Below are 72,089 nucleotides of genomic sequence, written 5' to 3' on the forward strand. Positions count from 1 at the left end.
TAACATGCATAGCACATGAAGCAGACAAAAGCAAAAATAGTTGCCAAACATAGTACGTGCAGCTAGCAGCGAAATTTGAAAGCACTAAAAGCACCAACAAGCAAGCCCTACATATGATGATGCTCTACAGAAAATCATATGGAACTGTGCAAGGCATACCAATGCACCCATATGTGGTACATGCAACAACTCTTTGAAAGAACTGCATACGCCTGAAAACTGGATCTGCATGAGCCAGCACTTAGAGAGCATTGGCAATCTGCCCAAATTTCATGACTAGCATCTGGACTCAAAGAACTTGTCAGTACATTAAAAACAAATCCAAAGCGAGGGGGAGTTTGACCAAAAGAAATATTTTACTAGGAAACTATTCTGCTATCATAATTTAAACGTAAAAAACCTACATTTTCGATCCATCCCAAAAAACAAAAAAAAAAAAAAAAGAGATGAGTAGACTTCATCTCTAACAAAGTATGTAGTCATATGAATTGGAAGCCGACCATGAAAATTTTCCGGCACCAAGTCACAAACTAAAAAAGTGAAAGCAAATCAAAGTTTCACACATCAAAATTTCCACAACTTTTTAACAAATGGATCCATAAAATCAGGCATCCACAAAAAAAATGCACCAAGCCTGATATTTTAAATGAAATGTAAAAGAAAAAACTTCAACGCCATTTACTAAAGAAGATGTGTCGGCTACTGCCCCTCATTTCCACTTTACCTTGTGAAATAACAAGGGTTTGATTCTTAGGTGCTATCGAGTTAGAAACTTTAGAAAATTGTGGTGAGTCAGAATGAGATTTCAAGCAATTCAGAAGGAGTTCGAAACCCCTCAAAATCAAATTCCACCATCAAAAAGTGAAATCAAACAATAAAGTGTAATCAACTCCATTCCATTCACTGCCAAATTGAGTACGCAAAACAAAGAACTAAACATCATACAAAATCACCCTTTCCGAACACAACAGCATACCAAGAAGTCCTGTATAGTAAGAAAGAGGCACATCCGTATGCTCAATTTTGAAAAGCAGATCTGTGAGCGTAGTAAGACTATATTCTTCCCATCCAGGCATTCCCCATACAAGGTCGCCTGCCTTGAAGTTTGGATGCCGGGAATCCACAACTTTGGCAACTCCATATCCCGTAATAGGCTGCAATATTCACCATATCAATTCAGACATCCAACTTTTGTGTTAAATGAAAAGACCTTTATCACTAATTTCTGAAACAAGGAAGATTATACACTAGTGTGTGACAAGGCAGCATGCGTGGGAGCGAGTTTGCAAAACAGAGGTGCAATGCATTGAATATGGGGAAGGGAGGTTTGGTTGTTTGCTAATCTTCAGAGTGATAAATTCATCAGTAGAACAACAATCCAGTTCTACTAACTACACTCAAATGAATACAAATTATTATGAACCTGTGATTCGAACTTTTACGACATAATTAGGAATCTAATTAACTACACAAAACAGTGACCTGGGATTTCAAGTTAGATAATATAAATGAGAGTCTTAAAACCAATTGCATAAGAACATTATAACAACTTGCAAAAAGACACACATTACATTCGACCTCACAAGTTGACGAGCTCACACAATTAAAAAAATGCAACAAAATCCGGTAATGAAAACCTAAGAACCTAAATCCAAATTAGCTAAATATTGCGAATCGAAACTGGATTATCATACACTTACCGTTGAGACAACTTCTTTTGAATTCTCAGTTCCTTCCATCACTCGAATACCCTCGTATAATCAGTTGCAAATCAAGTAGAATTCTCAAAATGAATCAAACAAAACCTTAAAGAATCAAAGAAAACCCTAAAATAATCCCAAAATCCAGAAAACCAAAAAAAAAAACCTAAAATACAACAATAAAACTAAAACACAGCAATGAATCAAATAAAACATCAATTGAAAACCCTAAGAAGTTAAAATCGAATCTTCAACCAATTCAAAAAAATCAAAGGAAACTTCACAAGTATTGAACTTGAATGCTTTAATGAAGCAGCTCTTACATCAACACAACTAAATCCAGAAACTTCCAAATCCAAAAAAATAAGCAAAAGAGAAACAAAAAAAACCCTAAAAGTCGACAAATAAGAAAAAAAGAAAAGGGCGAGATAATACCCTTGATAGCAGACGGCGGGGCAGTAACTGTCGGAGGAATCTCTGTTCGTCTTCCTCGATTGGTGGTGAATGCTTTGGTTTCGTGGTTTGAAGTTTGGCAGGTTGATTGAAGAAACATCGATTAGAAATTGGTCGAACGGCTAATGCTTTGTGATGCAATTAATTGAACTACGGCGAGGGGGACTTGATAAAGAGCTAAATTGAAATCCGGCGAAGGGAGGGAGAAAGGGACGGCGGAGGACGGCTGAGTGGTGGAGGATGTGAAGGACTTGGGAGTTGGGAGGGAGAGGCGACTTAGGAGTTGGGAGGGAGATAGATGCGACATAGGATTCGAGAATTGATAACTGAATTGAAGATTTGGGCTTTAATTTGGGACGGCTGAGTAATAAGTCGCGCCTACCTATCACAAATGCTCCGTTGATCACACCCGAGCATTGTATCACAAATGCTCGTGTTGATTGTCAACCGGAGCATTTGGTATAAAATGCTCCGGTTGACTAATCCACACGAGCATTTGTATCACAAATGCTTGGGTTGATTAATCAACCAAAGCATTTGATAAGTAGCAAAAGCTGTTTTTTACACTAGTGGTGTGCAGCTAATGCTAGAATGAGAGTGCGGCAGCCGGCAAGTGTCCGTCGAGTCGGCGGCACCAGCGTTTTCTACAACCGAGAATGAGAGTGAGTGTGGGAGAATAAAGAACCGGCGAGTGGTAGAATAAGAGTGTGGCAGCCGAGAAGAGAGAGAGGAAGTTTGGTGAGTTCGCCAGAGAAGTGGCAGGGCACGCACGCACCGAGGGTGAGTTCGCCGGAGAAGTGGGGCAAAGATGGTGAGTTCGCTGGAGAAGGGCGACAAAAGAACTGCGAATTGCAAAGGCTAACAAGTAATGTCGCCAGAGAAGTGGGGGGAAGATGGTGAGTTCGGAGTTAATGTCGCCGGCGAGGGTGATGGAGCGCCGGCGAGAGAGACCGGAGATTATAAAGCCGACGAATAATGCCGTTGTTGGTGGAGAGAACAGAGAGTGTGGGAGGTTTTTCGCATGTAACTTAGGGCTCCAAATTAAATTAGAATAATGCCGTTGGAGGTTTTTCGCTGGGCCAAATTATTATTTTCGAAGCCCAATGTGCGTCGGATGGGCTGAACGTGCGACGTAGATTACCTTTGTGTGTTGCACCCAGCCCCCAGTGCGACGCACATTGGGCTCAATTTCCCCCAAACTGAGTCGCACAATATGCATCGCACCAGGAGCTGGGTGCGACGCACAAAGGTAATCTGCGTTGCACTTACATAGGGTGCGACGCATATTGCTCGTATGCTGATATGAATATAGATGTTTTGCGTCGAATGCTCTTTGGCCTGCGACGCAAATATATTTTTTGCGTCACTTCTGTGTCTGTGCGACGCAAATCTGGGGACGCAAATGGCCTTTTCTATACTAGGCAATAAAGAAGGGCAACATATTATTCTGATATGAGGGAGAGAACTGTTTACTCATGCAGGCAAGACTACATTAGTCAGTCACAAGCAGAATTGGTTCACAATATTCACAAATAATAACAAACAAGCTTTATAGGTATGTAATTTGATGTAACTGATAATTCATTACGAAGACTGATAACATATCCAGACTTAGCAATGGGTAGAAAGATGCAAAAAAAAAAGTTAGTCAAAGGTAACTTATATTTAGCTAATAATATGCTAGTACATAGCATGATATAGCAATTACAGTCTTAAATGACACAAGCACTCTTTATATAGTTATATTGTAAAGCATAAACAAACAAGAACCAAAATCAGTACAAAAATCGAAGTCTTAACGCTCATACTAAATCACCACCCTTTTTCATTGTAAGCATGACATATTGTCATTCTATCTTTCTTGCCTTTCCATTTACAATCTTCAAATTCTGTCTCAGCAACATGACTTCTCTTCTCAGCTCTTGTTTTTCCTCCATCAACCCCAAAGTCAATTTTTTCTACCATTTAGTAGGCTCTTTAATATCACACCATTTGAATAACTTACACTATCTTATATCAGTCTCAACATCATAGTCAGGACATGCTACAAACTTTTACCAGGGTTGTCCCTTGTCCAAGCTCAAATTTAGGTCATTACAAAACCATAGCTGCATCTTTGGGAGTTAGGGAACATGGAACCAAAGCTATTTCTTGACATTGTGTTGCCTAGGATCACAAATAATTAAAATTAAAGGTCTCATTAAAGAAACAATGATAGTAACATTAGATTTCATTTTCATTATTGCAGTTGGTTTTAGCTGTGTAAATGAAGATGATGAAGTTGTTTTTTGCTGCTGATGAACAAGAGCCTATATTCCTTTAGGAAGGACTATTGAAAGACTGCATTTTTCGATGCTAAATTATATTTGTTGTTGTACTTGCATATTGGCTTATTTTTGCAATGTGTATCTCATTTAATGATCGTTGAAGAATTAGGTTGTATTTTTGGATTTATGCATGAATAACTGTCACTTTTGTAATTAATGACATGTCACATTTTTTCTTTTTTCAGACTAGTAAAAGAGTTATCAAAGTTTGGTACCTAAATTAACGCCTGTTAGAAATGAGTACCCATACTAATACTTTTTAAAGTTGGTTAATCTAACTAAAACAAAAGTGAAAGTTTAGTACCTCAAGTGTGTCCTTAACTCAACAAATATCATAAAACTTTGATATATTGGAATATGCATTCATACAATTTCAACATACAAAATCTTATAAACTAACATACATCTCTATATTTTCCTCTTAAAGTACAATACTTTGACTTTTTACACTATTCACACACCTCACTTTGACCCACATTTCTTTTACTAATATATAAAAACAAAAATGATCATATAAAATGTTGTTGGATTTCTCAATTAATATCCATGATACTAACTATTTATAATTCTTAAAAATATATACTTAGATATATTTATGGTCAAAGTAATGCATTGACAAATGTAAAACTCAAATAGATGCATTTTTCAGAAACAAAGGAAGAATATAGCACGAATTCTTCAAAAAGACGCTCTTACGTCAAACTTAACGTAAGACCATTAAATTTTCTCCTCAATTCATATTATTTTTCTCCTCTGCCAACCCTCATTTCTCTCTCCTATAAAGTTAGAAATTACATACCATAGAGTTCGATCCCTTGACTTCAAATTTATATAAAGAGAAAGAAAGAGAGAGAAAAGCCCCAATTGCAAACCCGAGAAACCCTAGAACCTTCGAATAAATCCTTTTAGTTATCTAAATTTGTTGGCAATCTCTGCAATTACTCTCTAATTGCTGAGACCCTTCATCTCGTCATTATCAAAGTACAATTAAGTTTTCATGTTGGATTTATTATAGCTTAGTTAAGGTTAAAGTTGGTAAAGTAGGTTTTACTAGCTGCAATAGTTCGATCCTACGTTATGGGTTTAGGGTTAGTTTTCAATTAAAGCTTTGTTTCAGGTCTATGAGATGGAGAGAGATTACAGGTTAGTATCCATAAATTGGCTCAGTCTTCCTAATTAAATTTCTATAATCTAGGGTTTTCTCCGAGTTTTAGGGCTTTTAATTGGGTGTTGCTTTTTTCTTCATTAAATGAGTGGCAGAGAGCTCGAGTGTTGTATGAGAGAGTGAATGTGTTTGTCATGGTGTCATTCATTATCAGTGAGATTTTCTCCCTAAATCTCTTCGGTTTAGGCGTACTATTAATCAAGTGTGCAGAGACTTTAGAATAAAACCCTAGCATTTATGGTGATGGTAAGCATAAGTTTTAAAGTTAATTTGAAGATTGTTCTAAATTATGCTTGTGCGATTTATTCTTGCTCTAAAAGGGGTTGGAAGGTTGATTATTCATATTCATTCTTCTTTTTTCTTCTTTTCCCATATGTGTGCTTCAGTTATTGCTCATTTCCTTGCTATTTGTCTAAAAGTGTTAAAAACCCTAAATTTGTTCTTATATCTCTCAAAAATGTTTCTCTGTCTTCTGGTTCTCGGCAGAAAGAGGGGTAAACCTTCCTGGTAAAGGTATTGAACCCAATGTGAGTGTTAACCCTGATGTTATTGCTGCTAATGCATCGCTTGCTAATTGTGTGCATGGTCCTCCTACTGGTGTTGCATTTCCTGAGGTTGTTGTAATTGATGAACTTTCCAAAGTTCAAAGAGATATTGAGGAACTATCTAAATCATGTCTGATAGGTAAGATGCTTGGTGAACCCTTGGATGTGCATACTATAATTTCTTGTACTAAGGCTGAATGAAAATTTATAAACGGTGATATTGAGTTTTTAGAAATGGAAACCATAGGATCCTGTTAAAATTTGCTAACCCTAATGACCTATTTTTGGTGTGGTTAAAGAGGCCTTGGCATGTCCAAGGTGAACTCTTTGTGTTGCAAGCTTGGAAGCCTAACTTTGACCCTCTTCTAGAAGAGATCAAATGGGTAGATCTCTGGGTGCGTATTCCCAGATTTCCTATTGAATTGCTAAACTATGAGTCTATTGCAAACCTCTGTGTTTCTAATAATGTGAGTGTGTTGATTACAATTGATTGTAATTCTCTATTAAGAAACAAAATAAGATTTGCAAGAGCTTATGTGCATGTAGATATTACTTAGCATTGCTTGAATATGTTGAATTGAGTCGTGCTGGTGAGAAAGTGTGTGGGTATAATATTTGGTATAAGGATTTTTCTATTGGATGCTCTTTTGTGGCTCTGAGGAGCATGCTATTGATGTTTGTCCCTTGTTAGATGTTCCTAAAAAGGAAATTTCTGTCTCTCTCTTGAAAAGTCCTAAAGAAAAGAGATTGGTTAATATTTTATCTTTGGCTTCTAGGAAGGAAAAGCTTATCACCGAGGCTGAGGAAGCTAATATGGTGCAAGCTAAGCCTAAGTCAGTTTCTAGGCCCCTTATAAAAAGAAACTCCTGAATTAGAAATCTTTTTCCCATAGTAAACTTGTTGTTGGTTCTGGTAAGAAGAAAGATGTTGGTATTGTGATCAAATAAAGGCCCTTTGTCCCTGTTAGTAAAGTTGCTAAGCCTATTTATGAAAAAGGCAAAGGGATTAGGGAAGGTTGTTCTTTATGCTGCTACTCTAGATTGCTTTGAGGTAAGTGACTCTGGTGATGAAGCTGGTATTAATGTTGCTCCTATTGAATTCCCTTCAGATGCTTGTTTTCAAGCTACTATGCTTGATTTCTCTCACTGTGAGAAAAGTGAAGGTGTAAGGATGGCTCATGCTCCACCCAAGGACATAAAGGTGGTGTTGTCTCTTGTCCTTGTACAAATTGTCTACCCTGAGGAGTATATGCAAGATAATCAGTTTGGTCCCTTAACTAACTTTGTTGATCATGCTTATGGTGATCTCTCTTTGTTTGAGTCCGGTGTGGAAAATGCTACCATTATAATTCATGATGATGACAAAACTCTTGGTGAGTTTCATACTCAACCTAAGAATTCATTCCATTCGGTAGACTTAGAGAGCTCCATTGTTACGCACAATGGTGCCATAAGTGTTAATCAGGAGCCCCTTATGGAACCCACTTCACTTTCCAGTGCTTCAAGGAGAAGAAAGAGAAATGAGGAGGAGGATTCAGCATCCTCAGCTCTGAAGAGATCCAAGGTTTAATTACTCTTGTTAGAGGGATGGCTTTTTGGATGCTTTAAATTATTTTCAATATCTTTGGGCTTTTGGAATATTCGTGGATGCAAGAGGAAAAATGCATTAGAAGAAGTAAAACTTTTTTTGTAATGTAAATAGTTTTTCTATTGTAATGCTATGCAAAACCACGTATGTCCTCCCCCCCCCCCCTCCCCTTGTTTGAGGAGGAATGGTTTCACATATTTTGAGTGCATCCCTACCCAAGGATTGTCATGGCATCGGGTTATTGTGGAAAGACGATGTGCTTAATCCCTTTAATCTTCATATTTTAACTATAGCTTCTCGTTTCATCACCTGTAAATTATCTCTTTTAAATTCTGAAACTTCATTTCTTATCTTGTTTATCTATGCTCTTGCTAATGCTATGGAAAAAAGTGAATTTTTGGACATAGTGTCTAAGTATGTTAACAGCATTAGTGATCCTTTCATAATAATGGGTGGTTTTAATGAGTTAAGTTCCAAGGAAGATAAAATGGGAGGAGCTCCTTTTAAATATTCGAGGATAACTCATTTCAACAATATTCTTTCTTCCACAAATTGTTTAGAGATTGAATTCTTTGAGTAACCTTTCTCGTGGAAAATAAAAAGAGGGGGTGTGGATAATACCTTGAAAAGGTTAGATAAAGTTATACCCAATTCTAGTTGGCTAAATTTGTTCCCCTTAGCTAAGCTTCAAAATCATATTTTTACTTCGTCGGATCATTGCCAAGTATCTTTAAAACTAAATTCTTCAAATTCTTCTAAAGCTCCGCCTTTTAGATTTGAAAAGATGTGGTCGTTGCGAAAGATTTTGACACACTTATTAAAAAAACTTGGTGTAATCAATTTCAATGGTCAATGATGTTTTTTCTTGCTAAAAAAATGCGCCATTTTTAAAAAAAAAGCTAAGGATTGGAATTGCACAAAATTTGGAATATATTTAGACAAATCTCGCTAGTAGATTCTCAACTTGAAAATATTCAAAATAGAATAATCCAAGAACCCTATAATGAGTATCATGTTAGTAAGCAAGAAATACTTCTTAATAAACGAAGAGATCTATTTTCTTACCAAGCAAGTTATTGGAAACAAAAGAATAGAGATAATTTTTGGCTAAAAGGAGACTCTAACTCCTCTTATTTCCATGCTAGTGCGTCCATTAGGAAAAATCGTAATACCATCAAAATGTATAAATCTAGTAATGGATTAGTTGTGACTAATCCATCGTTAATAGAAGACTAAATCACCAAAGATTTCAAATTGAGGTTTTTAGCTAATGATGAATGTTATTTTGACAAAGAGACAGATTTTGAGTCGACTACTCCTATTGTTTCACATCAAGAAAATTTAGAGTTAATAAAAGAAGTCACGACAAAATAAATTAAAGATGCAGTCTTTGATCTAGCCCCAGATAAAACTCCTGGGCATTCCCTCCATATTTTTTCCAAAAGTATTGGCCGTTAGTTAGCAATTATGTGGTTAAGAAAATTAAAGCCTTCTTCCATTCTGGCCGAATGTTATCAGAGATCAATCATACTTATATTACGCTAATTCCTAAAATTGACAACCCATAATCGACAAATAATTTTAGACCAATTAGTCTATGCTCAATGATCTACAAGATTATTGCAAAAGTGTTGGGCTAAAAGTTTCTCTAGCAAATATTATTCACCCCATTCAAGGGGTTTTCGTTCGAGAAAGAAGAATACAAGATAATATTTTGTTTAGTCATGAGAATTTTCACTCTTTCAAAAATAGAGGTAAAGAGGGATGTTAGCAATCAAGCTAAATATGGAAAAATCTTATGATAGAATTGAATGGAATTACATATTTACTACTCTTGAGAAGATAGGGTTTCATAGGAAATTTATTGAATGGATTAAAAGTTGTATTACTATTGTCTCCTTCTCTATTCTAGTCAATGGTATTCCTGGCAAACAATTTAAACCGATGCATGGTCTAAGAAAGGGGATCCTTTGTCCTCATATTTATTTATTTATTTTATGTGCAGAGCTCTTGGCTGGGGAAGTTTATCAACTAAGCTTCTATGATAGTAAGGATTTAGGTGTTAAAATTGGAAGGTCTGGTATAAAGATTTCATTCTTAACATTTGCTGACAATACTCTTTTATTTGCAAAAGCTAAAACATCTGTTGACGATACTCTTTTATTTGCAAAAGCTAACTCTAAGTCCTGTCTCTCCATTGAAAATATCCTGGATGAATATTGTAGATGTAACACCCCGATAATTCTCTGTTTTCCAAAAATAATTTTCAAATATAGAACTTAGAGAATCATCAAAGCATTATCGTCAGTGTGATTATATATCGGCTTATTCAGAATTTTGCAACGAAAAAATATATCTAAACTTTAGAATTGAAATTTAATAAATAACTAAGTTAACTTTAAACCAATTAACAACTTTAACTTCAAACCAAACTAAATATACAATGTATTAACTAAAGTACGATAATAAATCAATAAGCTACATAAGCTCTCCATTCCCGAACCCCATGATGCATCATCTTCATACCTGTAAATGACAATGCACTAGAGAATCTGTTCACCAAGAATGGATCATCACAAGATCAATAAGGCAAAGCCATGATCAACATATACAAACAAAGCACATAATCAGCAAAGTTGAGTACTACATCATAAATAAATAACAATCCTAACATGATACTAATAGATAATAAGCAGGGATAAATTACAACATAATAGCTTGCAGATAACTTTTACTGAACTAATTAAACTTTAACAACATTTTTATTATTACTTTAAACAGAATAGTCACTGGACCGAGTTGTCTAATTAAAAACCAGCCTTCCCTTTGGAAGAAGAAATATGGGCGCGACTCCGTATTCCCACGACCTACGATATCGAGGAACCTTTAACATAAAAATAGGAAGGGTGATCAATCCGAACCCAAAAAAAGCCATGGCACGCTCACCATGTACCCCAACTCCTGATTGTCCAACTTCAGACGTTCACCCGTCTAAAGCTTATTACTATCCAAGTTTCACTTTACATGATTAACCATTTATTACTTGTTATGACACACATGCAACGCAGATTATACATAATCAAACATTCACAACTTTACTTTTATCTTAGGATTAAATAAGTGATCACACAACTTACAACCCAAGATTAATTTCTTTTTTAATCCAATCTTCCTTATTTGTTGAACCTAGCCAACAACCAACTTACCTTTCAAAGGTATAAAACATCAACTTACCAAATAAGGCCTTCGGTCCTCATAGCGTAGTGAAATAATAATAAAAGAGAACAACATGATTCAATCATGATCCATACCAATAAATATAGGACTTTCCCCATGTGAATTAATAAAATAAAGTTCTCAACCAATACGCTTGCATCAATCTTCCATACAAACATGATATAAATCTCATAATTAACATGTTCGCACAACGGTATAAAACATGCAAAATCCAACATAATAGCAATCGTATATGAACTCACATAGTTCCTGCACATGATACTACATAACTTTCCTTCTTAAAATCATGATACTACATCAATCAAAATATAGATATGTACATACCTTGTCTAGACAAATTGATAGGCCACTTTAACAACCTTAAAAGTCGCCTAGAGAGAATTCTCCGCCTAAAACAACCAATAAAAATTTATAATCAATACTTAAATAATTTTCAGCAACTTTAAATTTAAAAATACTTTAAACCTCCTTTAAAAATATTTAAAAGTCATTTTCATCATTAAAACCCCAATTACTAATACTTCCTAGCATAGTACTACTATAATAGTCATTAAAATTCTTAAAACTCCATTAATAGCATCCTTTTTAAAATTCCAGCAACATATAATTTATTAGAACTCCCTTTAAACATATTTAAACTTATTTCCACAATTCATGAATTATATAATCTTAGATTCATAATCAAATCATCAAATTAAAGTTTCTAAACATGATTAACCTAAAAAAAATCTTAAAACATAATTTTTAAATAAAACTTGGGGAGGAAGAAAGATAATCAAACCAAAACAAAGGAAAGGAAAGACAAAGGGGACCTCCGTCGTGGAGGTGGCAGCAGCGGCAGCAGTACACGATGGTCGACGGTGGCTTGAATTGAGGAAGGGAGGTTTCTTGTTGAAGAAGAAATTATTTCTTGAAAGAGAAGAAAGAAAGAAAGAGAAAAACGTGAGAGAGGAAAAGAGAATAGGGGCGCCGGTTTAGGGAAGTGAGGAGAGAGAAAATTATGTGTGGGAAAAATTTGGGTTTAATGTATTTATATATTTGTTTCCCTTTTGGTCTTAGGAAAAGGCAATTGGGCTTTAAATGAAGATTAATGATGAGTAGGATTGATGCTAACACCAGTAGAAGTCTTTTTCCTAATCTAACTAGTACTTGGATTCCTCAAGCTTATTAAACTCATTTTTCAAATCCAAATAGTATTTTAAATATTTTTCAAAGCATGCCTTAACAAAATATTTTAACTTCCTTATCTCATGGAAAATTAATAATATTATTTTCGATGCAAGGAAGGATCTTAGGGCGTTGTCTTCAATTTCCATCAACCATTGTTTCCGTGAAACTAATCCAATGGCAGATTTCCTGGCTCACAAGGGTCACTTGGTTCGGTCTCCTCAACATTGGTTTGAGCTTGATGATCTTGTATTTCTTTCTATCATCCGTAAAGATGTTTTAGGTTGGTCCTTTTTAAGTCACTGGCCTAGTTTTTCTCCCATTATATATATATATATATATAGCTGACAACTGAAAACAAAAGATCTAGGCCACTGAATAACTTAATTATATGATTCGATAGATGTAAATTCTTATGTGTCATGACTGGATATTGTGCACGAGACCACCGACACAACTTTTGCAATTCGCACTCTCTCCCCAGACCACAAATTCATCATACAATGGAGAATCTCCATTTTCTCTCTTATCTCACCATTTGATTTCTAGGAACTTAAGCAAATTCATGGTGGGTGTGCATAATTCAAAGGCCAAATCTGCCATCATGGATGAATTCATGTATTCTAATGCTTAAATTCGAACCCTAGAGAACTTCTGGATGAAATTCATGGATAAACTTGTGGGTTGAATAAACCAATGGCGAAAACGAAGAACACCGCTATAGCAACACCGAAATGGAAACCTTTCTTCTAATCAAGGTTTCTTACTCGACAGAGAATCCTCGAGTTTCGCATTCTCTTCATCTCTGAACCTCGCTTCATCTCTTCCACCTCCAATTAGAATCCTCGGGAAACCATTGTTTTATTCTTCAATTAAGTTCAAATTACCTTCATTCTTAAATCGAATTGCAGAAAATCGATATTGCAATTGAAATCTAAGCTTTAATTGAATGCACTGAATCAATCGTATATGAAGCAACCATCCCTAATTTTTGGGGCATAAACCGAAGCACCAATACTCAAATTTTTGGGGCCTTGATTCGAGGAACTCGATTGCTCTCTGTATCAATGGATTTTTGGTGTCCAGGTTTTTTTATTATGAGAGTTGAGAAAGAAAGAGAAGGTTGAAGAAGATGAAAGTTGAAGAAGAAGGTGGGGAAATATATCAAGACTTAGAAGTTACTGTAATACTATTAGCTAAAAGTTACTCTTAGTTTAAGTTACCCTCATAATACTCAAAGTTATCCTTATAATACTCAAAGTTACCCTAGAAAGATGAAAATTAATAATGACATAATAAAGTTATCCTAAACGTACTAAAAGTTACCCTTATAATATATAAAGTTGTCCTTGAAATATATAAAATTATCCTTAATATAATGAAGTTATCCTAAAACAGGCAAAAGTTACCCCTAAAGTATATAAATTTACCCCTAAAAGTGGTAAAAGTTACCCTTGTTTTTAGTTTTCAAACTAAGAGCTGTTTTCAGCGGATCCTACCCCTATATATATATATACATATATATATATATATATATGTATATATATATATATGTATATATATATATATATGTATATACATATAATATATATATATATATATATATTATATATTATATATATATATATATATATATATATATATATACTTTCTCCGTTTCATAATAGATGCCACATTTTTGTTAAAACGGACTCCTAGGCAAAATTTCCTAAGCATTTTTAAGTAGTATAAAGTGAAGTAGATTAATTGTAGTAGTTCCCATGTGAAAAGGAAGGGGAAAAAAAATTGTTGGGGACCACATACAAAAGGGTCGCCAGCTTTGGGAAAAAAAAGGTCACAATTTTTTTCCCTCCAATTTTTGCAAGTACAACCACTTTACATCACACATTCTCCTTTTCAACATTCACCTTTACAAAAAATTAACCAGATACATTACGAAAAAATATGGATTCCCTCTAAAATTTCAAAGCACTTTACCAAATGTTCCAATTACCACCAAATCCATGTTTTTCCTATTTAAGGATCATAGACATTCTCCAAAAATTTTTGTTTTTCCTACCAACCTTAATGCTTACATAAGGCAGAGAACATTCTCCAGAAAATAGATTCACTGCACACACACACACACGATACTATATAAACCCACCAAACACTAAAAAAAAAGAAAAGAGGTTGCTAATGTCATAATCAGTTGCTGCATCTGGACAAAATGGAAGCAGCACAGGAAATCTACAATCATGTTGTTGATGAAGAGGACTAGGATGAGTACTACCTACAACTACTTCAAGAGATGGTACCCAACTTCGACACTCAAATCTCCTCTAAACCAGAATCTGATACAGAACAACAAAACAATAAAAATAAACCAGAGATGAAACATGACAACAGAAGGAAAGCTATAGATGAATTATAGTCTATGGAAGAGAAAGGAACATTATCATATGGTGTTATGAAGAAGACAGCACAGAAGTACGGTGTTTCAAGATACACAATAGAGAGATTATGGAAAAGAGCATGCAAACAGAGAGCTAAGGGTGACGTCATTGATGTCAGGTCAAGAAAAAAGGGAACGGTGGGGAGGATACCAAAGGAATATACTGAGGAGCTTCTCCAATCAGTGCCCCTAAATTTACGCACTTCAGTTAGATGCTTTGCAGGGGTACTGAAAGTGTCTCCTTCAGCAGTTTATAGACTGCTCAAAAAGGGGAAGTTGAGAAGTCATACAAGTACAAGTCATCCAAGTTTGACAGAGACTCATAAATTGGAGAGAATGAAGTGGGTTCTATCACACATTCTGCCTGGCACACCCACTGAACAAGCACAATTTATAGACATGGAGAACATAATACACATTGATGAGCAATGGTTCTACTTGAACCCAGATACAAGGAGATTTTATTTATTGCCAAGGGAAGATGATCCATATAAGTGTTGCTAATCAAAGAGATTCAAGATTAAATCCATGTTTATGGGGGTGACATCAAAACCAATTTATGATGCTCAAGGTAATCTGATTCATGATGGCAAGTTTGGTATCTTTCCTTTTGTAGAGAAGGTGGCAGCAAAAAAGAAAAGCAAAAAATAGAGAAAGGGCACTATAGAAACCAAGGTTGTTGAAAACATCACTCAACATGTCATCGAGGACATGATTATACAGCATGTAATCCCAGCCATAATGAGTAAATGGCCTGCTGGTCTGTCCAAGGAAATATTCATCCAACTGGACAATGCAAGGCCTCACATACAAGGAAATGATGAGGCATTCAAGGCAGCAGCCACTCAGAATGGTTTCAATATCAAGCTCATTCAACAGCCAGCTCAGTCCCCAGATTTAAATATTCTTGATTTAGGGTTTTTTAGAGCCATACAAGCTTTAATGTATCAAACTTTTCCTAAGGACATAGATGCGCTCATTGAAAATGTGCAAGATGCATATGACAAATTTGATCCTAATGTTATGAAATACACATGGTTACAATTACAGTGGGATTATTGGTTGAGATTCTAAAGGTGAAAGGAGGTAATAATTACAAGAACCCTCATCATGGAGAAGCAAGATTGGAAAGGTTGGGTCTTCTCCCCAAAAATGTCCAATTTGACCAAGTTATTGTGGATGAAGCTGTGCAATATTTGAATGATAAGTTACCAAATCAAATTGAAGAACTTGAGTACTTTGACAATGAGGGAGTACTTGATGAAGAGTAAAGTGAATGGTATGTTTACAATTTTTGGGATGAAATCAGTTTATGTGGAAGAAAAGAGTTTGGTGGAAGAAAATAGTTTTTTGGAAGAAGATCAAAGTGGGTGAATTTAGTATGCAAGTTTTTGAAAAACAATTGATGGTTATATTGTTTGAAAGATGTGTTTTTTGGTAAATACATAGTCATCACATTGAAGTAGGAAGTTCTGTTAAACTGCAAACCAAACCTGTAAATGTAGTGGAGGAATGTAGGTTTGTAAATGCAGTTTCTATGAATTATTATGCTTATTCTATTTTCAGTTATGTTTCTTATTGACATCATTTTAATTGTTTCTTTAAGTTTTAGGGACTGAGGATGTATGAAGTAGCAAAGAACCACATTCACAATCAATCATGTTATTCTTTAATTTTAGGCGAAATCCATCAGGGAAACTTTTAACTCATGAAGGAGATCAATTCATTCACACCTCAAGGCACAATGTCGAGCAAATCATTGACTCACTTCAAGTTATTGGTGAGTCCTTCATTATATGGATTAGGAAGTGATTTTAAAAAGAGGGGGGCTCAATCTAGAACAACAACAAACCAATGAACAATAAAAGTGCTTTCTCTATTCATAACTCATCATTCATCAAATTGACATCACCCTTAAACTCTAAGTCAAGTTCAACATAAACCCTAAACAACCAAAACAACCAACAGCTTCCAACAACACAAGCATCCAACCAACATCACCAACAGAAGCAGAAAATCCATAAGCATCAAAACGGAAAAACAGAAGCAGAAATGGCATTCAGCATCAAAACAGAAAAATCGAAACAGAAAAACCGAAACAGATTAACCATCAGAAACCAGTCTAATCCAACATAACCCAAGCTTATCCAACACAAACCAACAGCATAAAAACAATGAGAAGCCAAAATATTGCTATGCAAAAAAATCGAATAAAATAAAGATAAGAAAGGACAATAGTCAAACCTCCCTTACAAGATTTTTTGTTAAATTCACCACCACCAATCACTACCCCTCTCCTCTTTGAATCAGATTTGGGGTAGGGTTTTCTCCCACTTCCAGCACTTTCCATAAAAGAACCCACCTTTGCCTTTCCTTTCCAGCTATATGAATAATAATTCATCTCAGACTCCATACAAGGAAGAGCACAAACGAGTCCGGGTCCTCTAGTAGAGTTTTTGTGAAACTCTACGAGGTAGAGTTGTATCTGAGCCATACATTTTAAATCAAGGACTCATATTGGTGGAAGGAAAAGATTTAGAGGTGGATTTTGATAAGATAAAATAGGGGGGATTTTGGAAAGAAAATATATGAGCCATTGATTTTTTATTCAATTGTTGATATTACTCAAACTCTACCTTGTAGAGTTATTTTACAACTCTAGAGGATCCAAACACAGCACAAACAGTAATGCGTTCAGAACTAGGGGTTTTAGAGACAGAGAATGGGGGTTTCATGGAAGTTTTGAAAATAACTTTTTCTTTTACTTCTTCATCCGAACTCACCAGATCTATCACTTCAACTTTCACACTTTCATCTTCTTTAGAGGATGAGGACTCAGTTGGTAAATCATTAGGAAACCAAGGTTCCTTCCTGTCCTTGATAGCATTAAGAACAACACCTAAAGCTTTGCAACCTTTCGATCCCATACACTTCTCAGCAACCCCTGATTCGTAAAGCCTACGGGGCAAGGAGATCCATTTTCAATAAATTTCATGATGTGATAGATGAACATCACCTCTCCCTCATCCGAAGTTCCAAAGTGTGCATCAATCAAAGGACTCAAATTGATATCCAAAACCATTTCTAAATTAGGGTTTTCGAAATTTCAAAGAACAGAGACAAAAACGAAGAAGAGGAGAGAGAGAGAGTAGATTTGAAGATTTCGTGTTTAAGGAGAGAGAGTAGATCTGGAAAAATAAGGGAGATGAACAAAGAAGAGGGATGTGAAGAGAGATGAGGGAGATGAGAAGATGAGCAGTTATGAATGATGATCATGAAGAACCCTAGGTTAGATGAATATGGGTGGGAATTTAATTGGGGTAGTTGGGAGGTGAGATAAATTGGTGGGAATCATTAGTTTTAGGTTAAATTTTGTTATGATTAATCAGATTATTCAAAAAAGATTAATGTACTTAAAACAAGTTAGTAAGGGTAAAATGGTAAAAATATAAGGCAAAAGTTACTAAATAAGGGAAAAAAAAACATTGTTGCATCTATTTTGAAACACCCAAAAATGTACAATGTGTCATCTATTGTGAAACGGAGGAAGTATAATAAAGTCTTAACCACTCGACCAAGTGATATTTAATATTTTAAAATATATTATTAATAAATAAAAAAATTTCTTATACAAGGTATAACCCATTGAAAGGAGGAAAATAAATTCACTAGTCCTTTCTATTCAAAAAAAATAAAATAAAAAATTCACTAGTCCTTTTGTAAATTTTCAATAAACAAGACAAATTGCAACTAATTTCAAACATCCATCTTTAGCACCCCTCTCTTCTAAACATACCCTCCTGTTTCCCTCCCAAGTCCCACCCTTCTCTCAAGTGTTGAGAAGTAAAGAAGAAAAGATGTCGGCGACAGAAGAAGAGAGTGCAGTGAAGGAGCCCCTCGATCTTATACGTCTCAGTCTCGATGAGCGCATCTACGTCAAGCTTCGTTCTGACCGCGAACTCCGTGGCAAACTTCATGTAGGTTTATTAATACTTTCCACTCAAATTAGGGTTTTTTTTTTTTTTTTGAATTACTCGAATTAAGGTTTTTGTTTTCATTATCCTACTACTACTAGTTGTTAGGGTTTTGTCATGTGATGTTAGTTGTTTGTAGTCGTTTTATATGTCGAATTTGAATTGATTTTTCCTATTATTTTGTGGTTTTGATTTTGAACGATCGGTTTTCTGCTTCAATTGGGAAATGTCTATATTGTTTATTGGTTATTAGTAAGTTTGAAGTAAATTCTGTTGTTTGTGAAGTGCATTAATTAGTATTAAGTTCTGAAATGGGGTTATAAGTAGTTGGGTTTTTCAACTAATATGTCTATTTCAATATATCATAGATGAGTTCTCTACGATATTAGAGTCTTTGGCATTCATTTGTTTTCTGAAGAATACTAGTAGGGGGGTTCTATTTGAGAAAAGAACATTTGGCGACATGATATGGTGAAATTGATGTGGAAGGACTAAATCCTTTAAAAACTATGCAAATATGTGTATGATAGTTGACGAGATATGCATCTTTGGGAAGATGTATTAACGTGCTTCAGCCTCTCTTCCATCCTTCCCAGACCTCTAACGCAGAGTGACACTAGTTCTAGGACTAGTAGTGTACCAAGCCTAGTCCTTTTGCAGTGTCTACTATAGTATTTGATGAAATCAGGAGCTTCATTAGAGGCGTGTATTACACTCTCTCTTTTACTTTTGCGTCGTTTACAATGATTGATTATTAGTAGGATATGCTCTCTAAAATGCGCTGGGCACTTTGGTGGTGTATATATCGAGACCGGGGGGGGGGGTGGTGGCTTTGGGATGTGATGCTCTTTAAGCCATTATGTGTTTTGGGCAAAATTGCTTGCTTCTTTAGTAGTTCCTATAGTAGTATATATAACTTTTTGTGCAAGCTAGACCATGTTATGGTACATTGAAACTTGTGTAGTGTCACTCCCAAAAATTAAAGAAGAGAAACTAGTGCAGTGTCTTGAAGCTATGAGATATTCTAAAGGTTGTTCCTTTTACTTTTTTCCCTTTCTTCTCCGTTGAGTTGAAATTTTAGTGTTTGAATCCGCAAGGGACATTAGGTCTTTAGAGCGTAGGTGTAAGATTCTATGTGAAAACGAAGCGTGCCTTTGGTGTCAGAAATAATCTTATAAATCAATTATATAACATAGTTTGTACTCAAACAACATAATGATTATTATATAGATGCATAAATGACATAAGAAAGCACAATTCATTATGATAATATCACGAACGGCATGCATGTTGATTAGCGGTAATAAATGGTGTTAATGGTAATGTATTGTAGCGTTAAATTGTAAAAAAAGTTATGTCAATGACCCTAGTAATGAAATTTCATCACAAAACATGGGTTTTCCTTTATAATTTCTCATTATCACCAATACCACCTTCTCAAGTGGTAATGGATAGTAATGAGATTGGAAGAAAATGTATGTTTTGGGATGAAGTAGTATTACCATGAGTAATGACATGAAATTTTCTTTACAAATGTACACTATAATGCATTAGCATTATCACCATTTATGACCTCTTGCCAAACGGGCCGGAAATGTCATAATGTACAATAAAACAGTAGAAATCCATAACATCATCAACATATCAACATTATACTTATCTCCTAAACAATTGACATTTTCCCCAATGTCCTCTTTCATGTTATCCTCATCATCATCCAACACCTTGACTTTATGCCGTAAGTGGAGATTGCAAGACCATTTCCTTTATCATTTTTAGATGAGGATCTAGAGCCATAATTTGTTAGCCTTGATACTCTTTATCTTAAGAAATATTGGAAGACTAAATGGTCCCATTTTAAGTCTAAAGATGGGTATTGTAATATTGTAGTAAGTAGTTTCGGAAGACAACATAGATACTGGGATGAACATGTTTAAGTGTTTTTCAAGTAAATTTGTACTACCTTCATTTCACAATACATGCAATATTTTCTCTTTTGGATGTTTCACAATATATGCACCATTTCCTCCTTTGTATGTTTCACAATACATCCCCTCACATCGGTTTAAAATGAAATCACAATACCCTCTCCTCACCCTTGGTTTTATGTCATATAGAAATGATGTATGTATTGTGAAACAGATTTAGTATTTCTTTGCTTAATGGCCCTAAGAAGCCGCATTTTTGTACACATATAGTTCTTGGATGGTCCCATTTTGAGCTTTCATATGTGGTATCATCCATGTAATATGTCCAAACAAACTCTTTAGAACTTCTTCAGAGCCTATTACATAGGTATTATCAAAGTAGAAAACCAAAGGTTGATGAAATTTACATTTTCACCTTATATTAATGTACCTAAAAGCTTTCTTGTAGTGTTTTACTTTGAAATTTTTTAGCATCAACCTTCCGAAGAATCTTTACAAGAGGCTTGAGAGCAAAAACAACATTCTTCCAAAATATGTTGCAATATAAAGGATGTTTCTTTCCCCTCTTGCTCCTTTTCCCTTGTTTTCCATTGGCCATTTTGAGAGTTGACAAGAAAGTTCATAATATCCTTTTAGGCATCTGAATCATGGCATTCATCAAAATGGAACAACCTTTTATTGCCCATTCTTTCTTGTGATCCTCCAATTTCTTTGGAATTTTATTGGCTTTCTTCCTAAGAAAAAGAACTCTTTGCTCATGGATACTTAGGTGGCTTTAATTGAGGATCATAATGTCCAACTGATTTAATCATCATTCTGAACTTTTACAAGTAGCCTCAATGCAATTCCAACATCTTAAAACCTCCTAGCAATATCACTACGAACTTCTTCAACTACTTATCACAAACTCTAAAGATTTCGCTTCTTTCCTTTCTAACTTTCAGAACATCTTTGAAGTAAAAGTGACATACATGCCAGATGGACCCTCTTTCTCATGGCCATTTAAATATTAAATTGTCACTCTGTTTACCCGAGCTAACCCACTTTGAGCTCAATATTCTGAATGCACCTCTTCCTCGGCATAATTACTTTCCATTTTTCAAATGAACGATTTGAAGTTTTTGAACCATCCGCATTATATTGAGGTAAACTTGGCAGTATTTGAATTTCAGTTTTGCATTTGCCTTTTGTATATAGGAAACTTTATTTCCTCCCTCACATGGTCAGGCCAAGTAGCCCATTTAGTCACATTTCTAAAACATGCAACCAAATGTCGATTCTAGTCTTGTTTTACTGATTTTGGTGAGGCTCACATGAGTTGTTTATATTAAAAAAAACACCCCCTCTCTTAGAGACACATCTTCCAGTCTCAACAGCTTGCCTTTCCCTCAAGATGTTCGCTGCACCCAGATCTTCTAAAGTGATCTTTTTAGCATCTGAGGTTGCCTAGCGGTCTAGGTGCGCCTTTTTAAACGAAGTTCGATTATTTTTTTGCCACTATAAGGTGTTGCCTTCTCTCCTTTGGTTCTATACATAGACCCCAATTACTAGAATCTCTCTACCATGGTGCCTCAGGGCATAGCAAGTCTATTTGTCTTTTGTGCCTATTACTATATTTTATTATATTTTTTGCAAGATGCTTTTGATTTCTAGGTCCCTCCTACAGTGGCTTTATTGCCTTTCACCTGTTCCAAAAGGTTTATGGACATTTTAATAGCTGAAGCTTGTTTTGTTGTAGAAGATATGGGAGATTTGAACTCTGTTCCAGCACTAACATTTGTAGCTATTTTGAGAAGTATTTACTGTATCATTTTCATTTTCCAATGTGTTATTTATCTTTCTTGGAAGCAATACATATTAGTATATGCCAGATTTGAACTTTTTTTAGCACCGATTGTCATAGCTATTTTCTGAAGTATCTAGTGTATCAGTTTCATATTCCAATGTGTTATTATCTTCCTTAATAGCATTACATGTTCGTTCAGCTTTACCCATATTGATTTGCAGGCTTATGATCAGCATTTGAATATGATTCTTGGAGATGTTGAGGAGATTGTGACAACTGTGGAAATCGACGATGAGACTTATGAAGAGATTGTTCGGGTATGTCAATTTATACTCTCTTCATTTCCGTATAAGTGTCTTTCCAGGTGACCACAAATTACAGAGTTTTTATATTATTTTTTTAATCGATATTCAAAGTTGACAAACAAACTTGCTGTTCATTTCAAATGAAGAAGTGATAGGGGGTCAATATTGTAGGTGACGAATAACGTGGATTTAAAATTAACTTAAGTGGTTAATAATAATAGATATGAGAGGGAGTATCTTTTCCGTGACATGTTTAAAATCTGTCAGAAGTGGCCACTTCAACCTAGAAAAGGCTGGCTGTCCAGGTTAAATAATCTTTAGATGAATATGACAAAATGATATTGTTCTTCTGCATGAATGAAACAAATTATGGCACGTACAGGCCTGTTCATTATAGTATTTTTGTTTTAAAAACTAAAATAAAAAATATGAAAACCAGAAAATGCACTTTCCAGTTTTTATGCTGTTAGTTTTCAGAATTGACATTACATATACATATGACTAATTTCAAGTTCATTATACCTCTTATATCATATGATTTTTACATTCATAAAATCAAAAACCCAAAACTGTCAATGATCCCGAATGGGCACTTGGCTGTTTGGGTTTTTCCGCTTGAGTGAAACACAACACCATACGTGAAAATATGTCATGCTTCCTCCATTCTGAAATAACTGAAACACTTCCCTCAAAAAGCTCACGCATAAAAGAGAGAAGTGTTTCACTTATTTCAGAACGGAAGAAGTATCATTATTTTTGTGTGTTGAATTGGTTGAGGCATTAGATATCAGAGGTGTAAAACTTTTGTTTCACAATTGCATGTTACATATTTGCTTGCCAAGCTTCTACAAGAGTGTTACCAAGACAGTGTCATCGGAGTGGTAGAAAGGGAAAGTCTGGCTTACACCCTTTCATTCTCATTTTCTTTGGGAACATCTGCTGTCTTTGAAAGAGCCTTCAATTTCTGAATCTTATAATATTACTATATTAGTCTTCTTATGTAAAGCAGAGAAATCTGCAGTGTTTTGATCATAAATAACCATCACCACACTGATACAACTTGCTAAGATTGTGCATTGTACTCTGAGAAACCTGGAGTTTCTAGAGGTTAGAGCTGGAGTTGCAAGTTCATTATTAAGAGAAGTGGCTGTGGATGTTAAATTGTGTGTGTTGCTGGGATATAATGTTTTGAGTCAGTGAGTTGACTTACAATTTATGTTCTAAAGACTGATATGCCGGTAAACTAGTACTTCCTCCGTTTCGTTTTAAATGCTAACAGTTTTCGTTTTTGGCAATTTCAAATTAAATGCAACAAACTCAAACTTTCCTATTAGTATGAATTTTGAATGCAATATTACAAAAATACCCTCACTTAAAAATTAAGACACATATTATACAACCAAGATTAAATTTATTACTAACCTAACCTACATTAATCTACTAAAACTTCACCCCTCTCTCTCTCCAATACCCACCTTGACCACCATTATCATCAGTTATCACCTTCACCCAACACCATCATCCACCACCACCAACTTCCATCATCATACAGCCACCATCACCCACCATCCATACCGCCACCATCCTCCTGTCTCCGGCCTCTGCGATTTCAGGCACCACCACCACCATTACAACCATCTTCTCTCTCCTCACCACTCCATGAATTCAACCACTTCACAAATCAACCCACCATTATTGCACAAAATTATCGTGTACTAACTTCCGTCTTTCGTCTCTCCTCCTTTCATTAGCTATAAATATCTCCCCACCCCTTTCTCATTTCCTCACATTTCGTGATTTTTACTTTGGTTGAAGTCTTCAAACTTCTAAGTCTTCGTTTTACTAAATTCCATTTTAGTTCTTTTCTCTCTCTATTTTTTCATGTTTGAAAATTTGTGTTTAATTTTCTATCTCTTCGATTTTTGAGCAGAAATTGTTAATTTGAGTTCCGAAAGGTATTTTGACCTTACATTTTGTAGACTTTTGTTCATTTTTGAATCTCTAAGCTCTATTTTTGTTCTTAATCTAGGTTAAGGATTTTAATTTTGCTGTTTTTTTCTTTCTTTCTTGAAATTTTTGTGAATTTTGGCGAAGTTTTGAGTTTGAATTTGGTGCATGATATCAGTACTTTTTGGTTGACGGTGGTGGCCGATTTCATGGTTGAAGTTTGATGTGGCCGGCAGAAATTATGGTGGCTGGTGTTGCAGACTCGTAGTGGCGGTGTGTGGCAGTGTTGGTTGGTGGTGGTAGCTCCCGGCGAGAATTTCCCCTCTATTTTTTTTTTGGCCCCCACTTTCTCTCTCCACTTACATATAATCACATGCCCCTTCTTCGAATCATCCCTTTAAGAAATTTCAACTCGGAGTCCGGCCACTCCAATTATTGCGTTTAAAACGAAATGGAGGAAGTATTATTTTAGAAGCATGTAATAGATCTATGCACTATCTGGGTGTTTAAGTAGTCGAACCTAGCCCGAGCTTGGGGTTGCTCGGCTTGGATTGTAACACTTGCCTTCAAAGTCAGAGCTGAGTCTTGAGGTTTTTTATCTTAATTTTTAATACAACTTGCCTTAAAACTGAATTGAGTTCGACATTGATAATCAAGTAAATAGTTCAGTATTTTAGGCTATAACGTTTTCGTGAGCTTCATCAGTTTTGTGCAAATTTTCTCTATTGATTCCATTTCATTTTTCTGTAATATGTAAAACAAAATAGCTTAGAGATACTTTGAACCTGTTCACAAACTTCTCATGTCGATTTTGATTTTGCCCAGCTCATGAAAATTTCGAGCCGAACTTGAATAGTCCATGAGCCACTGAGGCTCTTTAGCGTGTCTAAATGAACGTCTTTGTTTCCTTCTTTTTTTAGGTCAGTACATGCAAGTTGGCTGCACATTCCTTACATAATTTGCTTTCTGTTTCAGACCACAAGGCGTACTGTCCCCTTTCTTTTTGTTAGAGGAGATGGTGTCATACTGGTGTCGCCGCCTTTGAGGACAGCTTGAAGTAGGATATCACAATCTTGGTCTTGACTAAGGGGATCCAGCATTCATTGTTGTATCTGTTAATGTAGCTTAGTTTGGACAGAAAACAGAATCTCATAACTTTCTCGATGAATGTAAGCCTTTTTGCGTGCTTCCATTTTTCTTTGTGTCTTGACATTTTGATGATCAGGTTTCTAGTTTCTGGATAAAATCTGCTGGAAAGTTGACTGGCACCGACGTTTTGTCTTTGCAACGAAATATTGAATAGATCCTGCTTGATTTATATTCGAGAATGATATGGTAACACAAGCCAAGCAAGTTGGAATGTTGACTGAACTTTGGTTAGGCTGGGGTTCATCTTATGGTTGAATCCGAACAAACTGTTACGTTATCTGTTTAGAGTTTAGACATTTACTAGAAAATGCAGGTACAGTCTTTTAAACAGAATCGGTTATCTGTGATCGGTACGCCCCGCCTTAAACAAAATTTTGTGGCCTAATGACAACAATGTCATCAACAACCATGAGACACCTACTACACCTTGTCTAGGAGATGAGGTTTGAGAAGTTGGAACAATGTGATTAAATCAATTCCAACAGTATTTGCTCATGTTTATGACTCCAAATATGATCTCAAGGTGATTTCAAGCAACCCCGAATTCGAAGGAGTCCAAAAGATCATTTGAGAGCATTTTCTATTTCCACGGCTCTCAAAGATCTATTTGCTTTGAGTTAAATTTTTTCCATTAACCTTTGACTCGCACATACCCGTCCAAGTGGTTCAGAACTTTGAATGAGACCAAAATCAAAGACTGGGATAACATGGCCATTCTACAGTATTTTCTTACCATATGGTGCCTTTCTACTCGTGGTTTAAATTTTAAAATGATCTCGTCCCAGTTACAGCTTGAAATATATCTTTGAGCTAATTGTTTTGCAGTAAGTTGCACAATTTAGGCTTCCGCAAGGTGGTTCATGTCCTCATTTTCAAGACCGTAGAACTAAGGTATCTTTCCCTTACACTTGCACTGAGGTTTGGTTATGGTGAAGTTATGGTTGAGAGATTTCGATGATATGAAATGGCGATTCGTATAATTTGAGGTGTTGGTGTTTGGAGAAGGAAAGGTTTAAGTATTGAGAGTTTTGTTTTAATATTTTGTCCACGCCTTTGAAGTTTGGATTTGCAACAGCTTGTATTATCAGATAACAGTGCATCCAGACTGGCAATTGTAACTCCTATAGCCCCACAAAATAGCAACTAAGCAAGTGTTTCTCAGGCATTGGTCTGCTAGCTAAGACATCACAAAAGTCTTGGTACCTTATCTGAATCTGCTGTCGTAGAGACTTATAATAGTGTAGAGAGAGTTTTCACTTCATGTCTATTTGATACATCTCTCAACTTTTGTAGATGGTTATATCCATGGAACTACTATAATAAAATGGCCATGAAATGATGAAATTATAAATAGTGTTCAAGGTGAAGGTATAGCAGCAAAGAGTTGAGAATGGTGAAATTGATAATTTTATTGGCACACTATATTGTTAAAATAACATTGCATTCTTTCCACTAAATTTGCTAAATACAACAATTACACAAATCAATGAGAGCAAAACTGACCAAAAATGGAGACGGATTGAGGAATAGAATACACACAAGTTCAAGAATCAAGATACAACCTGACTCATCTACGTCGCTGTTTGGTGAAGCTAGGGGGCGGATTAACTACTTGCCCGCCTCTGTAATTCTTGCTTGGAGAATCCAGTGACTTACTGAAGGAGGCATATGCAGATTTTGCTGACTCTGGCACAGAGTCCAGTGGAAGAGATTCCGCAAAACATGCTGTGTTTATACGTGTTCTCTCGAGCTCTGCTTCAAGAAGCTCTGAGCTACACTGCTGTGCAAGTGCCTGCAGTAGGGAGGGAGAAACGAAAAGAAATATATATGCTTAGATGATGCATTTCAAGAATCAAAATACAGAAAGAATTCCAGACGTATGTTCTATTGAAAAGACCTTACGGCCCGTTTGGTAGTCGTTAATAAATTGCGGTAATGGGAATGAATTTTAAGTGTAATTTTATTAGGGAAGCAACCTTAAAATCTCCATGGGGAGACATTTTTTCTCCATGGGCAAGCAATCTCACCCCTAAACTTGTGTTTTTCTCTCCAAGGGGAAGCAATTTTCATTACCACCTATAAGATAGTATTGGTTGGGAATGAAAATTCAAGAAGGAAAGTGGACACTTTAGGATAAATTAGCATTACCATGGGAATGGACAATGATATTTTTCACAAATTTACACACAAATTCATTCCCATTACCACCATTTATGACCAACTACCAAACGGGCCGTTAGTCCTCTTTAGAGGAAAAGGCAGAAAAAAAAAGTGACTAACAAACAACAAAATATACTAGAAAAGGCTGGAGAACAACACGAAGCAGACAAACTTAAAATGCTGAGAAAAATACCACAAACAGAGAAAAGTAGAACTACTACTTGGATCCATTTTCCCATCCTGACTTTTGTCCAATTGTCCTACTGAAGTTTTTAGCAGCTTTACTTTCTTATTATTGCAGCTACCAACAATATGAAGAGAGTATCTTTGGACATATGCTCGTTTAGACTTCCGTACGAAAAGAAAAGGTAAGGGGTAAAGGGAGTAACATATTAATTACTGCAAAAATGCAGGGATCGAGAAAAGGCTTCAAACTCAAACTGAGAGAAAAGACTGTGAAACAAATAATTCTAATGTGGTCTGTGGGATTGGATTAATATCTCCATTCTATGATATTTCGTTTAAGTACCCACAATCCATCTTTAAATTCTCTAACTTCCCTAATTCTCTTTAATTTTCTTCTTCCATGTCTGCGTGTATGTGTATGTGTATATGTATATGTATATGTGTATGTTGAACTTTAACATAAAAACTCTGCAATCCAATTCACTTACTATGAGATCATCTGGTGATACACTTATTCCCTGCTGTCTTTCATCTACAAGAGCATCTTCCGTCCCTCGAGTTGATCGTCGATGATGCCCAGGATTTTCAACAGCCTCAGTAACACTTTCTGTAGCTTTTTCCAGCAGCATACCTTGAAGTGATTTTAAAGATTCCCTTGCGTCATTTGTAAAGTAGGGATTTAGTACAGTCTCAAAATATTCAAGCTGCACAGGACCAAAAGCACATTGCCTATGTTAATAGATGAAGATTGTAATACAACAAGCCATGAAGAAATTAATGGAAAAATAAAGAACTTACTAAGCTAATGTCAAAGAAAATTTCTTTTATGCAGCTTTTAAATATATTCATCATACTGGTACTAATTACTAAATTACACAGTGCATCATGAAACTACGACCTCCATTCTAGAAAATTATCATGGTACTCTGACATAATGAAATGGTGGACCAGATATAAGTCTTTTCCTGTCATTAAGAAATATCACCTCACTTAAAAAATGCTAAGGCCCTAGCTGGTGAGAAAACCCAACTTGGATGCACCAAGGTGCACTAGATCTACAAAATTTGTACAGATACTAGGTCGTTTGCGAAGGAGATACGAGATAATAGTCATAATACTGCTCAATCGCATGAAGTTTTCAAAAGTACACTGCTAGAAGCATTAGGAGCAAGAAAACCACATACCTCAAGCATAAGCTGACAGAAACCATTTGCATCCAGTGACTTGAGTTCTGTGCTTTCATTTTCATGGAAGATACTCAGAAGAGTATCAATCAAACCTTCGACAAGAACACCAAGTGTCTTATCAAGAAGGGGCTTAGCCCCGGCAAAGACCTGCACCACAGAAACAAATTCTAAGCTGCAGAAAGTTTACATGAATAAGATGAGAAGTGAAACATGAACTATCTGGAAATTATTACAGGTAATTAGTTTAAATCATAAGGAAAAGTACTTACAAGAATATCTCATGAATATTGGTCTAGATAATTACTTCTTTCATAATAAGAGAAAAATCATAGGGATCAGGATGAATTCAATTACTAACATACACACACTGCCTGTACTAAGATTGTCCAGTAAACATAAACACTTTTTGACCATTTACATGTTATGGTTTATACATATATGCAATTATCATTGCCCCTTATGATAAATCGACCAGACAACTGAGCAAAAGATTGAGAAATTCTGAAATTGGTATCTGATGGAACCACTAGAGCTAATAAATTACCTCTGCATGCACCGCTACCAGGGTGTGTAGTAGCTCCACAGCTGCATCACGTACACCCTGCATTTGTATGTCATCAGATTAGTTTATATCCCATTTGAGGATAATATTAATTAATAAGTTATCTAGCAGCTTACTTTGACTGAAGGAGCGGCACCCCACTGAACTCCCGCATCTAATAAGTAACTCATTGCAGCTGTCCTGATCAAGTTTGCCTGATAGATATCCATACAATCAATTAAAATGGCAGTAGATGCATCAGAGAATTCATATAAGATTTTGACAAGTTCTGGAACTCTTCTATGGCTACAGTGGAAAGGTAGTGAAGAAGATTCAAATTCGTAGAAAGCAGACGATACAGATTATATGTGGGAAAATAGTGAGCCAGCTCGATCTAGAATAATTTTAAACTTTGTTCTTCAAGATGTTTCCTGTGATATATTGTAGTTTCCGAAAGCTTTGTATGCCTTGCTTGGCTTCTTACATTCGGAATCATGAGGGGGGGGGGGGGGGGGGTCCTTCCTAGAAGGCTTGCCTCTTCTCATAATCATGTACATATTTGTTGGTCAAAGAGCAAAAAAATCTCTTAGTACCAAAAAAAACAGATTTTAACCCGAGGGGAGGGGGTAATGATGCTTTATTAATAAAGCAAATAATCATGAAGAGCAAATTGTTCCTTCTTCAAAAAAAAAAAAAAAAAAAAAAAAAAGACGAAAAACACAATAACCTAATGCTTCAAAGCAGGCCACCAATCTATGTGTTACATAGCCGTGAAGTACACGACACGATCAAAGAAGTAGCTTGCCAACTATGAATTTTAACAAACCTTCATATCTGAGGTAATAATTATTGCAATTCACATTCATGAATATCTAGCATATTCCCATACCTTGAATTAAAAGCCCAAAGGAGCTCATGTCTTATGTAAGGTAATTGTTATTACCTATTACTAGTGATTACATGATTACGATCCCAACCTATCACTAGCCAAATCCGGCATAGTATTTTAACATTAGTGTCAGCTGGGAGCCACGCAGAGCAGTATCGGTAATAATAACCCATATTCTGCTTGGCTTTTAGTCATCATGTTTCTTAAACAATTATATTGGACTGCATCAGAAGAAACTTTGTTGCTCAATTTTCTTTGTACACCCCAGATCTGGGGAGTGCAGACTGCAGAGATGGTATAGAAAGCTCCACATTATAGGGAGCTACACAATACAGGAATGGCTATCTTGCAGGATGTTCTAGTGGCAGAAGGCAGACCACACTAATACAGAACTAAGGACTCCATGGGGAAAGTAAATGTGAGCATTGAGCATCATTTTGTTATTCAAACAACTTCTTTCTAGGTAAGACATCTTTGCACCCTTGGCATCTAGCAGAAATATCCTACCATTAAATTTCTATGACTGATTCCCAATATTCTACGATTGAAGAGAATCAGTAATTCTCGGAGAAGTAGCTTTCACAAGGACCAGAACGCGCTTTAAGAGCAGAAAGCAAGATGGTTTATGTGGGTAACAAATGATTTAACATTTATTGAAATGTAGGCAGCTACCTTGGCAAAAGTGTACTGTTCCAGGACCTTCTCTTCTAGAGCAGAGAAAGCCATTACCAAATCAACTTTATCAGAGTCCTCTTCGTCTCTCTCCCTGCAAGAGCAAAGTAAATAACACATGATCTTGGTGTTGCCAAAAGTGACTCAATGGAAAGAACATTATAAAAATTCTGAGCCATAGTATTATTATGCAGTAAGTCAGTAACCCATTTGAGCCCCCACCTAGCTCCCTTGATTGGGGTATCTCCAGCAAAAACATACATCCTCCATTTTTTTTTTTTAATTGCAATGTTTTGTATTTTGTTCTATTCATGTACTAACTTTGACCACAATTATACTGATACACATAAAATAAATCTTGTTATGTAAGATGTTGAATTAGTTTCATTGTATATATTCAATATCTCAACTTACTTTTGAGTTTTTACTAATTGAATGTTAAAGACATTAATCATCAAAGTTAAGTGTTGACAAGCGTAAAAGTCAAAATGTTGCAATTACCTAAGAATGGAAGAAAGATTATATTAGAAATGGAAATAAGTTTTTTTTTGGTTGGTTTTGAAGAAAAATTACAAATAGCTCTAAGGGGATTTCGAAATCCTAGCATCAGTTATTGAGAAATGAGAAAGCAGAGTGGACCCATCATAAAGCTCATCTTCATTAGCTTGGACACACATTTTATCTTATTACTTGTTCTTCTAGTTTTCTAGACCCATCATAACGCTCATCTTCATTAACTTGGACACACATTTTATCTTATTATTTGTTCTTCTAGTTTTCTGGAAGCTGTATGCAATTTTCACATACAAGTATTTCTGAATTCACGAATAGATGGATGAATGGACAACAATGAGAGTGTTTCCTGTCCATTTATAATGAAACAGCCAATATTACTATCTTATATTGTTTAGAGAGAGAAATATTTGTACTCTGATAATCTTGTCAGTTCAAGCATTCCAATAACTAAATCTTCTTATCTCTTTCCTATTCCTTTCATATTTTTGATGGCTTATAATTCTACTCAATCTTAGCATCTAATTATTATAAACCAGTAATTGATGCATAACTTCTCCCAAACCTATAGTAATTAAATTATATGCCTTTACTTAGTCGAATGTGCTCTTATGATGCTAAGTTGACATACGTTGGGTATTGATTTGCACAATTGCACCTTATATTTTCAATTATCAATGAGAGTTCAATTTAGATAGATGTGACTTATTTACACAAGAACATGACTACTTTCCCTATGAGGAGAAGCAGATTCTTCCGGGAATAGGATTTCCATTTTATGAATCTACAATATTCCATGAGAATACTTATGACTGTAAGTCAGGAAGCCACTAATTGCAAGCGAGGTTATTGGCATTAATAATAAAGAGCACATACTTCACATTGAGCTGATGACTCCCTTTGTCCCAAATTAGTTTGAATACTTTCCTTTTTCACCCATCTGAACATAGTTTGAACACTTCCTTTCTTGGCATGATCCCACCAATATAATTGTTTTACCTCCATTGAACCGAAAAGTCATTTCACATCAACTTTTCCAGTAAAATAGCAATACAAATACCTTACTATCTCCAATTACATGTTTTATAATCCTGCCATTTATTATTAGTTAATCCACAGATCCACTTCGACTTTTAACTTTTAACACAGCTTAGTTTGACCATAGTTTATTACTAACACATGAAACATAACATGCATTTTAAAAGGGGCTAAAAAGTAGAGAGAGGGAGAGAGAGAAATGGGTGGGTGCGTGAGTGTAGGCCCAAATCTAGAGGAATATTTTTACTACAAAGCACATATAGAATGAAGCAATGATTTAGGGGTGTACTAGAAAGAAAAATAGAGCAAAGATATTAGAAGATAGGAGTAAAATGATATTGACTATGTCACAATGTATATTTTCAAAATATCAATTTATCTTTTTTTTTAATAGATTGTCAAAATAATATTCAATATTGTGCATTGGTAGATGACCGTATGTGGAAGTCAAAATGAAATAGCTAAAACAAAGTGAGTATTAAAACACAACAAATAACACAACTACTTATCTCGTAAGACTTTGTGCCTCAAAAGCTTTCACACTGATCAAGGACGAAAGCGTAATTTAATTAATTGGGGGATACCCAATCTTTGCATTGGATGATGGTAGTGGGAATAGTTAATTGTGGATTCTTTTTTTTTTCGTATTAGTTATATCTTGCTGATTAATTAGTTTAATATGGCTTAATTTTAAATTTTAGTTCAGATATTCAACCATTGATTTTGGTTACTTCATTAGAAATAGACTAGTTGATCCAATATTCCTTGCCTTCACCTGCCATACTACACAACGGTCTTATACTCTTATCACTAACATGTAGTAACTGTACATTGAAATTATAAGTGATAGATGAAATATAGGAAATTAGGTACGAAGACCTACTTCCTCCATTTCGAAATAGATGACACGGTTTGACTTTTGCACTATTGACACTCTGCTTTGACCGCGTTTTGTGATTTTTTTGTAAGGAAAATATAGTCATGTGGGAACTTGTTAGATTCATCTCAATACATACTTTCATACTATCAACTTTTTACAAATATTACAAGTAAGAAATTAGCAATATTAATAGTTAAAGTTACGTGTTAGCAAGCATGCCCATTTTGAAACAGAGGAAGTATAATGTATGGACAGCAACTACTTTGTAAGCAAACTCAAGAGGTTCAAATAAAATCACTAACCGAGAGTATGACCAGATGTGTTTGTATTTATTGTACAGCTCATAACAAAGCTCATCTTTGCAATATCCGACATTGCTCAAGACCATCAACAACTGTTGATGTGGATCAACAACGCTTCCTGGAGGAAGATCCAAAGACCTTTCCAAGGCTTCATCAGAATGTCCATTTGGTAGATATGGACTTCCCCTGTTTGATCTGCTCTGTGCCAACTCGGTTCCAATACGTTCAAGATGCCCTACAAGATCCAGAAATATTGAAAACCTCGTTCACTAAGGTGAAGCACACTTGGAATATTATTGGTGAGCACAAATCAAGATCAATAACATAACTAGTCATCCCCCAACCGTTTTCTTCCTTTTGCCATTTGTTTTACAGAACTTTTTGGGGGAGGGGTGAAAGATGAAGGGGTCTCTTTGTTACACATTACCAGCAAAATCCAAGAAGCAATTCAAAGTGGATAATCTAACAGATTCTTGGATTTCTTGGAAGGGAATGAAGACATCTTCTGTCTTTGCTGCCTCGCTCTTTAATGTCTGAAGCATCCTGGAAATAATAGCATGAGATCTATTTATGAAAGGAAAATGTATCTAGATAGCTAATTCTAGTAAATAAATATATATCAACAAGCAAGCTAATCAAGATGAAGAAAGAAAAGAAACAGCCAATAATCTGACAAGTGTACATGATCCTAGAAGAATATGTGATCTATTAAAACAAGACCTTCCTCCACAATCAATGGTGAAACAATGGGTGAGTCTATGCAAAGCAAGTTCAGTAAAGTACAAGATCAATCAAAGCCCTCTTGACACTTGTTAGAAAAAGTTGGGATCCCATGCAGGATTGATCTTTCAGGAGAAAAACCAGAACCTCATACCATTGCCTTACAATTGTCATAGTACTTTGCAACAATTGTGGCCATGCTTAGATCGGGAGCATGGTGTTAAAACAAGGCCGCATCGTGTCGTATCGCCCGTATCGTAAAGGTTTTTAAATCTACCGAACCGATATTACCCGCATCGTAAAGGTGTAAAAAACCGCATTTCAGGCGGGTTTTAGGGATATTTCAAGGTTTAAGCCAATATTTAGCGGTACGACAACCGCATCATCCCCGTTCCTGCATCACCGTGACCGTTACTGCAACTGTGATGAAATCGTATTTTCAAACTATGATTGGGAGTAATGGAGAAATAGTGAAATGAAGATGAATGTGGTTGGTGGTAAAAGAGAGAATGTAGAAAATTATAATGTGAGGTGGAAGAGGTGGAAATGAGAACTATTACCCTCATTTTAGGGGTAATACATTACCCTAGGGGGACTATACACATTCCCCAAAAGGAGGGTAAGAAATTAATAATTCCCCCTCCTTACACAATCATTACTCCATCCCATCCACCACCACCTCATCCACCTTTGTTCTCTTTATTTTTTCTTCTATTAGCCACTTGATACATTACCTGCAATCCAAGCATGCCCTCAATGCAAAGTTCCCATAGAACAGAGCAGCTACCTAATGCACCTTCGTCAAATTAAACTGCCACTAATTATACACCTTTTCCAGATATTCACATATTGCTCTACTGCAAAGTGGCGAACATCTCTAGACTCTAGAATGAACATAAGGTGCTCATGCACCCATCAGGCTAGAAGTATCTAGAAGAACCAAGCAAGAAAAACGACAACCAACCCACCCAAAGGCCCATCTAAAATTAGAGTTTTGCCTTGAAAGGAAATCCTGAATCCTAGGTACAACCAAATAGTTTCATGTTTGTAGTTGCAATTGCTTGCATTTAAGGTTCATACTTCTCTAGAATAAAAAAAAAAGAGTTATATACACTTATACTTACTGGCTGACTTGATCTAACGCTGAAATTATAATCGACCGGAATGCAAGAGGCAAGTAAGAGATCCTGTATGGCGACCTATTTCTTTCAATTATGGACACCGCAACCCAGGTTTCATCTCTAGATAATTCTTCGATAGTCGTTCTCATCCATGAACAAAGCCTCATTATATAAGTCTTTGAAACTTCTGCATGAACTGCTCTCAGTGCCATTACTGTAATCACACCAAAGCAAACTCCATAAATTGCTTGCTAAAACAGATGCAGATCATAAGTAGCAAAAAAATAAGTGCGTAAGATACCAATAATAGCAGGGGCTGATTCTTTGACTTCTAAAGCCTGGCAAGCTTTAGATACTTCCTTTATGGAGTCACACATATATGGATGAAGTATATTTGATTCTTCAAACTCACGAAATGTGTGGAGCACCTGCATCATGGAGAACCAATAAGGGCTTGCAAAAAGGGTCATCATTGCAAAAAGTTGGAGACTTAAATGTAACAACAGATCAGCTTATGAAACTATGTTTCTCATTTAAAAGTCTAGCCAAACTGCCAAACAATATCTTCAGAATTGCAAGAATAAGGTTCTCTTGATCTGCTCTCTTTCTATCATCACAAAAGCCATTATGCTAAAGGTATGGCATGATAGAATCATGCCTAAAGGAAAAGAAGGCCACAAATTCCCAAAAATAGAAAAAAGGCCATTGCAATATGAGAGCTCACAGGATTCAATCATAGAGCTAATGCAAAAATTGAAGACTTAATATTTTGCCTTTGATGTACTCCCTCTGTCTAGAATTAAGCATCATAGTCACAACCACTCAAGAATAAGAGTTTCAAATGATTCTGCCTCAAAGAATTTATACGAGAGAGAAGAGAAAGGAAGAATTAAAAGGAGAAAATACTAGAATTAAAAGATCTTATGAATTCGAACAGGATTGAAAGAATCGGCGACAAGGGTTCTCCTCCACGAAGAATAATAGAAGGCAGAACAGACAATTTATTTATTTTTTTTGGGGGAGAGGGGGGGAGGGGAAATCAAAGAGCGACCAAGAAGAAGAATGGAGGAGAGAGGGAAAGAATCAAGCATACTGATCTGGCCCACCACCTTCAAAGAAGAGAATTTGGCGAGTACTGGAAGTGAAAGCGTCAAGCTTACCAGATACTACGGAGTAGGGACAATCCAAGGTTTCAAGCATCAGTTTGTGGTTAAAGCCTTCAGTCAGCAGCTCACAACTCATTTACACAGCATAAGCTTTTCTCTTCCTTCTATTCAGCATCAACTTCAGTTGAATGTCTCACAAAAAGCAGCAGCTCAGGCGCTTCACCTTAAGCCTTAGCAAAGGTGGTTCTTGCAAGTGTCACTAGCACCTGGTGAACCTTGGTGCGCAAACTGCAAGGGGTCTGTGATGTAGTCAGGCTTATATTTTGTGTTTGCCATGCGCCTAAGCACACTTTCTACTTTTAGGGTTGATTCATAAGTATACAAAGTTTAAAGATGGTTCTTTAAGAAGTTGTGTAAGTTAATGAGGTACCCTCATAAACATTTGTACCCTAGCTCGAATTTCCTTTAAAAACAACATAAGCAAGTGAGGCATCTATTCATAACTAAAGAGCTAACATGCATTGAAATAGCAAACTTAATCATGCTCAGGCCCATAACCTTTGCTCCCTTCCTCTTTTTTTTGGAATATATGGTGCTTTACAGCTTGCTAAGTAGTTATCAATTATCAGAGGCTGCAATATACAAAATCTAACAGAGAAGTATGTTCACCAACACACTGTTACCCCTAAGGGCTCCTAAAATCTATTCAAAACCTTTTAATTAATGTGGTAGCAATCAGCTACTTTAACAGAATCTGCTAACTAGGATGGAATACAGGCAGCTTGTCAGTGAATCAATCAATTAATTGACAGAAGACTCTGGTTCCCACTTCTTCCTCTATTGTGGCTGGCTGGCTGGCTGCCGTATCATGGCACAGATGTTTTGTTTTAAAAAAGGATGCCTTGAGTGGACTTTTCCTTCTCCTTTTTGGGTCATATGCAGGTTAGCCAACCCATGACGATTCTTTTGGGTCAAGTTAGTCGGTATTTTTGGCTCTAAATGATTTCTCATGACGATTCAAGTTAGCTGACCCCAAATCATTTTAGAATTAAGGCTCTGCTGTCGTTGTTGGGTCATATTCATTTGAGCTGGTTAGGTTTAGAGCAGAAAACCACTTGAGGTTCTTTTGGGGTTTAATGTTTATGACTACAATTTTTGGGTGCTATGCTTGGAGCGAAGTGATCATGTCTTTCATAATAAGGCTAATGGGTGAAGATCTTATGGGACCATGTGCTTCTTCTAGATTTTTTGAAGTCTGGTGAATGGTGCTTTTCAAAAGTTATTCCTTTTGTACGTCTAATTAGGAACACTTTCTTGTAACTTTAAGGAGGATGTATTGTCCTGTGTTTTCTAATGTAAGAGCATAACCAATGGATGATCCAAATTGGATCATCAAATATTCTAATACTTACTCTCACTTCCACTTCATTTTTATGATCTCTTCACCCCCAATGAATGAACTATAATTTTAGATCTTCACATACTCTTTCCAACTTTTTACCATACCCCACCATATATTCTCTCTCTTCAATCTCCTTTCCATCCCATTTTTTTTGTTTATGATGGATTATTTAAGAATCAATTAATGATTATTGAATGTAAATAATTTTTAAATTTGTGATTAAAAATTGTTAGTAAAATATAATTTTGATAATATTCTACATAATTAGATACGGCAATTAACTTAATACTATCGATTCAAATATATAATCAGAAAATATAATAATAATAAAATATTGTATTAAACAATAGAAATCACACATACATATAGAATTACATTACATATAACAATAAAAAACGTAGCAGCTTAATTAACCCCTATGTTGCCCGAATTTAAGCCAAATATCTTCTACGAGGTCTGTTTTGTGAGTTGTATCCCATATGAAAATTTGGATCAGTTTGAGAATTGAAATCAATTTGGGAACTAAACGATTGAGAATTTGGATTAATGTGAGAATGTCAAGGTCTTTCGGATTTTGGACGGTTTTTTTTTCTACCAATTTTGGGATCCATAACTAATCTATATTAGGAGAGAATTTATTTTTGTGGGGCGGATAAACGATGAAAGAAAACAAATATGACTTTCAATAACAAAATGAACTCAAAAATAAGATGTGTAGAAATAGCTCAATATTGGTCTCTATTTATAGACAAAAAAAAATATAGATGTTAGGTGTATTTTTTAAAAAAATAAAAAAATTAAACTGGCAATATGCTCGTTGCAAAAATTTACAATGTTAACAATTCTGTGCAATATAGGCCATTAGATTGGAGAAATAAGGATGGTTGGATGTCTGCTATGCAGCAGTATTAGGGCCCACTTCATTTTCAGCTTCCTCTCACCTAGCGCCATGTGGCGATGAACTCACTTTTGTTGTTGGGGTTTGAGATCGTCCCAACGATCCGATCAAACTTCTCTTTCCTCCTTTTTTTTCTCTCCCCTATTTGTTTAATGCTTTTTATTCTCTCTCTTCATGATCCATAAATAAAATCAACCAATGGCTCCACTCTAATCTCTAGTGAGGCTGGGCAAACAGCCTGAAATAACTGTTGGTTCATTAGCCAACTACAAGATCTTCTACACTTTCAACATAGTAGAACTTCTTTGACTTTGGAAATTGACAATCGAGGCCCCTTCAAGACAATAACGGCAAGTAACAACTACAATTTCCATCCACAATTGATCCTGCTGTTCGTTCAGGAGGTCTAAACACATATGCACCTTAACCAATCCAAACAGAAATGGGGGCAACAGAACACCTGCTCTAAAGTAAGCTATAATCTCAACTGTAGAAAAATTTAATGTCTTGAGAATAGTATCTCACATAATCCTCTCAAGACATTGTTGCTTTCCATAATTTTTTCCAGTATGCTTTGCACAACCTCAGATATTTGGAAAACCTTGAGATTCTTTGACAACATTATCATCAGTTTTGCGAGAAATAAGAACTACAATTTGATATTGCCAAATTAATACTGCTATAACCACATAGTTGGTTGAGACTTCGAGAAAAGAAGCACGGCAATTTGAAGTCAAGAAAGCATACCTTGACCTCATAGAGAGAAATTGTACTACGCATCATTCCCGAAACCTCATCAAGAGAATGACTGGAGTACTTCACTTCTTCCATCTTATTTGAGGCAGTGAAGGCAGTGACATTGGAATCAGCAGCAACTTGGGAAGACTGAAACAGGATCATAAGCACATGTTCAGTTCATTGCAAAGATTGACCTTAGAGAAGGATCCAGCTTGAAATTAGTACTTAACATTACAAAAAGCTGTAAAAGAAAATATACTTCTAAAATAGACCCATTAATAAATTATTAAAGATATCTCAGGAGCTAAAAGTTTCTTAAAGTTAATTTGAGTCAAAAAACTGGAGTAGCAATTGTTGTACAGTCAGGGTTTCAATAAAATAGATATCCTGCACATATGGTAACATTAAAATTTTGTCATTAAGTATCGTAGTGAGTAAAAAAAACACATTTCATAATGGTGGGGATTGGTGTAAAAATTAGAAGTCAGTCCTGCCCTTATACCATCCACACTCTTTCTTCTCTTTTTCTTTCCTTCCATGGCAGCCACTCCTCTCACGTCTTTCCTTTCTCCTCCCCTCCCACAAACAACCACAAACCTTGACGCAATTGAGATTCATAAATGAACAAGTCTCGGCAAGACAGCAAAAATCCCTTTCCGAGTCCCGATTCTCCTTGGCCTCACAGCAACTAACAAGGTTCAAAAAGCAACAAGGCTCAAGACAATTGATCAAACCTCTGAAAACAAAAGCTCCAATTCGGGCTACGTTGTATCGGGCTACGTTGTACATATTTAAAAACCTGCTTCCCTTTTTCTTCAACAGGTTTATATAACCAACTTTAGACCCCATAATCTAGTGAGAGATTGCGAGAGCCTATCAATGCTCTAGGGAGTTGGAGGAAGTAGGGATTCTAAGGTTCAACTGCGCATCTGTGTAACCAATGCAAGGACATGATTAATTTCATCTTTTATATTGATTTTGCTTCGTGTCAAATTGGGTGTTGTTAACTAAAAGTCTCTGTGTAAGTGATGGTAGGCATCAAGAGTCATTAGTGCCAGAATAGTGCGATACTTTTATGCCTTCTTGCCCATAATATTCTGATGTATAATTGTATTATTGCATATGAATGAACTTCTAGAGTAGTTGATTCTGAATTGCATTTTCTGCTGGATGCATGGAATTGAAACTCTCCCATTTTGTAACGGATTTTGGATTTGTCGTTCCACGAAATCCCGTTACGGAACGTCATAATAAAAATCACATACTTCTCGCTGCGTCGTTTGTTCCGTAACGCGAACTCGCCACGTTAGAACGCTTTTATCCCCGTTACATCCGTTCTTTTCTACAATTGGCCAAAAATTTTTTATGATTTAATTATATAGCTATAGATTTGATTATATTATGCTGTAATAATGCTTCATAAACTAAAACAACGCAAATAAGGTTAGAACGTATTAATGTGAATTTTTAAAAAAAATTCACGCCGCGTCAGCAGCGAAACGTTCTATTCCCCCGTTACAAGCCATTCCCGCGACAACACGACCGTTCCCGCGTACGCGACCGCGTTTATTTTCCATACTTGGATGTCCCCAAAGGAATGGATGTTTTGCTTCTTTTGTGGAACTTCACAGGAAATGGTGAATAAAGATGAACATATTGTGATTGTTAAGTTGCGTGATAATTTTTTGTGATGACGGGTGGCTATTTATAGGAGGGGAGGAAAAAGGTGGAGAAGTGGGAGGTGGCTACCATGGAGGAAAATGGAAAGAAGGGAAAATTGCAGAGAAAAGGCGGGAATAAGTAGACTAAAGATCAATTTACAGGAACGTCAAGCTCGATTCCCAAGGGACCATGTGCACTGAGCTACTTGTGTACCAAAAGTGATTGTCAATAGTAGATGGGTACTCCGCACAAAGCCTCAAAAAAAAAGTTAACATAAGCAATCATATAATACCCCATGATGAATGTTGAGTTGTGACTCAAAAAGTCATACTCACTCCGTCCTTCTAAGCCTTTCTTTTCTTGGTTTATCCCAATCACATTTCCCAACTACGTCCTGAGACTAGGTACACCAATTATGATATTCTTTTCTCTATGCCTCCCTTGGATTATTAATTCACACTTTACTCAACAAATACCACACCCCTCTGGTATATCTATGTGCCAAAAAGATCTGGGAAAGCCATTAAGAGGAGGAATGATAAGAGGCTTAAGTTCCATTGCTGTGAAGGCGTATGATGTTTTTATCCTCTTTTACTATATGGGACATGTAGAAGTCTTTTTTGTATCCTTTAAAAAACTTAATTGCTTTTCCCAAGGACTCCATTTAGGGGGCCTTTGGTTCAGAAAAAGGAAAGGGAAAGAAAGAAAACGGAAAGCTAAACCCTTAGATTCACTAGGCTGTTTGTTTAGAAACAAAAAAAGAATTTCATTGAACTACCACCAAAATCCTTCTATTTACAACCACCATCACACCACCACTACCCCTCCTCACCCCTCCTTCACCGCCCCCTTCCTTCACTGGCGCTACAGTTTCTATTCTAATCTTGCTTCCACCGCTGCCCGTAACCTCCTCTGCCGTCGTCACTGTTACTCTTTCTTAGATCTAGATTTTTCATGGGTGGGATGTCTTGGTGGTAGGGTTGGTTTTATGGGGTGGGGGTCTGGTTTCATAGATGGAGGTAGGTCTTTAGTGAGCGGGCAGATTTTCAGTAGACCATAGTGGGCTTCTCGTGGGTGCGGTTTTGCGTGGCTTTAGGGTTTCAGTGGCTGTAGTGGGTTCTTGGTGGTGGGTGTAGATTTTCGGGTGGGTGGGTGGGTGGGTTTTCGGTGGTTGTAGGAGGTTTAGAAGGGGTGGGGACTGGGGGTAGGATTTTGGGGGTGGCTTGGTAAGTTAGGGGTAGTGGTTGGGCAGTGATTATCAGTTTGGTGAGAATAGCGGTGGTGGAGAGGTGCCGGTGAGGGTGGTGGTGGTCGTGGGTTTACGGTGGTGTATTGGTGGCTTAGGAAAAGAGAATTGAAATACCTTGGGGGCGTTGATCAAAGTAGAGAGTTTGGAGGTAAGGTAAAGGGAATGATTAAAATGACATTACAAACAACAGCAAACAGCCGCATTGATTCTCTTATCCTTCCCTGAATACCACATACCAAACGCCCCCTTAGTTTTACACCTATGTATAGAAAAAACTATCAATTCTAAGAAAAATAACATATGTGAACATCCACTGAACAATTATTAGCACACTTAGAGAAAACAACAGAATTAGAAGCAGACGTGCTTATCAAAATACTATCTCGGATTCTCGTTTTTGGACTCTTTACAGCACATGAAAGGCCTATAGAGAGCCAACTCTATAGCTATATTGTTTCCTTCAGAAATATCAAATAATTGCTCGACTTAATAGACATTTAAAATAGCAACTTCCATCAGAGAGAAAAGGAAATTTGATCTACCTTGGCAAATTTTCCACTAAAAACTGAAAGAGCTATTTTCCAGAAGGCTGGTAAGTAATGAATGAGAACAGATGTTAGCTTCTGGATGTACTTCCTTTTCAAAGCATCAACTTCTTCCCCAGTCAATTCCATTGACTGGGAGTCTCCGGCAAGGTCAAGGTTCCCATTCGCGTCTGGCTGATAACAAGAAAAATAAAAAGGATTATACACATCAAGTATTTTCTTTTCTTTTGCTTGAATCGATCTAGCAGAATCAAAGATCCACTAACAGATTGACTAGATCCCTGCAATATCTGTTTCCACTTTGCATCAGAGAGAGCTCGCTCACGTATCTCATGCTGCAATGCTTCAAGCCTTGCCTCATAGTCATACATGCATTTTTCTAACAAGCCTCTGATCCTTTGGTTCTGCAAAGGTGACCTTACTAATATCAGTTAAAAGGACTTCAACCCAACCGACAATACAAGTATAACGACAACAATGATTCAGTACACATCCCAACCTTGAGGATCTAGGGCGATTGATATGCACACATCCTTACATCAAACCCGTTATGAGTAACAGAGAGGCTGTTACCAAAAGACTCATAGAATATGCAGCATGGAGAACAGCGATAGAGAAGAGGAAGTAATGCTAGTAAGGATATTACTCACACAATCTCCATATAACTTAATACGCAACCACACTATAAGGCTCATGAGTAAAGATAAAAGTAAAAGGTAATCTAATAGAATACAAAAAAAATCAAGGTATCAGACAACAATGTGGTTTAATAAAGCATTAAACGAATGAACATGAAGCTATAAAGATTGTATCGGGACATTAGACACCATGAGATTGTAGTGTATCTAACCTGTAAGTTGAGATAATGCCACACAGGATCTGATTCAGGTTCTAGCTCCAAGAGCAGCCTTACTGTGTTTTCAAGCTATAAGAAGCAATTCAAATTAGCCACATAGAGGTATCAGGCAAAAACTACAGTAAAGGATACAAAAAATGGGAAAGCTTAGTGAAACAACCAGAACACGATCAAATATTGTCCAAAAGAATGACATCTAATATCTGCATCAACATTATGTCTTGTCGCCATAACAGCATTAATTATGGCCTCAAATCAAAGACAACAAAGGAAAACCTAAAAGCAGAGAGGTCATTTAATACTGGATGTTTGACAAAGCCAAACCGTGAGGAACTATTAGTCTATTACAGACACAACTTGCCAGATAACATTACATGTCCTCTTCAGTCCTAAGGATGCTTTTTGAGTGATGATAATTCACCCAGCACACCATGCGCTCAAATTGCAAAAGGGGTATGAATTGGGCCTCACATGGTATAGTCTGTTCAAGTGAGAAATCAACCTCTCATACTCAGGAGTCAGGACCACTAAAGAACATCGCAACTTCTCCAAGTCCTGCTCATGAGTTGGTCGACCACAACTAGCTCTATCCATATAATGCAGAAATAAAATACCCCCTTCCACTATTCCCAGAGCTGGAAGACGCACAAGAGAACACGTAATTCATTTCAGAATAAATCACTTTATTATCTATTATCGTCCTCAAATTCAAGAAAATAAACAAAGTTTTCCCTAACAGCAACATTAAACCTATGTTGTTCGGAATCTTCATTTCACCTCAAGTACTCGTGTCGGATTCTCGACACTCGGACATGGGTGAGACACTTAGACACTTCATTTTGGGCCAAAAAATTGAAAAAGTTCCAAAAAATAGTCGAGTCGGATACTTGGACACGCACCCGTGTCGGACATAGGTACCCGAGTCCGAGCAACATAGCATTAAACCACATCAATGAAACTAAAGAAAATTAATACCAAAAACAAAAAATTTAAAGGATACAAAACATACACTATTAGATAATGAGCGACAGAGTTATGAGGCTACTTCCAAAGCAATGTCTATGGAAGGCCCCAAATAGACCTACGAATTGACCTGGTCTGTAGACTTGACACTATATCCCACCCAAAAGTTTAGGTTGTAAAGTGTGAACCCAACCTTTTGACCTGAAACATGCTCAAGCTCAAGGTTTCAAGTTTTCATAGTGGTGCATTTATCAACTTTAGGTTAACTGGCCAAAGCCAGAGCAAATAACTGCTGAAAGAGCCCTCCTATGCTTTTTACCAGTAAATCCATATTTCTGCACCCAACCATGGCATATGTAAGCAAGAATTAAACTCAATCCACTTTCTCATAAGATTTGATTTTTCCCTTTGAAAATTACCAGCTAAGAACAGCTGAAGGAGGATGGGATCGACATAGTCCCGAAACCAGTCCAACACAACCCCGAAATGACCTAATCTATAAGCAACCTAGCAGACCAGTTTGACAGGTTTCGTGCCAAACACATGCAGCCTTTCCCCATCATCCTGTAGAGGACTAGAGGTTGTCTCTCAAACTGGAAACCATGAGTTTACCCGTCAAAAAAGGACCACATCATCCACAATTCACAGACTGCAGAAATACTCACAGGAAAGACCAGCAGCAAATAATGAAGGATCATGACTTAGTTTTCAACTCAATGTAATTCTCTATGATGAACTTACATCTGTCAAATCTATCTGCGGGTCTTCCATAGTTTTGTAAAGCGTTCCCTTAAACTCATGCATCACTTTTTCGACCTCCTCAAGTACACGTTTCAATATTCCAACCTGAAATTAAATAATAATCATATGCTTTAAGCTAATAAAGGAATGTAATTGCAAAAGAAAAGACCTCCGGCTTGGCAGTAGGAAACTACTGTATACAGCAGCATGCAGAAGACATGCAGCAGAGTCTAGCATCTGCACTAAGTTCCCAGGAACACAAGCTATTGCGCAGAAAATCTCGAAGGAAGAATATTCACGGAGGTAAGCATAAATAAATTTAAAGATAACAAAGAAAGAAATCATGAAAATTCAATATATCTACAAAGAGAGCTTTCCACATGAATCTCAATTATACAACACAGGTGTCGTTAACTCAAATTGGAAAAGACAAACCAGGTACACAAACGAATAATACGATTGAATATTATACATGTTAAGCTCAAAAAGAGTCAATTCTAACAACCTTCAGCAGAGCTCTTTGAAATAATTTCGCCATTTAGCTTACTTTACAAAACCCTGTCATTATTATGTCATCATTACCCTATCCGTTTTCCTCAATCTTTTCTAAGGCATTTTGTCAAATCAAAACTTATTTGTTACAACTTTTAAGAAAAAACATCTCATAAATTTTTTTGTGAGAAAACACCTTATATGACACTCTTTATCAAATTACTCATGTTGCCGTTGGATTCCAGCCAAAAGAAAGTCAAAATTTCAAGTCTTTGATCCTCCCTCTTTGTGCTTCTACACACCTTGTTGTGATATTCCATCAAAGAAATCAAACTTCGAGTCTTTAACCCTCCCTTTTTCACTCCCTCTGTGTGCTTTGCATTCCGGACAAAATAATTTCATACATATGCGTTACTTCCATGCACAAAGAGGGAGAAAAAAAAGGGAGGGTCATTAACTGGAGGTTTGACTCTTTGGCTGCAATCCGAGGACAAGGTGTGCATTTTGAAAAGAAAAAAAAGTGTCATATAAAGGTCTTTGCTCAGAAGTAAATTTTTGGATTTAGTGTTTTTTCACAACAAATGTAACAAATGAAGTTGTTTTTGACGAAATTTCTGCTTTTTTGATTAATAATCATTTATGTGTATAATATATAGTAACACTATACTCAAGCACATATTCTGTGTATATTGGTAGAGTAATACCAAGGATCTCAGATAAGTGGGAGTTGGTTTCTGGATGGTTAGATAATAGACAACTATAGATATGGTAATTGGAAAGTATGATTCACACAGTTATATATTTCCTATATAGCCTTGTTCAGAGGTCAAAGAAAATAGCCCACTAAACTAAACGTAAGTGAGAAATTTAAAGAAAATTAACATATTTTGACAATGTACCCTCTCCTCTCACCAAACATTTTGTAAATGTAAATAAGGAACTCTTCATAAATCAAATTTAGTATTTTTAGCAGCAGGGGACAGGGGTTTTTTTTTCAATCAATAAGCAGAAAAAAAAGCAGCTATTGACATACATGAGATGGCAGCGCAATTGACTTTGCTTTCTTATATTCCCTAACCGCCAAGTCATGTTCTCCATTGCTGATGCTAGCACGAATTGTACTGGGCAAGTTGAAAAGTGTGCGAAACCTCTGAAGCATACCTTGAACAGACCTGATCTTTTCTGTTTGAGCCTGATATAGTATACATTAAAATACAGATCAATATGGCTCATTCTGATAAACATCTATTAGGAATAACAATAGTCATCTTACCCACCTGTCTTTCAAACAGAGGCTCAAATGCACGGTTAGCATGTGAACTCACTCTCTGAATCATATTATACAGGTGCATAGTTCCAGCACCCTCTGGATCTTCTTCAATCCGTTTCAACTTCGATTCAATATCTACTCAAGAATTTCCACTGACCATTAGGCATTTGCTAAGCTAAATTTACTAATAAATCAAACAGGAGAGCAAGTTTAGATCGCAAAAGATCAGAATGCTGCACTAACTTACCATCAATGGTTGTCTTGCATGAGACAAAACAATCAAAATTTTCCTTCACCAGATTTTTCCTCTGCTGAGTGCGACCTTTAAGGTCGGTTTTTATAGCATGGGCCCCAGCCTCTAGATCTGCAGCACTTGTATCGTGATGTATCCGAGACAGGAACAACTTTGCATCAAACTTCTCTGAAAAATACGCCAACTTTTCTGCGAAGATACAATTTAATTTAGAAACAGTTCACATTTTCCACAAAGAAAGAGACCTGTGCAGAAAGCATGATATAATCAAACCAAAGGTAGAAATCTCAAAGTTCACTCAACAACCCTTCCATCCTCATACTGTCCTGCTTTCCTGCCTTCAAGTTCTCTGGCTCTCAGTTAGTACTTAATCTTCCAGGAATTGACCTAGCGATAAAGATATAGTTACTTCTTCATCTTATAAACAAGCTCCAATTCATCCATGAAAATTTCACCCACCTCAAGCAATCTCAACCTTTCTTCAATAAAAAATTGCTTGTCATGACTTTTCTGTCTGTACTTGTGGTGAAACAAAGCTAGAAGTAGGTTTCCCGACCGGTTCAACCCCCTGAAAAAGCACCAATCGCTGTCATGACTAGAGCAAGCGTAGCCCTAAAGAGACTTTGGCATCTTGTGGGAGGGAAGAATTAGTAGACAAGAGGAGAGCCCCATCCCCTTCTGCCACCAACCTCCTAAACATTTGAGCTTGAGATTTCTCCATAGAATCAAACCCTACACCCTCTTCAAGAAATAGTGTGTCTGCTCTCTAGTAACTAAACCATAGGAATTCTAAGGCAAAAGATTTCTTCTCAAATCCCTCAACATTCATATATTACCAAAAATCTTCAAGCAATATATCTCTCCTGCATAAAATTTCACCATCCATCAAGCTACTCTCACCATTACTTCCATCATTTCCCAACTCCCTGCTTGCATAAACTCTAAATTAGGAGTAAATTGAACTGAAACTATCGTTTGACAAAAGTTCAGGCTCAGATGGAACTCAATTTAGTAAGTTCACTTTATAAATGAACCAAGTTTGAACATATTCTTATTCTTGTTTGGCATACGAGCTTTAACATTAATTTTTTCATATATGTTCATGAACAACTTGATTATACACGTTCATAAGCAACCTTTTATTAATTTTAAGAAATAAAAGAAAAAACTCATTTATTTTTTATTGTAACATATTATTGCTACACTTATGTTACTTTTTTAAGCTCAACTAAACTAAACTTAATTTTAGGGAATGTTACTATTACTAAAAGTTTGTAGTTGAACTACCTCCATTTTTTTAGTTAGTTGCATTTGCAACATGCACACTCTCCAATTCACACCTTGACCATTAAGGGGACGTTTGCTTGCCATGGGTAAAGGGAATGGAATTTAGAAAGGGGTAGAGTGGAAAAGGAAAGCAAAACCCTTAGATTTGGTTGGTAAAATGTCATTTCTCTTTCTTCCTCCTCTTACCATTCTTCCATCATAGCACCACCCTTTCCTTCCTCTCTTATTTGGCCCCCACCACCCCTCCCCACCCCAGTAGCGCCGCCGTGCCACCGACGCCCTCCCCCTCCCCTTCCCACCGCAGTGTCGCCTCTCCCCCTCTTATTCTTGGGGCGCTACGCTTCTTCCCCTCCCCTTCCCCCCCTCCTCCTCCCTTTCTAGTTGCACCGCCGCCGCCGCCGCCGCCTCCCCCTCCCTTCCTGCCGCTGCCAGCTTTTCGCTCCCTCCCTTCCCTTTCGTTCTCCCATTTATTTTATAGGGTTTGCGGGTGAATGGTGGTTTAGGTGGTGGATGGTAGAGGCAATTTCTCGTTGGTCGGGTCACTTGGGTGAGCGCTTCTGGTGGTTGAAAGGTTTGTCGTTCTTAAAGGTCGATGGTTTGGTTGTGGTGGACGGGTTAGGTCTGATTGCGGTGGTCGAGTGGTAGTAGTTGGGTGGGCACGTGGTGGTGGTCGGGTGGGCACGTGGTGGTGGTCGGGTGGGCACGTGGTGGTGGTCGGGTGGGCACGTGGTGGTGGTCGGGTGGGCACGTGGTGGTTGAGTGGTCAAGGAGATGGTCAATGATGAGTCTAAGAAAGGCTAAGTGAAATCTTTGGGATGATGGGTGGGGAAATGAGAGTAGAGGACTTTGGGGGATAAGGAGAAGGTAAAGGGTGTCATTAGATTGAGCAAACAAACAAGTAAGGGAGTCAAGTTCCTTAATTCCCTTACCCTTTCCACAATACGGATACCCGCAACCAAACGACCCTAATATCTTTAACTACGTATACTATAAATTATAAAAGTAAATATTTTGAAAATAAGCATTAAGAGAATCAAACAATTCCCCACACATGATTATATCTTTTTCTTATATTACTTCTACAAAATACTCTATCTATATATTTTGTTCTACCCTACCTCTTTCTTTTCCACATGCCTAGGTAGAAGATTTGATGGTGGATCCATGGGAGTCACATGGGTGTGTTTTGTGAGGACAAGCAAACGAGGTGGAAGTTGGGACAAAAAAACGAAGGGAGTACCTCATCAGGTCAAATCTAGAGAACTTATAATTTCAAAAGCAAATAAGGGAGGTAGTATGTTTGTTGTTGTAGGTTGTAGATAATGTTATTGTTTCAAGCAGTGCTGCTTAGTAATAATGTAACATAATCAAAGTTGATGTACTTTGACAAAAGCAATTGGAACAATTAAATTTGGAAGGAGAAACATAGTTTCTCAATAAAACAAATAAGGATATTTGAGTTTCTCATAATATATAACATTACCTTACAAAGAATGTATCCTAGTTTTAATATCCTTAAATTTGACGTACATAATAGACATCTTAAGCAGAATCCTCTTATATAGAATCAAAACGTCGAAACCAAAACTGAGGATATAAATTGGAAGCAATATGATTAAAAAAGTTGAGCAAATTTACTATAAAAATGAAAAATATTGTACAAATCCACATATCTCTAAACAATATGCTGAATAACTCTATAATTAGGCTAGTGTTTTTCCAAATACTATGTCTTATATACAAATTTACATATATATATACATATACCTCGTAGATCATTGTTGATGTTATCTCTTTCATTTGACGGAGAGCTGTCTGACGTATCTGTTATTAACTTCAGTGTTCTGTTGTCTATTATCCTGCAATAAGGAAGTAATTCAGGTTAGCATAGAAGAGGGATATGTGGTTGAAGACTTGAAGATCCCAGGTCACAAAACTCTTAACAATAAACAGCACAACAGGCAGCAGATTTTTTTTTAATATTAATCATAAACCAAAAGACCAAGTAAGCAGAAACCGATAGCTACAGCATGAGTGCGCTTGTAAACAATAGATTTGACAAAGCTTTTTGTTCCAATATGTTTTTTGCTGAAAATCTCTCTGACCAAAGCTTAAGTTCCCATTTCTATATTCTAGAGTAGAAGGGAAGAACAAAAAGCAACCTGAGCAAGTTTTTCCATCATTCAACCTGAGGGAATAAATAAGATATCTATCTAGTACATCCCTTGCTAGCAACAGAAGTAGAATTAATAAATTAAACACACAGAAGAAGGAAAAAAGATTATCTCACAATAACCTGACCTGCCCACATTAAACGAGTAACAAATGGGAAAGAAGAAAATTTCAGCAAGTGTGTGATGTACGCACAAGAAGACCGAATAATAAATCTGTATCTCACCCTCCTCAAATCTAAGCATGGGGACAATCATCTTTGATCATTGTTAGATTCAAATGTTTTAGCTGTTATCCAACAATTAACATCATCACTAGACTAACTAAGAAAAACAGTGTAGAAATTCTAGATATGGAATTCAGATAAAGTTACCCCAATCCTAGTGGATCAATACACTCCATGCCTCGTGGAAACGATTGTAAATTAGCCAGCCCCTTTTTACCCAATGCTGAAGGTTTATTCTCAAACTTTGGCACCACTGGTACTGGTACTGGTACTGGTACTGCTCTAGCCTCACGCATCTCTCGAACTCTACGAGCAAGCTGACAAACAAAGATCATACTTAAGCTGATGGCAGTCCATAGACAATTTACAGAACAGAAGAGACTATCAGATGCAAACATAGTTGCCAGGGTAGAGAATAAAACAACCACATGCAAAAAGAAGATGATTAATCACCCAAAGACAGTAGATGGGAGACCTATTTACCCAAATGTATCAAGATAGAGAGTGGTGGAGCATAAGAAAAATGTGGGGGAGGCAAAAGCTCAAAAGTATCATATTTTGGAGATGAACATGTAGCTCCTTTTTCCTTTCCCTCCACTCCCCCCTAGATGTTGATAATGGAGCGGTAAAGAAGCGAATCTCATGGTTGCCACATGACAAACAGCTTGAATTTTCTGCTATGCATCAATAACTTCATTTAAAAGGTGGAAGCGTTGCAATAGAAAATAGCATCTTGATTTACCTGTATGATGTATCATCCATTTCCGCATTATGACTTCCTTGCTAGATGAAAACTAGATTATACATGATAAATTTTACAAACAAACTTCTATCACCTTGTAATGTTCAATATGAATCTCCTTTTCACCATTTATTTTTGAGAGAACAGTTTGCTTTCTTACAAACATCACCAAAAAAAGTTCTTACAAACAGATTACTTAATATATGCATGTATATTCACTGCAAATCTTTCTTTAAACAAATAATTAATTGAGGGTGCAAGTTGTTTGGACAAGAATTTTTTATTTTGAATTTAGAGCAATTTACAGAAGTTGGATTCTTGGATTGAATTTGGGTTAGGACATTCCAAGTCCCAAATTCAAATTAAAGTCACTTTTGGTAGTTCTATGGAACTCATATTCTTCATTTTGGCTCAAGTACCACAGTCTGATCCTCGACACTCAGAATGGTTATGGGTACTTTGACATTTCATTAGGGCAAAAATCGTGGACTTTTTTCTTAAGATAGCCGAATAAAAACAGACACTTGAACGTGTCCGGTATGAGTACCGGAGTCCGAGTAATGTAATGGTAGATTAATGAGCACATATCGTGCTATGTTAAAGTGTCCAACACAGATATTCTTCCTACAACTCTATTATATACAACATATGGCAACACATGGGGACACCAAAAAAAGAAAAAGGAAAAAAAATAGGGGGATAACTAACTCCTATATTTAAACGGAAAATGGGGGGGTGGGGGACCAAAGTACCACATTTAACTAAACAGCAGTTTTTTGAAAAAACAATATGAAAACATATCTTCTAATTTTCTATATGCTTTCGCATACATTGCATTGCGTGCATATAAAGCTAGTCTCAATTATTGAAACACTTGGGCTTTTGTACAATTCCACAAATTCACTATGACCATACGTTTTACTTTAATATAAAAAAATGAATGCTATTATGTAAAACATGTTAAAGTATCAATGTATATTTTCAAAAAAATAACTTTTTATAAATTGCATTAATGATTAATTAAAGGTCAAAGTTGTGTGTTGGGAAATTTGAAGTGCTCAACAATTGAAAATTGAAGGAAGTATCTAGATTTCCTAGGTTCTCCGCTGTTTTGAATAATCAGACCCATGTCCAACAAGGGTATGACAGAAGTGAGACAAAGCAAGTGAAGGAGCCAACTCGCCAAATAACATAGTTACGTAGGTGTCTTGATGTTTAGGGATTTGGTTTATATTTAGAGAGCTTCGTAATTTCTCGTTTATGGTATAATGTCTAGTATCTGGATATGAACCATTTTATGGTATTTGAAAGATAATATTTAGCAAGGTACGGGTTTTTCATCTATTTGGCTAAATTGGGCCAAGAAGCTGGTTGGGAATATTTCACATTCAGATAGACTAATAGAAAGCAAATTTGATATGAGCACACCTAATTTATTCAGTTGGACGACATTGGGTATCATCAAAAGTTCGAATAGGATGCTGAGTAGAACAGAGCAAAAAGCTCTCATCAATGCTAAGTCACTATTAAGTTGAGATTATGGCAATTTCTGTGACATTCACAAGGAAAACAAAACCAAGAATAAGTTGCACACTGGAAATAAGTTGACAAGCTAATGATTTCCAATAATAGTGATAAATTTGATGATTGTTATAAATCAGGGAGGCAATTTGTCGCTTTCTTAATTTGGAAATGGAGAGAAACTCATTCAAAAATTCACAACCAAGAAAAAAAAGGTGGCCTTCAGTAAAGTAATAGAGAACTATGCAAAGAAGTACTAACTATAGTTATTTTATACGAAAGCAATTACCCGCCCCCCCCCCCAAAAAAAAAAATAATAATAGTAAAAAAACCACACCTGCAGTAAACCCTATTTTTTCTATTTTCTCCTAATTTAGATATGTTCTCAAAAGCCCAATCTGCAACATTTTTTGTACACTATGAATGATGATAGCATTTCATCACATGCAGAACTGAAATTTTGCATGTTTTGCTGATAAGAATATCAATTTCTTTCCAGCTTGTAGAGCAAGGCGCCTCTAAGAAAATTTGAAAATACTGAGAATTGAGATGCCTCATCATAATCTCATGAACCCTCACACTACTGTCTCGAAGATTTCTGCAATGTCTTGAAAGAAATTCACCAAGCCCAAAACCACCACCAGAAAATTGAACTACATAGTAAGTATTAACCCATTGTTTAGATGGCTAAAGAGCATATAGGCAAAGTAGATAAAGATGATAATAGAACAGGAACAAGTTTTAGGTTCTTTTCTCTATGATATATCCTTAAAATCAGTTTCCAGAACATTCATTACCATCAACATTTAGGATACTCTCTAATCTAAAGCACTAAGCACTTTCGCCTGAACAACATCAGAACCAGTTGTGTCATCTCCTCATTTACTGGACATTTCTTCTTCTTGTTGATCATGCTATTGTTTATGGTATATGTTAAATTCTTTTCTGGTGTCTTTGCTAGAAATTACAAAATTCTTTCAGCATAGTTCAGCTTCAAAATCCATTTCCAAAAGCTAACAATACGCAAGAGTCGAATGAACAAAGCATTCAAACATAGTATGATTTGATGCTCCCAAGTAATGAATAAAGATGTTTCAGCACTTGGGCTGACCGACTGACCGTAGTCCCAAGAACAATATTGTAGGAAGCATTTTAATTCTACTTGATGCCTTTATGGAGTATGAGTGTCTCACAGCCATTACTGACCAAAAAAAGATTGATGAAGTCTGATGAAATTGTTAATATCACAAGAAGTCCATAAATCACACTTGACTAAACATATTCCAACTTCTTAATTCCATTCCAGATATGTCCCATTGGCTTCTTCTCTTAGTTTCTTCTTCCATTTTTCTAATAATAATCATTACACTATTATCCAATTTAACGACTTGATGCAGAAATTCACTTGGCACGACACATCACACAATGAAGCATATAACATTGATACTAAACTCAAACCACATGATTGGAAGAAATACGAAAATTCCGAATTCACCAAAACAACAAAATACTGCAATTGAATTCAGTTTTACCATATACTAGCATCTTCTTAAAGCTGAAACCTACCTCAAACTCATCCACACGCAATTAAATTTCATTTAGCACGAAAACGAGATCACACAGTGAAGCATACAACATTGATAATCTCCTCGATCCTATAATCAGAACACAAAAGTTCTAAATTCACCAAAAGAAACTAGAAAACGCAATTGAATTCTATTTTACCATATACTAGCATCTTCTTAAAGCTGAAACCTACCTCAGACTCATCCACACGCATTATATTGAATTTCATTTAGCACGACAACGAGATCATACAGTGAGGCATATAACATTGACACTCTACTCAAATCATAGAACTACAAGAACACAAAAATTCCAAATTCACCAAAAACAATTCTAAAAAAAAACCAATTGAATTCAATTGTGAAGTTGAAACCTACCTCAGACTCATCGACACGCTTCCAGCAATCAGGCTCGCCACCAGCCCACTGAACATCGGCATCATCTTTCGACGCTCTAGCAGCTCTACTCCGGCCTTTGGCGCCACTATAAGTTGACGCTTTCGACGATTCCTCATCGCCGGAAGAAATACTCAACATCTCAACCTCGGAATCATCATCTTCATCCATAGACTTGGTATGATTTCGTTGTCTAGGGTTAGAGGTTTTGGTCGCCGACGCCGGAGCTTTGTTCGCCGGTGGCTGGACGTAATTGGCGACTGGTTTCGATGATTTTGACGGAGGCTTTTGGTAATTGACATCTCTTTGAGCTTGTTCCTTCAATGCCATCTGAAGAAGCTCATCTTCGTCGAGATCTTCGCTGTCGCTCGACATTGTTTTGTGCTGCTTACGGTTCTTTTTGTTCTAGCTCGTAGCGCTAATGGAGTGATGATTAGTCGTGGAATTGGGTAGATCTGGTGCAGAGGTATGTGATGATGATGGTGTTTTTGATGACTTTTAATGTGAAAAATGGAGGAGAACGAGGGGAAATGACAAATGATGGGGAAGTTAAAAAAAAATGGAGGTGAGAGAAAATGAGGATTGGTATTTGGAAATGTTGCTGCCAAATTTTCAATGCCATGTTATGTGACGTGTCTTTCTTTTGAGCCACGATGGCAAAAGTAAAAGTCGACATCTAGAAGTCGAGCTACAAGTATTTACTCTTCTTATGAAGCACATGAGCTATGAGCTAGTCTATCTGTGACTTACTCGAGATCGACTCGAGTTTGGATACGACTGAGATTCTAAATTTTTTACAAGTTAAGTTTGAAGTACGAAAAAGGATAGTATTATAGTTGGTGTAAAGAGAATTTGTATACACTATTAATTAAAATCTACCACATTATTTTATTTTATTTTAACACATGGTAACAACTAATTAAACTTCCTTTCTGGCTTTTGTGGCCAAAAGGTGTGCTTTGGATACTTCTACTCTTTTGACATTCGTACAACTAATAGAATCTTAAAATGAAGAAATATCTTTTATTTTGCCTATAATGTTGCGGATCGCCACATCTACTTGATTCTCCTTGTTGAGTGCTTTGACCAATTCGCTACAGTCTGACTTGATTGCTATTGCTCTCGTCTTCCCCTGCCAACTCTTGATGCAATGATATAGAGCTTGTGCTTCCGTTTGAAGAGGAGTGGCGGCTAAAACCTTGCAGGCTTCGAATTTGCCTGAGTGACCTTCCTCTGATCATGCTACTGCGACTACCCAGTTATTATTGTCTCTTTTCTTTTTCCACGCGCCGTCGATCTGGATACATATGATCCTTTCTCCTTTTATTTGTCCTTTTGTCCATGTACCGGAAGATGGGCTTTTTGAATTGGTTGTTTTGTTTTGGGTTGGTTTTGGAATCGAATCAATCTTTCCGTAATTTTCGAGTGGATATCCATAGCACGATTTGGAGAAACCTGATTAACCCTGAAAATGATCTCATTGTTGTGCAACCATATTGCCCATAGAGTGGTGACAAAGTTTTCTGCTCCGCCAAAGGTGATATTAGGATCCTGGTGAAGATCACTTTCCCAAAGAAGATTGAGGAAATTTGTTATCCAATCATCAAGAGGAATTGGATAATTGCTTGGTGGTGAGATTCCCAAAGTAGTTTTCCAGATTTTGATAGAGAAATTACAATCTCGAAAGAGATGCTCCATCATTTCGAAGTTAATGTTACAGAAATGACAAACTGTATCCACCTTGATTTTTCTTTTGACAAGATTTTCCGCTGTGGGAATAGCTTTGTTAACAATTTTCCATAGGAAGATTTTCAATTTTGGAAAGATGTTCATCTTCCATAGTCTTTTAAAGAACCTTTTTGATTTTTGAGAAATATCTATGGGGATCACTGTTTTTTTTATGGCTGTCCAATATCCCGACTTAGCCGTGTAGATTCCTTTCGGATTTGGGGACCAGAAGAAAGAGTCTTGGGAGGCAGTCTTAGGGAGGCAGAGTGAAAGAATGTTTATGGCTTCTTCCCTTGAAAAACTTTTCCATATGATGTCTGCATTCCACTTGCCTTCAACTATTAAATCTGAGATTGTTGCGTTGATAGGGAGTAAGGACGGGCCAACTAGAGGGTTAATCTTGCCTTCCCCTAACCACCAATCGTGGTATATTCTTGTGGATTTTCCATCTCCTATGTGATGTTTGATGTGTTCTTTAGCTTCGACTATGGCTTTACACATGCTTCTGAATGCGTAGGAGGCAGAAAGGGGGATTTTTCCTTTGACACCCAAGGAAAGAGGGTCAAGTTTATATTTGGCAAGGTATAGACGATGAATGATCGAGTTTTTTGTATTATGGATTCTCCAAGCTTATTTCAGTAGCAGTGAGTTGTTGGAATGCTCAAAATTTCTTAGACCTAAACCTCCGTCTAATTTGTGCATTTCTAGAACTGATCTTTTCCTCTAGTAGATAGGTTTTCTTTCCATGGTAGAGCTCCACCAGAATCTCAGAAGAGTTAAATTTATTTTTTTTGAGAGTGTTTTTGGGATTTTGAATAGGGAGATGACGTGAGTAGACAGGGTAGAGAGAATGGCATTGATGAGTAGGAGTTTTCCGGGGGGTGAAAGATGTATAAATTTCCAGGTTGAAATCTTTGCTCTTATTTTTTGCAGGATGTTGTCGAAATGTGTGCTTTTTGCTGCGTTGACGTCAAGGTCGCATCCTAGATACCTCCCTAGGGTTGGAGATGTTCTCATTCCCAAAGGTTTTCTCGTTAGTGAGGTAAATCTTCTTGGTGTATTCGGGCTGAACATAATAGAAGATTTGTCGTAGTTGATAACTTCCCCTGACTTGTCACAGAATTCAGCTAGGATTTCTTTTAGCTTCCAGGAAACCCTCAGTATTCCTTTGAAGAAGAAAAAGTGTGACAGGGAGGGGGCAGTTCTTGCTATTTTGATCCCATGGATTGCTTTTTCATCTTGTGCTTTTATTTAATTAGTAGAAAGGACTTCCATACACAAGATAAAAATGTAAGACGAAAGAGTGTCACCTTGTCTCAAACCAGCTTTTGGGTTGAAATATGTCGTAGGTTCACCATTAACCAGAATTGAGTATGTGACCGTTGTTATGCATTGTGTGATCCATTTTATCCATCTTGTAGGGAATTCCATCTTCTGGAGGGCAGCTACCACGAAATCCCATCTGATTCTGTCGTAGGCTTTGATGAGGTCTACTTTCATAATACTTGCGTATAGGTTACCTTTCTTCCTTTTTTTAACCCATTGAAGGATCTCATGAGCTATCAGACAATTGTCAGCCAGTTGTCTACCTGGGACAAAAGCATTTTGGAATTGGCCTACTATATCTCCTAGGATTAATCTCAGTTTGTTGGTAAGAGTTTTGGAGATAATCTTATAAGAGGTATTACAAAGGTTTATAGGTTGAAAGCCATTTGCATCCGAAGGATTTTTGGATTTTGGGATGAGACAAATGAAGGTTTCATTGCTTTCTTTCAGAAGGAAATTTGATCTAGTGAATTCATAGAATGAGGAGCAAACATTGTCTTTAATTTTCTCCCAGTTTTCTTGAAAGAAAATAGGGGGGATTCCGGGGACTTGAGCGGGCTGGCCGCAAAAGCTGCTACCTTGATCTCTTCATCAAAGAATGGACTGTTGAGGATATCTTTGTGTGAAGGTGTGAGCTTTGGTAGGTTCTGAATGATTGTGTCTGAGGGAGAAATTGTGTTTCTGTCTTGGGAGGGTATGAAAAGATTCTTGAAGTGGTTAAGAAATACATTTTTGATACCTTCATGGTTTGTGATCCATTCTTCTTGGTTGTGTTTTGATCATTCTGATCTCATTTCTTGAAATTCTCGATTTTACTCTTTTGTAGAAGAAGGAAGTAGATTGGTCCCCGACTCATGTAGTGTGCTCTTTGTTTCCAATACTCCCACTTCATAAGTGTGCTCTCATGTAGCAGTGCAGTGGTTCTCATACTCTCTATGCCTTGTGATAGGGTGGTAATGTTTGATTGAATTTCCTCTGAGTCTCTTTGAATTTCTCGCTAGTCTAGCTGGAGTGTTTGTTTATGATTTTGTAATACTCCGTATTTTTAGTAAGTTATTAGTTATAAATTTTTAAAAGGTTTTATATACTAAAAAGGCTTTTTATTACTTATAAAGGTTTTAAATAGGCCTTTATATTAAATTATGAGTTTTTCAAATAAATTCTAGCCCAAATTATATATTGGGCCTAAGTTCACAAATCTAATCCCAGTAATTGGTTAATAATATTGAAAATATTTTAAAATAAAAATTCAAAAAGGATTTACAAAAAGGTTTATAAAAGAAAAAAAAATCTAAACTAACCAATTTCGGTGCAAACTCACGCCAGTGAGTTGCATCCAAATTGGTTAATTTGGTGATTTTATCTTTTGGTTAATTTGTTAATTTGTTTGTTTTATCTTTTGGTTAATTAGATCTAGACTATTTATCTTATGGAATATTCCTCTATTCTAGCTATATTATCATAAAAGATAGTTTATCCTAGCTAAAGTAATTATCTTTTCTCAAAAATCTATCTTTTAGTTCCTATTCCTATTCTTATCCTATTTACCCAACTAGTATAAATAGGGGTCTCCACCCATCATATTCTTCACACCAAATTTGAGAAATAAATCTCTTTTCTCAAGTTTAAACTCTCTCTCCCTCTTAGCCTACCTTTTCTCTTCTCCCTAGTAGTTATAATTATTCAAGGTGCGTGTATATGTAGAATCTTTAAATATTGTTCTGCATGCGTAGTATCATGTTTTTAGGGTGTTATTTTGAATTAAAAATAAGTGTCTTATGAGTTCATTATTAACAGTATGGTTTTAGTGTGATCATGTTAAAGTTTACGAATGTTTTATGAACTCAAACTAAATCAGTAAATTCATGCTAACTATGTGATGTTTGATCTAAGAGGAATTATAGCTTAGTCCAAAATAATTTATGATTCCTTATTATTTGTGCATGAGTAGCACCACCATTTACATTGTATTATGAGAATAGTCTTCCATATTTCTCATTACTTTGATCAAAATCAGTAGATGCTTTGACTTTAGTAATCGCATGTTCACCGTTCACTTCTGCCAAGGGGTTTTTAAGTTTTTACGAGTATGTTAGTGTTGTATACTGTCACTACTAAGTCTACTATGTTGATTTCTCATAGAATTTGCATTGTCATCAATATTTACTTTATAATTAGTGTCGTACTTTATGAAATATTATTAGTATAGTTTTATTTACGTAATTAAAAGTTTCAAGATTATTTCATGAACAAGTTATATATTTTATATGCCTTTATATGGCTAAAATTTTTATAAAAGAATTACTATTCTTATAAAGGAGGACTATTTCCGAAAGATTTTGATTTATGATCACAATTATAAAGAGGCCACGGCTTGTTATTTATTAGCAAGAACGATATATAGCTATTATATTATTTACCCATGTACTTTTTGTATAAGTCATGTGGACAAAGTAGTTTCCCCTCGTAATAGACTCATTAAGGAATACTAAACTTGGGGGGTGTGCACACTTTAGGAAAGGTACCTAGGCAAGGAAAATGAGTTTTATTAAAGTTATATATTTTATATTATACAAGTTATTTCAAGTATCCAAGGAAGGTTTATATGAGTATTTTGAATGTTTAGTAAAGTATTTAAATTTCCGCATATACATGTACTCAGTATTTTACTGACATGCATTTTGTTTTGTTTGTTTTATGGTTTTGTCCCTGTGATGATCCTTTTGGTGAGCAGATTTTACAGGTTGATTGATTGCATACTACGTATGGGGGAGCTAGTGAGGAGTACTACATAGCTTAGTTTAGTAGTTATTATTTTTATATTTTCCTTGTTATAGTCGAAACAATAATTTTTATTTATTCAATAAAGAGAAGTTATTATTATTATTTCCGCTATTAAGTTAGTAGTTAGTAGTTTTAGCCTTTAACGTTATCACGTGGCGGTAATACTCTCAAGTTTCTCAAGTGTTTTATATTAAAATATACTCTTCAAGAAGAGAGAAATTTGGGGGTGTTACAGGTTTAGGCAAAAACATCTTGCATCTTTTAGAAAGAAATCCAAACGTCTTTGCAAAATAAAAGCTGGAGAGCCAAGTATCTCTAACTTCCAAATTTCCTCTATAGCTTGAAGGATTTCTTCTTTTTTGAGGCACCAATTGATGCGTGGGGGATCGCTTGCAAAAGAATAGGACTATGATCTGAGAGCAGGATGGGAAAGTTTGTGATTCTTGCATTTGTGAGCTCTTGTTTCCAGGTGGGGTTTCAGAATCCTCTGTCTAATCTTTCTAGAATCAGATCTTGCCCTTGTCTATTATTTGTCCAAGTAAAATTGACTCCCTGATGTGGAATTTCTAATAGGTGATTGTCTATTTTCCATTTCACAAATTCTTCTGCTCCCATCATTTTCATACTACCCCCTAGCTTTTGCGAGTTATTGTCCATTTGGTTGAAATCTCCTATGAGAATCTAACTGGAGTTGAACTTAACAAAGAGATTTTCGAGTTCTTTCCAGACCGAGTTCCTATTTGCTAGCACAGGCGATCCATACACAAATGCTACATAGCATTCACACCCATTAGGGAACACAATTTTACATGAGATTACATTTTTTGTCTCGAGGATTACTGAGACTTTTAGACTATCTGCCCAGCAAAGGAAAAGGCCTCCACTACTACCTTCCGAGTCCTTTCCAGTAGAATGCTTAAAACCTATCCTATTGAAGAACGGAATTAACGAACTAACAGTACATTTTATTTCTGACAGGAGAATGAAATCTAAGTTTAGGATAGACAAATTCTTGATTAGCGAAAGTAAAGGGGAGGAATTTGTACTCAACCCTCTACAGTTCCAACTCAATACATTCATTTGATTCCCTGAGACTGTTCTTGGTCAGTCGCACCCTTGGATGTGATCTTTGCTGATGATCCTTTGTTGTAGGTTTGTTCTTCGTTAGTGTCGCTGTGCTGGAGTCCAAAGACTAGGGTTTTTTTTCGCGATACTTTTTTTGAATCTTCTTCCTTTTCTGGGTTCTCTGAAAAGAGTGGTTTTCCTCGATTGGGGGGGATAGGTTTAGATCCGGGACTATCTTTTCTTCTAGGGTCGGGTCGTTGTTTCTTGCAAGATGAAGAGCTAAGAAACCTGTTGGCTCCCATTTTTTTATTCTTTCCCTTTCTCCTCTTCTCCTTCTGATGTTAGCTCTGGGAAGTATCTGTAATAGGGATCGTCTGAAATTTTGAATTTGTGAGGGGGGTTGATTTGTTGTTGAGGTTTAGAGTTCAGGTCTTCTTCTATTCCCATTAACTCCTCAGAGTTGTCGTCTTTGAAGTTGGATAGTACTGATTCAAAGGAGGTTTGGGATTTAGGAGAGTTGGGAAGGCAGGGACAATAAAAGGCTGGATCAGTTTGCGGGGGGACATAAAATGATTCTTGTTGTTCAAAGTGATTTTCTGGTGTGAAGTGACTTACCAAGTCTGGTTTTTGTTTTGAGAAGAATTGCCCTAATTCGTCCCATAGGGGAAAATTAGGTTTTGGGCTTGTAAATCTTTTGAGTGGTTTTTGGGATTGAGGTTGGACTCTGCTCCTTGGGCTAAAACAGTGTTGTTGACAAAAAATTCCTTTTGGGGCCCGTTTACCGAAATGTGTTCTTGATCTGTAGTGCTTGGGCTGTCTGAAGATGGGTAGTTTGGGCCTAGTGAGTTTGTGGTTTTCGTGGAATCTGGGCTGGTTAGCTTTGACAAATTTGTGGAGCTAAAGATGTTGTTGACTTCAAGATAGTCAAGAGATCCGAATGGTATGAACGGGTCTGAAAAAGGGTCTTTTGAGGAAAGTAGAATCTGTTGGAGCTTGTGTTTTCATTGATGAAAAGTTGAGATAGGTTGACCTCATGGTTGAAATCCGTAGAATAATTCTCCCAGGTGGAGTTTATGGAATTTGTGGAGTTTGCATGACTTGGACTTTTTTGGAAAGAAGACAAGGGTTTGTTTTCCATTTTTTCTTGCTGACGAGGTGGAGTTTATGGAATTTGTGGAGTTTGCATGACTTGGACTTTTTTGGAAAGAAGACAAGGGGTTGTTTTCCATTTTTTCTTGCTGACGTGAAGGTAGGGATGAAGATAGAAAATGTTGATGGATTTGTTTAATGAGATGTCTTAAATAGAGTGGTTGAGAAAGGATAATTCGCCCTAGAAGGGAGGGCAGTGGGATTTTTAAAAGCTTACTCAGGTGAAGTAGGAGAATAAGCTTCACTAGGATTTTTTGGCAGAGAAAATGATACTTTGCAATGGTTTTTTTCGGATTCACTGGGGAATGTACTGACAAAGCCTTGATGGCTCTCAAGTTTCTAGGGGTAAGATGGTAACTTACTTGACAATGTAGAGGAAGGGAGTTGGGGAGAGTAATACCTGTATGCCGAAATGAATATGTGTAAGAAAGGTGGTTGGATTTTGTCACCTTTTTCCTACGTATTATTGAATTCCCATGCAGGGGATCGACATGTTGTTTTATTGACGAGCTACGCACCTGGACGCCCCCTGCTTACGAGAGGAAGGCGGCCAACCTTTATAAGGCCGACTTCCTTCTTTTGCAGGACTTCGTCCTGGGTACCAACATTGTTATTAATTCAAAGGCGTTGGCGGAGAAGGCGGCCACAAAGAAAAAGCCGGCCGCAACGGGAGATGCCCCTCCTCCCAAAAAATTCAAAGGCTTCACGGCCAAGAAGAAGAAATCTGACCGGCCTTCTCTGCCAAAGGTCGAGATCCTCCTTCCACGGAGGAAGTTCCTTCTTCAGCCGAAGAAAAGGCCATCGTTCCTTATACCGGCCCAGTGGGTTTGGCACCCCCAGATATTACTGAACAACTAGACGCGGTTGTTAATTTGGACAAGGCCGAAGGGGCTGTATAAGACATTTATCAGTCGGACGTGGCTAAGGACGGATCCGCTTTTTGTAGTCCAGTAGCGGGGCTGATATCACAGATGCCCCAGGCTTATAGATCGGCCTCTCGATCTTGTGGTAAGTCTTATTACTCTAACGTTGTTAGGACCTTGTGCGTTGGCGGGCGTTCGATGAGTCCGTCCAACAAACTGGCAGTAGTTATACCGGTCAGAAATACTAATGAGTCTCCTCTTTCAGATAAGGGCAAAGGGGCAGCTGAAGTAGCTCCTAACGGTTCTCCCATTTTATTGGACGACGACTCCTCGGCAGCCTTTGCGAGGATGACCTCGGCCGATCGTGAGAAGTTCAAACAGGAGCTGTTCAAATGTTTCCCTGAGCCTTACATCAAAGGCTTGAGAGAGGCTTCATCTGGGCATGTAGGCTACATGTCTCAACTAGCTGCTGAGGTATAGTTTTCATTTCTCTGTCGTCTTCTTTTTCATACTTAGCAACTTTTTCCCACCTTTGTGATTGTCCTGACATGCTTTATCTTCCCTTTTTCAGCTTTTTGCTCGCAGCATAATAATCGAGGACTGGGCAAGATTGCTCAGAAAGAAAACAAACAGCTCGTCCGGGATGCCACCAAATACTAGTAAAATAATTGCTTATTGCTGCGGTTTTACCCATACACAGCAATATATCACGTAAAAAGAAAGATAAAATATAAAATAAAGATATTGCTGCGGTTTTGGCCTAAAACCGCAGCAATATGGTATCAAGAACTATTTTTTTTTAAAGGTTGACTATTTGACCAAATATATTGCTGCGATTTTTGTCAAGAACCGCAGCAATATATTAAAATAATATTAAAAAAAAATATACATATAATACAGTTAGGGTTTTTTCTCATCTTTCCCTCTCTTAATCACACGCTATTCCTCTCTCTTCCTCCTTCTTCCCACAAGTGGAAAAAACATCAATTGCTCCGGTTAAAAAGACCACAAATGCTCCGTATTTGACCCGTAGCAGAAGCCATACGAGCATTTGAGCATTTTAGCAAATGCTCCGTTTTCAACCGGAGCATTTAGTGTCTCAAATGCTCCGATTTTTAAAAAATCATAGCATTTGATTGTTAAATGCTCCGGTTGTCATGGAAAAACGGAGCATTTATAGCATAAATGCTCCGGTTTTTTCTTAACAACCGAAGCATTTGCTAGTTTTTCTTTTTAAAAAAAATTTGTACAGCTTGCTGAAGCTGTACATGCCCCAACAAGGAGTAAAAAGTTCTACATACAGGGGTAGCCCCTATCATGCAGTATACAAACAACTCATACCCCACTTTCCCCACATAATTTAAAGACTACTTATACTCTTATAAGAATCAAAAGAACATGTACGAATTCCTTTTGCAATGTTGTGCTTCTAAGGAGTCATCAAGAGATGTAGATCAAAACATGGACTTAATAGAATTTACAGCAGTTTGCTAGAGTTTACCACTGGCATGAACTTGTAAGTAGGACATCAAATTTAAACTTTGCAGAACCACATTATTGAGAAATTCAGAACAGGGATGCTCCAGATCTACTATCTGATAGGCTAAGTGCTTAGGAACAACAGATCCAGAAGAAAGTCCAAGTGCTTCAGTTCCATGGGCCAAAATGAATTCAGCTTCTTTGACATTGTCCACAACCTTCAGGCGTAGACCCTGAATAAGCGGCAAAGATTCAAACTGATTAATATTATCGATAACCATCTATTATATGCTCATTGAGATGTTTCCAGAACTGCATCAAAGAGCATAAACCTACAAGTATACATAAACCATAATGCTTAATACACATTACTTACTGTATGTGATAGTCCCTGACAGTTATATAAAATCTGTAAAAACTTTAAGATACTCAAACCATTCCAGGTATTGATGTGTAATTAGTTCTTCACTGGTTATGGAACCTAGAAAGAGAGAAGGATCAAATCCCAAATTCTTCAATTTCTCAGTCGTCAAAGATGCTCGTCTTGATGAATTACTTATAACCACCATCTTAGCCCCAGTTTTTGCCAGCTTTTCCACTATAAAATCTTTTTCTTGTTGTGAGTACACTAGTTGGTAATTCGCAGCTTTCAGTCAAAATTCTTTAGTGTTTTCTTGTAAATTTGAAGGTCATTCACTATCATGAATCAGTTTTATGGCTTACCTAGAGCATAAAATCCCCAATAAAGAAGCTATGAAGTCCACTAAATTTCATAGTTTTGAGCTTGTCATACCTCAAGAAATTTTAAGACTATAAAAGCATATATAATAACAAAAATTGGGTAAACTTACCGTTTCAAAATTGATTGGATCCATCTCTTTGAGCTTTCGCACATGACCCTTTGTATCCGGGTCAAAAACACTCCCTATGAAGCTATAAACCTCTGCAAAATCTGGTAAACCTGCAACAACATTCAACATGAGTGCTAATTGAAGCACCAAAAGACTTGATGAAGTTGCTTGACCATGCAGCATCTGAGGTTTAACCAGTTCATAACAACAAAATAAGCACTATATTATATGAATAAAAAGTAATATACTTCATTTATGATTAAATATACTACTTTATTGAAAAATATACTACCAAACAGTAGTACTTAAAGCAGCTACGAACCGGACGTGTCTCTGCAGCATCTATCAAGAAATTCTCAAACTAAATCTATTAGAATTACTATGGCGTTACAGTGAACAACAGAAATATAACAAAGTGAACTCTCTTCCACAGTGGAGCTTCCATCAAACTCAAATTTTTTTCCAGATTGTATTTATTATTGAACTAACAACCAATTACTGCAAAGCATATTTGTGGTGTTGAAGGAAGCAGAATAAGCGATGGCTGTTTGTGGAAGCATTGACACTGTGGATTGGCAAAAACTACTAAATTAGTACCAATAATTAATATCAATCATGTCCTATGATAATCAATTTCTGTCACTATATAACATACCATTTTTTTGCACTTTTTGGGGGTAAGGATGAGCTGCCTTCCGCTTAGGCCGAGGTGGTGGCACATGAGCTACTGTACCATTCTTTTGAAATTTCAAAAAATATTTCTGAGCATGCTATCTAAAAATCTTTGTAGGATATAGCATGTTACATTCTTTCTGAGCATGCTATCTAAAATCTTCAGGTCTCATGCTATCTAAAATCTCAAGGATCAATCTGAAGTCCTGAAATCTAATTCCACAGTCAACTTAATGCAGAAGGGTAACTTTTGCTTGCAAATCTTATCAATAAATGAGGCAGCCATACACTCTATGATATCTCAGAAATTAAAATCCGATATTTTCACATCATAATTAGAATAATAATGAGGTTCACCTCTACATAGCCCTAGATGATTTCTATGAAACTTCTAGAACAGTAACAGTAACTTTAAGCATAGACGCTGACTGTCCTATTTCTTTTGCGTTTATAAAAATAGGAAAGATAACACAACAGAGTTATCAATTGAAATAGCATTAATTCCACAAAATTGAGACAATAAAACTGCCTTTATCAACATAGCATTACACAACAGAGTTATCAATTGATGCTGACTGTTTTCTTTCTTCTCCAAAGACTCTACTTAGCATAAAGATATTCTGGAACCAGGCAAAGCATAAAGATTTTCAAATACCTGCAGCTCTAGCACTTATAGTATGATGTCCAAGTTGCTTTTTCACATCAGATGCTTTAGAATCAATATATGCCAAAAAGGATTCTGCTTGAACAGGTAACGTATAAGCCTCTACTTAGCTGCCTTAGCAATCTCCGCTATAGCCTGACAGAAAAATGAAACATCATCATTGAACATATTAGTAATGGATTTGGAAGTACAACCTTCAGTATAAACATGCAGAGATTATGTCATTTGAGGAACGGGGGGTAAATGCATTTTAGACCTACGAAACCCAGTGACGGGATGCATCCTACTCAAACTGAAGCAACAGTTAAAGATAATTAAAATGGTTGCAAGAACAATTGAAATTAAAAAGCAATCAATAGTAGCAGCAAGCTAGTAGAAGCAACCAGCCAGTAAAATCATAAAGAGGGACATGTTCAAGTGCTAATACTGCATGATATGAAACCCTTCTAGTTTAGCGCTGCTTAATTATGCTTTTTAGTTGTTGCTGTTCGTAAAATCTTAGATAGAGGATGTGTATTTATACTTTTAGTTGTGGCTAAGCTTAAAATCTAATTTCAACTATTAACGGAATCACTAACTCACCAGATCAACCCTTCTATTTTAGCTACATTATTAATCAAAATCAGGTTTTTGTATAATTATGATCCATTGTTCTTCTATTGTACTTAAAAATCACCTATGTATGTAATCATCAATTTGTGTAACACGTTCATTTTCACTAGACCATCAAAATTTACACATCCAATTTACAATTAAATCGTCAAAGCTCACACACCCAATTTTCACTTAAACCATCAAAACTCACACACCCAATTTTCACTTAAACCATCAAAATTCAAATCCAAATTTTACAGATCCAAATATTCAACTAAACCATCAAAATGCACACATCCAATTTTCAACTAATTATATAAACCATCAAAAAGAAAGAGAAATAAAGAGTACCTCATAATCATTGTTCAATAGATGATAGATCTATTGGCAATGGTCGAAATCTGGAGAAATTAAAAAGACCTCATATTCAAAATTCAACAAATTAATATAAACCATCAAATCTTATATGAATTTTGCGAACAGATCGAAAAAGATGAAAAATCGAAGAAAATAGCGATATTCTAACAATCAATCGCAGCACAGATAGCCATCACCTAAAAAATATCAAACAAAAAGAGGCAAAATAGACAAGCCATAATTAGGTTTATAGGGTTCCATAGTTCGAACAAAATTAATCAAAAATCGAAAAAGAAAATAAAAATTCGAGTCTCTTACTTGTATTAGTGAAGATTGGGGTAAAATGCGAGTGAAAATGGGACTGAAAACCCTCGAAATGGGAGATTGAGTCGAAATCAGAGCTTCTGCGAACGAACTTGAGGTTTTAGCATGAAAACAATGGTGATGATAAGGAGAAGGACAAGGAGAGAGAAGGAGATTGAGTCGAAATGGGGGTTGTATTGGTGTTGTCGGCATGCTCGACGAGGAAGAGGTGGAGGGAGGAGGGAGGAGGGAGGTTGAGTGAGAAGAGACGTAAAAGAGGAGAGCAAAAGAGGGGTTACTATGGATTCTAATGAACAAATATGGGAAAGACCAAAGAGGATAGAGAAAAAAGTTTTAGGTAAAGTAGTCAAATGCTCGGGTTGTTTTAACAAACCCAAGCATTTCTGAATTTTAAATCTTCATTTTTTTGGAAGGTTAACAAATGATCGGGTTACTTAAACAACCAAAGCATTTGTAATGTAGCATTTGAGGTTTTTTCTACTATCCTCTCACGCCGTTTCATTCTCAACCTCTCATCTCCTCTCTCTCTTCCTCTATCTTCACTTTCTCCTTCCTCTTTCACCTAACACACTGACGCTCTCATCTCCTTCCCCAACTCCTTCACTCAATTCTTTCTCACCTGAACCCTAATACCTCACTGGTGACCAACCAAATATACGAAGAGCAACGAAGAAACGAAGACGGAAAAGAAACGAAGAGGAAAAGAAGACTCGCAACCAACTCAATCCTCGTCAGCCCTCCATCGTCGCCGCCTTCGCCGTCGCTCAGCCCTCCATTGTTAGCCGCCTTCTCTTCACCGCTGGAACTCGCCGCCGACTTTTTTTTATTAGATTCTCAGATGTTTTTTTTAATTCAGCAAACAGATGGTTGTTTTAATTCAATTCTTTTTGTTTGGTCAGTGTTGTAGATTTGTTTGTTCATTGTTTCAGATTTATTTGTTCATTGTTTCAGATTTATTTGTTCATTGTTTCAGATTTGTTTGTTCATTGTAATTATCTCATTTTTGTTTATTCGGTATGGTGTAATTCTCAGTTTTGTTTGTTTGTTGTTTAAGATTAGTTTGTTTTTTACTTTGTTTTGTTTTCTTATTGTTGTTTTTTATTTGTTAGTTTCATTGCATTTTTTTGGTGGTGGAAGTTTATGATTTTTTGCTATTTTTTTGAATTTTTCTCATGTTTCGAATTTAATGACAAAATGTAAATTTTTTTTTCTTAAACCTGTATCTATTGGTGCGGTTTTCCGGAAAAACCGCGGCAATATGCATTATAAATCTGATATATAAAATAAGTATATTGCTGTGATTTTACTCAGAAACCGCAGCAATATGTTCAAATATTGCTGCGATTAAAAACCGCAGCAATTTATTAATGACCTATTGCTGCCCCCTTAATTGCTGCGCGGCCAAAACCGCAACAATTTTTATAAGAGAATCTCTTTTTTCACTTATTGTCTCTTGTTTTCATTTTGCTCATAGTTTAATAATTCAATCCAAATAACTTTCCCAGTTATAAGCAAATTGTTTTGGCCGAAGATGCCGACAACCCTATCATGAACGATCTCTTCCAATCATAATAATAATAACACCAAGTGCCAAAATTGTTCAGCCTGGAATGCTAGAGTTGTTCATCAGAACTTTACTCAAATTTGCACCAAGGCTTGGTTTCTGTACAAGGACTTTTTGCTACTTGCATTAGTATATTTAATATGTATCCCCCCCTTCTTGGACGAAGAAATTTTAGTAATTTTATTTGTTCTAAGAAGGAGAACGACCATGCTTGATGGTGGTACACTATGCAAAGTATAATTTAGGATTGTGGCGATCCGTCCATCCTTGTTAAAGCTTGCAATAACTTATTCCTTTGCTAAGGTGGTTATCACAGTGAGTGTAATCCCCCACAATTTTAAAGAATTTTCATAAATATATTAAAGTATTTATGTAGTTATATTTAAATTCAAATGAGTTTGGAAAATGTTTTGACTTTTAAAAAGGGTTGACTATTTTAAAAGTCAACTGAAATTATTTTTCATAGCTTAATAAAATTTGAAATATTTTAATTAAGCATGTTTTAATAAGAGTTTTAAATATTAAAAGTATATTGAAAAGGTATTAATGGAATCGAAAGCCCAAAAAGTGATAAAAGGGAAAGATCATTTGATGACTAAAGTTTTAAATAGCCCATCTTATTAGTAATCAAGTTTCATTAATTAAAATCTCTTTTCCTAAGTCCACAAGTAA

At 36.4% G+C, this 72,089-nt stretch overlaps 2 protein-coding genes across 3 annotated transcripts; one reads left to right on the forward strand and one right to left on the reverse strand.

Moving 5' to 3' along the window:
* The first annotated feature begins 18,294 nt into the window (after nt 1-18,294).
* LOC104895756 (sm-like protein LSM3A) lies at nt 18,295-25,873 on the forward strand. Its single transcript, XM_010682344.3, has 3 exons — nt 18,295-18,592; nt 22,525-22,620; nt 25,531-25,873. Exons 1-3 carry the CDS (start codon nt 18,473-18,475, stop codon nt 25,609-25,611), a joined length of 297 nt encoding a protein of 98 aa, XP_010680646.1. The 5' UTR covers nt 18,295-18,472; the 3' UTR covers nt 25,612-25,873.
* Nucleotides 25,874-27,095: 1,222 nt separating this feature from the next.
* Nucleotides 27,096-56,589, reverse strand: LOC104895747 (exocyst complex component SEC5A). Of its 2 annotated transcripts, XM_010682332.4 has the most exons (21): nt 55,980-56,589; nt 51,921-52,090; nt 51,143-51,234; nt 48,083-48,277; nt 47,843-47,970; nt 47,599-47,757; nt 46,074-46,178; nt 44,364-44,438; nt 43,780-43,917; nt 43,511-43,687; nt 40,067-40,204; nt 36,215-36,341; nt 35,917-36,127; nt 34,500-34,615; nt 34,073-34,307; nt 31,340-31,433; nt 29,916-29,993; nt 29,782-29,838; nt 29,235-29,384; nt 28,539-28,754; nt 27,096-27,496 (listed from the first exon to the last, which is right to left on the reverse strand). In XM_010682332.4, the coding sequence occupies exons 1-21, from the start codon at nt 56,370-56,372 to the stop codon at nt 27,272-27,274; spliced, it is 3,279 nt and encodes a 1,092-aa protein (XP_010680634.2). In that variant the 5' UTR covers nt 56,373-56,589; the 3' UTR covers nt 27,096-27,271. The 2 variants fall into 2 exon arrangements, with proteins under 2 accessions (XP_010680634.2, XP_048499884.1); XM_048643927.2 differs by lacking the exon at nt 51,921-52,090 and having other exon boundaries at nt 55,980-56,259.
* Nucleotides 56,590-72,089: the final 15,500 nt, after the last annotated feature.

The sequence above is a fragment of the Beta vulgaris genome, chromosome 1 (genome assembly GCF_026745355.1).
Source record: "Beta vulgaris subsp. vulgaris cultivar EL10 chromosome 1, EL10.2, whole genome shotgun sequence".
Classification (NCBI taxonomy): Eukaryota; Viridiplantae; Streptophyta; class Magnoliopsida; order Caryophyllales; family Amaranthaceae; genus Beta; species Beta vulgaris.

Coding starts and splice junctions, on each gene's coding strand:
- LOC104895756 (XM_010682344.3), top strand. CDS start 18,473: ATGTCGGCGACAGAAGAAGAGAGTGCAGTGAAGGAGCCCCTCGATCTT. Junction 18,593..22,524: donor AACTCCGTGGCAAACTTCAT/GTAGGTTTATTA, acceptor ATTGATTTGCAG/GCTTATGATCAGCATTTGAA. Junction 22,621..25,530: donor CTTATGAAGAGATTGTTCGG/GTATGTCAATTT, acceptor TTTCTGTTTCAG/ACCACAAGGCGTACTGTCCC.
- LOC104895747 (XM_010682332.4), bottom strand. CDS start 56,372: ATGTCGAGCGACAGCGAAGATCTCGACGAAGATGAGCTTCTTCAGATG. Junction 34,616..35,916: donor GCGTTAGATCAAGTCAGCCA/GTAAGTATAAGT, acceptor TATTATTTCCAG/GATGCTTCAGACATTAAAGA. Junction 29,839..29,915: donor GTGCCGCTCCTTCAGTCAAA/GTAAGCTGCTAG, acceptor ATACAAATGCAG/GGTGTACGTGATGCAGCTGT.